This window comes from Phragmites australis, chromosome 24, assembly GCF_958298935.1.
Source record: "Phragmites australis chromosome 24, lpPhrAust1.1, whole genome shotgun sequence".
Taxonomy (NCBI): Eukaryota; Viridiplantae; Streptophyta; class Magnoliopsida; order Poales; family Poaceae; genus Phragmites; species Phragmites australis.
Genome location: NC_084944.1, coordinates 8269673 through 8339937, shown reverse-complemented (window position 1 = coordinate 8339937; position 70265 = coordinate 8269673). Strand labels below are relative to the sequence as shown.

At 43.2% G+C, this 70265-nt stretch overlaps 6 protein-coding genes across 8 annotated transcripts; 2 read left to right on the top strand and 4 right to left on the bottom strand.

The window, feature by feature from the left end:
• The first annotated feature begins 14219 nt into the window (after positions 1-14219).
• On the top strand, positions 14220-17818 carry LOC133907026 (FCS-Like Zinc finger 8-like). Its single transcript, XM_062349003.1, has 3 exons — positions 14220-14393; positions 14484-15269; positions 15455-17818. Exons 2-3 carry the CDS (start codon positions 14530-14532, stop codon positions 15519-15521), a joined length of 807 nt encoding a protein of 268 aa, XP_062204987.1. The 5' UTR covers positions 14220-14393; positions 14484-14529; the 3' UTR covers positions 15522-17818.
• A 10414-nt stretch (positions 17819-28232) lies between these two features.
• LOC133907582 (type I inositol polyphosphate 5-phosphatase 4-like) lies at positions 28233-32058 on the bottom strand. 2 transcript variants are annotated; one of them, XM_062349652.1, is made up of 11 exons: positions 31647-32058; positions 31461-31557; positions 31065-31142; positions 30856-30943; positions 30645-30749; positions 30018-30536; positions 29721-29856; positions 29407-29597; positions 29201-29309; positions 28804-28952; positions 28233-28729 (listed from the first exon to the last, which is right to left on the bottom strand). In XM_062349652.1, exons 1-11 carry the CDS (start codon positions 31680-31682, stop codon positions 28483-28485), a joined length of 1755 nt encoding a protein of 584 aa, XP_062205636.1. In that variant the 5' UTR covers positions 31683-32058; the 3' UTR covers positions 28233-28482. The 2 variants fall into 2 exon arrangements, with proteins under 2 accessions (XP_062205636.1, XP_062205637.1); XM_062349653.1 differs by having other exon boundaries at positions 31065-31136.
• An 8852-nt stretch (positions 32059-40910) lies between these two features.
• On the bottom strand, positions 40911-45252 carry LOC133907591 (uncharacterized). 2 transcript variants are annotated; one of them, XM_062349662.1, is made up of 8 exons: positions 45066-45252; positions 43434-43677; positions 43036-43126; positions 42844-42957; positions 42262-42540; positions 41815-41928; positions 41226-41298; positions 40911-41124 (listed from the first exon to the last, which is right to left on the bottom strand). In XM_062349662.1, the coding sequence occupies exons 3-8, from the start codon at positions 43096-43098 to the stop codon at positions 41087-41089; spliced, it is 681 nt and encodes a 226-aa protein (XP_062205646.1). In that variant the 5' UTR covers positions 43099-43126; positions 43434-43677; positions 45066-45252; the 3' UTR covers positions 40911-41086. The 2 variants fall into 2 exon arrangements, with proteins under 2 accessions (XP_062205646.1, XP_062205645.1); XM_062349661.1 differs by lacking the exon at positions 43434-43677.
• Positions 43443-44930, bottom strand: LOC133907161 (pentatricopeptide repeat-containing protein At5g61370, mitochondrial-like). The gene has a single exon (XM_062349198.1). It carries the CDS (start codon positions 44928-44930, stop codon positions 43443-43445), a length of 1488 nt encoding a protein of 495 aa, XP_062205182.1.
• Positions 45253-51399: 6147 nt separating the features above from the next.
• On the top strand, positions 51400-60763 carry LOC133907553 (protein NETWORKED 1D-like). Its single transcript, XM_062349615.1, has 5 exons — positions 51400-51697; positions 52589-52889; positions 53916-56986; positions 57144-59039; positions 59369-60763. The coding sequence occupies exons 2-5, from the start codon at positions 52790-52792 to the stop codon at positions 60506-60508; spliced, it is 6207 nt and encodes a 2068-aa protein (XP_062205599.1). The 5' UTR covers positions 51400-51697; positions 52589-52789; the 3' UTR covers positions 60509-60763.
• Positions 60764-66515: 5752 nt separating this feature from the next.
• LOC133907630 (protein IQ-DOMAIN 19-like) lies at positions 66516-69011 on the bottom strand. The gene is made up of 4 exons (XM_062349700.1): positions 68282-69011; positions 67837-68043; positions 67125-67760; positions 66516-66989 (listed from the first exon to the last, which is right to left on the bottom strand). Exons 1-4 carry the CDS (start codon positions 68699-68701, stop codon positions 66969-66971), a joined length of 1284 nt encoding a protein of 427 aa, XP_062205684.1. The 5' UTR covers positions 68702-69011; the 3' UTR covers positions 66516-66968.
• Positions 69012-70265: the final 1254 nt, after the last annotated feature.

Here is a 70265-nt window from a genome sequence, read left to right as displayed (position 1 = left end):
GGGCGTAGGGCTATTAATTGCACGGGTCCCGTCCCGTATCTCCCGTTGTGTCTTGAGATAGCATTGTCAGGATCAAGGCGTTCCGCCTACCGCCCTACCGTGGCAGAGGAACAAGACAGGACGGGCACGCCGGGTGCCTCTGTGGCTGCCCAGTGGGCCCTCTCAACGGCGCCCGTTGACAGGGCGTCCACAGTGACGAGTGACCAGACGCGCGCCGCTCTTTTTTCCACCGCCCCAGTCATTTCGCCCAGAAAAAATGATGACGCCTTTTTCGGTCATGGCGTCTTGGAACTTGTACCCCTTCCTTCCCGTTCGGGGCATGTCGTGGCCGGTGAAGGCATAAAAGAGTCGACACACCGGAGAAGAGAAACAGAGAGGGCGGAGAAGAAGAGAAACAGAGAGGGCGAACCCCACAACGAACCAAGCCAACAGACGAAGACATTGTGAGCTAGCCTGAGCAGAGCTTCTGCCGAGTGTTTGATGATATTTTGTTCATAACCTTGGGATATATTCTATCATCAATATATGTGTTAAAAGATGATATGCATACTCACATGTGTGCTATCCAAGAAGCAAGGAAAAAGAAAGAAAGAAAGCAAGCACTTGCATGGTCATTCGTCATGCATTCACGTACATGCATAATAAAGAGTGCATGCATTCACAAACCACATTCTTTTTTTCTCTCTCTCTCTCCAAAATACGTACATGAATACCAAATACGTACAGCACGGCCGGAGTCATGGGACAGCACCTGTTCTTAACCCGCGAGTTAGCCTGCGCACGATTGCACGAAGCAAGGAGAAGGAAAAAAAGCAAAGCAACTTCATGCATGGGACATGCATTACGTGTGGCAGTTTGAACTAGCTAGAGTGTACATGCATGCGTACATCCAATACGAGATGAGCAGAGAGGAAAAAAAAGCAAAGCAACTTCATGCATGGGACATGCATTACGTGTGGCAGTTTGAGCTAGCTAGAGTGTACATGCATGCGTACGTCCAATATGAGATGAGCACCGAGAAGCTACCAGCTTTTCGACTCGACGGGTTGTTCGTATCTCTCGACGCATGATCTGATTGGCTCGTTCGCACACCGTCCAGCGGATTAGCTCAACTACCTTCGAGAATCGCGCGCCTGCTAAACAGAATGGCGGCGGCGCTCCGTCGCGAGGCCCTCTCCACACGGGCTGCCCCAGCTGCTGCTTATAAAAGAACATCTTCTCTCCACGCCAGGGGGAGGAAGATCGGAAGACATCCATTTTCATCCACGCCCATCGCATTGACATCTACGCGCACGCAGTCATCCTGCCACCACCACGGCGCACGCCGCCGGGAGCCTGCTGATCTCCGACTAGCCGACATCCTCGACGGACGACTACACAGGCGCGGACTATCAGCCGGAGCTTGGAGATCGATTTGCCAAGGATCGAAAGGCAGAAAAGCCATCTGCTAGAAGCACACGTGAAGTCAAGGAGGAAGATGATGTTCACGTCAGCTATGGGTGAGCACAACCCATGATCTGTTCTTCCTTTCTCTCTCTCTCGCATATCGCATCCATGCATGGGAGCGCATGTAGCCTGCCCGTATGGTGCCGTGGATGCTGCAGCCGAGGACACTAAGCCTGTAGCGAAGGACGCCGCCGAGACTCCGAGCCGCAGGCCACCCTCCTAGGGAAGGACGTCGTCATGCTCGCAACCTCCACGGACGCTCATGGAGTTCGCCCTCGCGCCGCCCGGAGAGAAGCGCTCCGTCACGATGACCCGTCCACGATCCGCCGAGACTCGCCGTTCAAGTTGTCAAGCTTAAGACGGCGCCATCTGGCGAAGCAGCTTCCGAGGTGAAGTTGAAGATCCCGCTAAGACTATACAGGTCATGGAGCCGCCGGTGCTACCAAGGTTGACAGTGCACCGTCAGGGACGATGCCGAGGCTACCAAGATGTCGCACCGTTCGGCGAGACCTCAACATCACCATGCTGGCCGCCGGAGGCATCGCGCACGACCTGAAGGCCGGCCCAATATTTAGATACACTAGTGCATGTGTATATACAAATACGCATGTATTAGTGCATGCATGCATGCACGTATTGCTACTAGATCACACAGTCAAGCAGTGGAGTCCGCAGGCTTTCCCGGATGGTGTTCCCCGGATGTTCATCTTTACTAATTGCTTCTCTTATCTTCTCATCCCGATGACACTACCAAGTCATCGAACCGGACAAGCCGAGCATCACCATGCATGTTCTCCCATCTACTACAATGACTACGCGTCGTTCGCGACCGACAAGTCCAGATGACCAGGGCGGGTGCAGCTAACGCATTAGCTGCGCTACCATCAGCTCATGGACATACAAAGCCATGGATGATGCTAACACCCTCATCTACACCAACCACATCATCACATGCATGGAGAACGCAAAGCGAAGACTGAAGAAGACGACCATGTACACAGCTTAATCAGAGGTGTTCTGTGAGCTCGACTCGCGGATGTAATTAACTAGGAGTCTTTCGAGGCCCTGGGAACTAGAGGACAACGTCGCCCAAGTCAGATTGCCGTCAGCAGGTTATGGAGCACGCGCACATATATGGGAACCTATATTTGTATTATCTAATATGAATAAAATGTGTTCCCTACCTTTTGTCTTTTGTCTATTCATTTTGTGTACTTAGGTACACTGGCACGCCCGCACCCTTACACCCAGGGCCGAGAAATTCTAGATGGATTTCTTGCATCCAAACACCGAGAAACAAAGAGCCTCAAGCTTTTAGTTAGACACAATATTCTTGTAACCAGATACATCCTCGGGGGACCTCCCTCAGGACAGTTAATTCATCCATACAGGAGTAGGGTATTACGCCCCCGTGCGGCCCGAACCTGTCTAAATTCCGGTGCATTTATTCCTCTTTGCACTAGGTCAATCATCCCCCACCACCGGCCGTCGCCTCTACATCCACTTCCATTTATTTCTCCGACGAACTTATTCAGGATCATCCCCCCGGCCGAATCTCTAAAAAGGGGTCTCTCGGGATCCCTGCGATAGGAGTTAATCCTCTGACAGTTGGTTTCACCATCAATTATTTCTCCCAACCATGTATGCAACCACTTTATCATTATTCTTTCTCTTAAATTTGTAGTGGTTGCTCTTAATCTTGATCTTATAGTTGGGCTTGGTGTAAAAGTTTGGGGTCTTGTCTGAGAGGTTCATTGCCTTTTTCTTCTCCTTTGTCTTCTTCTTGACTTACTTGCATTAGAAAGACTTGTGGCCTTCTTGATGACACTTGAAGCATGTCACGATGGACCCCTCCGCCAGCTTCTTCACCATGTTATCACGGTTATCTTGAAGAGGTTGAACATGATTCTTGCCCTTCAATCTTGCTAAGTCCTTCTTGAGCTTCTCAATTTATTGATTGATCTCATCATTCTCTTGTGCAATTAGATCATTACATAATTCTATAACATTCTCAACATATGTCTCATTGCAAAGGGATGAGCTAGATAGATCAACCAAATCATCACAAGAAGTAGAAGCATTTACCTTAGAATCAAAATCAAAGGGAGAGGTAGATTGCTCCAAATGGACCTTAGGTTGAGATTCAATACCTTAAAGTTTTGCCTTAAGCTTTTCATGCTCTTTGCTTAGCAATTCGAATTTACTCAACAATTGTTTACAATTGGAAACAAAATAAGCATAAATATCATTAAGCGCATTGAATTTCATAAGTTATTTAGCTTGTTTCTTTAAGGCTCTTTGTTGCTCATTAATCAATTCAATAATCTCTTCTTGAGAGAGTGAATCCTCATTGGATTCATCATCACTTACATCATTTTTCATACATTTGGCCAAAAGGCACTTGTGTGATGACGACTTGCGTGATGACGACCTTGAGGAAGAGCTTGTGTTGGAGGAATGGATAGTAAAGCTCTCATCATTTGAGCTTGAATCTTCATCTTCATTCACTCATCTCCCTATACTTGCAAATTCTTTACCTCTTTCACTTGTCTCCATCTTGTTCTTGGTCTTCTTCTTCTTCTTGATATGATCAATTATGTTGATCAAGTTTTTTATGGAGATTGGATAATCAATCTTAACGCTGATCCTCTTGAGGTCCTTCTCCAATCTTGAGATGAGCTTAGTGATCTTTGGATCCATTTCTTCATCACTTGAGGTGCTTTGCTTATCTTCTTCATCGCTCTCTTCATCTTCATCACTATCATCTTCGCTTGAGCATGACTCTTACCCTTGCCTTCTCATCTTCATGTGTGGGGATGAAGCTTTCTTGCTTGTGAGGGCAAGATTCTTAGCACCGGATGAGTAGGAGGCTTCAACCTCTATGTTCATGGTCATCTCATGGGCGGTGATCTTGCTGAGAACTTGGCTTAGAGTCATCTTGCTAATATTGTTATTATCGTAGATGATGGATACTATCAACTTGTAGTTTGAAAGAAGAGCTTGAAGTATTCTTCCCAGCACTTGATCATCTTCAATTGGCGTAAAACCTAGCTCATTGATCTCATTGACAAGAATATTCAAACGTGAGTACATGTCATTAGCACTTTTATGGGCAAGTTGTTTAATACTATTAAGTTGAGAGACTAGCACATGCTATTTCTCATTGCGTACATCCTTTGTGACTTTATGTATTTCAATTAGGCTAGTCCAAATATCATGAGTATTGTGAGAAAATAAACTCGATTAAATGCATCAATGCTTAGAGATGATATAAGGATACTCTTCGCTAAAGCATCGAATTGTTTCTCCTTATTTGTGACACGTTGCTTCATCCCGTCTTCGGTGACTCTCCAAGCATCTAAACATTTGGCTTGTAAATAACAAGTTATTAGAATTTTTCAACGGGGAAGTAAGTGCCTATCAAGAGCATGAGGCTCTAATACTAATTGAAAGGACCAGTGATATTCTAAAAGGGGGTGAATTAGGACAACTAAAACTAATCGGCTCCAAAAACTTCATAAGATAAATATATATCAATTTCTATCTAAATGTGGTCTAGGTTCATCTAATGTGTCTACTCTACCATTCAAAAGGTTTGAAACCTATAGCCAATCCTAACAAACTCTCTATGAAGGTAAATGCAAAAACGTAAATAAGGTAGAGAGAGCAAATTCGGTATAAGGGATTTTTATCCTATGGTATCGATGATATAAACGCCACTCCAAGTCTACGTTGGAGCAGCCACCTAGCCATAGCTCCCGGACGGCACCCAATCACGGCCCTTGAGCTACCTAGACCTCAAGTAGGTTGAGCCGCTAAGCCACTTAGGCAAGGACTTACCACAAGCCTCTCTTCTGATCACTTGCCGCCGCCTTCACTTTGGAGCTTGAGCCACCAAGGTAAGGGTCTCCATGTCCCCGTACAAGAGTCTTACCAGCGCTCCACACTAAGTCGGAGGGTCAACAAGTATAAGCCACCAAGGCTTACGATGCCGACAAGTCACCAAGACTCGAAGGTGCCGGTGTACCACTTGGTACAAGATAGGATCACTTCTTGATCCTCTCTCTAGGTAGCACCACCTAGCAACAACTCTCTCTAGGCCTATTAGTACTAATCACTTTCTAATTATATGCTTAATTACCTTGGATGATCACTTTAAGAACTTTAGTGACTTCGATATCTACTCAAGTGTCTATGAGCTTCCTAGACTCCATCACCCTCAAATAGCCAAGTGGGGGTATTTATAGCCTCAAACCTGCGCACTAGTTGTTGCTCCAACGGTCACAAAAGACAGTGAACACCAAATGATTAAGTGTTAACACCAGTACAAATATCGGACCATCCGGTGTGTATAGCAGTAGAAAACTAGCAGTTGGAACCCCACTCAAAACCATTGTGAACACCGAATATTCCAGTGTGACCTTGAACTCCATCACCGGACTATCCGGTGTGTGTGTATTTGAACCGACTGAGCCACATCTTCTTCACTATTCATTGTTTGGTGTGTATACTTCTGATCATTGGACCATTCGATGTGTATACCCACACCAGACTAGAATTTGCAACATCTCATGGAAAATACTTCGGTGAAGCCTCCGGTGTTTACTTCTCTTCATCACCAGACCATCTGGTGTTCAAACTTTTTCTGACATCGAAAACACCTCCTTAAAAATGTTCTAGTGTATACTCCTTCTAATTACCGAACCATCCGGTGAGTTGAAATCCATTCTTCTGCAAATTGCACTTCTCCTATAAAACACTCTAGTGTGCACATCACCTTAACACCGGACCATCCAGTGTGTTCTGCTGAAAAACATCTTCTGAGTAAGAACACTCCGGTGTGTTCAAATGCCTGAACACTGAACCATCCGGTGAGTGCAATCTTTTCTGAACTCGTCTAATTTAAACTTTCTTGAGTTTGACTTCGGTGGCTTCTTCATGTATAGCATCAATAAGAGCTACTAAAGCATATACTTGACAAACATGTTAGTCACATTGACTATGTTATCATTAATTATCAAAATCACATACATGTACTAAGAAAGCTATGTTCGCTACACGAGTCATCTGGTTTTCCTTCAACTTGTGAAAGAGGTTTTAGACCCATATATTTGTTTCGATGAAGTTCTTGCCACGTCCCATCCTCAGTAAGTAGCTTGTACAACCACTTACATAAGAGAGAGGTATCTTAGATGTTAAGGTCATTGATCCCTAATCCACCCAGATCTTTGCGTTTACATAGGACTTTCCATTTCGTCAGGCGGTATTTCTTTTTTTACCATCGCTTTGCCAATAGAATCTTGATCGAAAATAATCGATCTTTTTTAGAACCCCACGTAGGATTTGGAAGAAAAATATCATATATGTGGGAAGGCTACTAAGAACTGAGTTTAGAAGTACCAATCTACCCCCCGTAGATAGGTACTTGGCCTTCCAACCGCTCAGTCTTTTTCAATTCGTTCCTCTATTCCTTTCCAGTCTGAGTTTCTTAGTTTTCAGTATTGAATCGGGATTCCTAGGTACCTCATGTGTAACTCGCCCATTGCACATCTGAATATGTCAGCATATTGGTCGGCCTTGTCTTGACTCGCCTCAAAACAAAATAATTCATTTTTATGAAAGTTTATTTTTAACCCTGAAAGCTGTTTGAAAGCACAAAACAAAAGTTTCATGTTCTTCGCCTTCTCCAGGTTATCCTCAATGAATAAGATCGTGTCGTTGGCATACTGAAGGATTGATAGCCTACTGTCCATCAAATGGGGTACAACTCCTTCAACTTGGCCTGCTTTTTTGGCTCTCTCAATAATTACTGCTAACTTATCAGCGACAATGTTAAACAAAATAGGAGAAAGCGGGTCGCCTTGACATAGACCTTTCTTCCTTTGGAAGTAATGACCAATTTTATTATTGACTTTTACTGCTATGCTACCCCTAGAAATGAGGTGTTCTACCTATATACACCATTTAGGTGAGAAGCCTTTCATCCGAAGGGATTATAGCAGGAATAGCCATTTAATTTTGTCATATGACTTCTCAAAGTCAATTTTGATGATCACACCGCTTATCTTTTTTCAATGGAGTTCGTGTAATATCTCGCGTAAAATGACTACTCCTTCGAGAATATTTCTTCCACTTATGAAAGCCATTTGTGTCAGGCGGATTATATGGCCCGCAATACTATTTAAATGGTTGATGAGCACCTTAGTAAAAACTTTGAAGCTTACATTTAGACAAATAGGTCTGTACTGCTGAATATGACAAGCTTTAGTTTTTAGTAAGAGCGTAATTACTTCAAAATTCAGGCAATCCAAGGATATATAGCCTGGAACCAAGAAACTGCAAAAACCTGTCTGTAAGTTGTGTCAGATTGCTAGCTATCCTTGCACATCTTTGCTTTGAAGAAGAATGACAATTAATATAGCTTCAAATCTACAACTTAACCACCATAACCAATGGTGCCATGGTGGAGTTGTTAAATATATGCATGGCCCCAAAGGCCCAAATATACAACTTTTGAGGCAGCAATTTTTGTTTTTTCTTTTCACATGATTTACCTGTTGCAACCACTTTGTGCCAGCAGGAATCAGATACTATAGTAAAGATTTCAGCCTCTTTGAGATCAATGATAAAGTTTTCGCCAACTTATGGATTAGATGTTTGTCAAATTGCCTCCAAAGGTTCATTAGTGTGGGCTCAAAACCTGGCTCCTTTTCTTGGGTTGTGCCTTCCAATCCACGGCTTCTCCAAGGTTCATACTGATCCAGAGGCACTGCATGCATCTTGATCCACACACACTTTCCATTCCCAGGCACCAATTATCAGCGCAACTTTGATCATTGCGCAGTCTTTCACAAGCTGCCTTTTGAGATCATAACAAAAGCCAAACATGACCTCGCTACGCGACACCTGACCCGCCGATAACTTTGTTTAGCAGGTTGTGTCCATGCATCAAGGTGATAGGTTTGCATCCAGGCATTGAAAGAGAGGGAGAGGACATGATTACCCCCATCCTATTCTAGTTAATTTCATCGTCTCAAAGATGCTCCATTCTATTCCAGGCATTAAGGTGTGATTACTGGAGAGACAAAAGAAATAGGGGCATATGGTCGCTCCATCTATCTGTACTGAACTGTAGTACTGCCCATCATCAAGTAGACAAGCACACCAAGATGCAGACCACAGGATGGTGACCTCCAATGAGAGTTCGAAATCGACACCAAAAGATGGAAGCCTTCAGAGGCATGCATGGACCGATCCCTCTAGGCATCATTGCTCGTGAGATGAAAGGGGAATCGAAGACCTATTGCAGGTCGTCTATTGACTGTTTGGGCATGTGATTGGGGACCAAATGCTAGCAAGAACAGGCCAAAGTTTGATGCCAGCAGCAGTTCATGCTGATCCTTTGCTTCTCTTCTCTTTAGCTTAATTTTCTACGCTTTGGTTCGGCTACCATATTAATGGAAGATGATCGAAGGGAGGAATTGAAATGCCGTTTGTGCGTACATACCCTTGTCTGATGAACCAGTTGCATGCAAACATAGGCACATTGATTGCAATTTGCAAAAATCCTAGTAGGCGTACTACATTTTTACCCACTGTTAGTCACTGCATATCACCAACTGAAAATTCATTCACCGCAAGAAAGTAGGCCAAAAAATACTTGAGCTGAAAAATAATAACCAGAAAAAGCCAAAGTTTTAGCCTAGGGCACACCCCACTGATGTAGCATGGCAGTTAATAAGGCCATGGTGCCATGGTAGCGACTAGAATGAGGGACCCCTGATAGCATCACTTTGATCTCTAGCTAGGTCATGGTCAAAGTTGCCATCCCAATTTTTCAGAGAATGCCCACACGAGCAGAAGGACCCATGCATTGGGCTAGCTGTTCATCCATCAACTGCTACACTGTTTGGACGTGCAGTGCAGTGGCCTTGGTCCAGCATTGCATTCACTCATTTCTGATCTGGACCATCTTTAGTTCTTTTCACAGTTCTGTTAATTCTCACTGCAGCTGCCTGACTAGCTAGACCCATGCATGCACACACTGGAGATCAAGAACAGAAGAATTCTACCAGTAGTTTTACACAAGACTGTAGTACCCTGAAGAATATTTTTTACACTTGACCAGAAGAAAAATTCATGTATGATCGATAGACCATGAGCATTATTTGTTCATGTTTGTAGCAATTTAAGCTGATGGCTGGCCCATCCCGTCAGCAATCGCACTGCAGAAGCAGAACTGACGACAATAATTGATTTGAGTCCTAATCGAATGGGGACTGTCATTTACTCGTCCAATCAGACAAATTGAGTACAAACAAATCCAGTTTTAAATTAGGGACTGAATTTTCTATAAAGAACCACAAGGATACGACGACGCAGGATGCAGTTTGAATAGCTGCGACTTTGATTTGTAGGATCTATAACGGTGACTAGAGGAGTGAATAAACGTCTTAATAAAAAAATTTATAATCTTCTTTTATATTCACCCAACGCCAACGTACCAAAAACATATCTCAACAAAACTCAATAAAGAACACAGTGGAAACCCAATGTTGAAAACATTATTCATCTGGAAGTTCTAGGTATCCGGAAGCTCCAGATGAACTATAGCTTGAGGTTCTCTGTCACGATTTATAACTTCAATCCGGAAGTTACGAATCAGATCGGAAGTTCCGATCAGAACAGAATAGTGATTCAGAAATTCAAAATCCAAACTTAAAAATTCAATCAATGATAAGTCTAATGATTGGAATCGAACACTATGTTCCATAGCATACTAATCCATAACTCATCCCCGTACAAGACTTGGATCTTGAGAAGAAACACCCAAATATCTAAAAGATGAATATTGAGTTAAAAAATTCTGCAAGTTGATAGATAAGTGTCAAGGGAATTCAATACCCAATTAACTACGTTTGTACGTGAATTTTATGTCTCTAGCAGTGAGAAAAACCACTCCAATAAGGTAGGAATTTTCAGCTTATGCATGAAAACAAAAACGCAACCGAAGGACAAAAAAACTTGTAAACTCGCAAAGAAACCAATAGAGAGAAGGTAGAAGGAGATTAATTCAAGCACAAGAGTAAACATAAATTTCATTGCTTACAGAGATCAGTCCTATTTTAAACGGATTACAAAAAAATTTCCTTATAAAACTCTAACCTAATACGTAGGCTAAGCACTCTTATTCCTCTCTTCTAAAATCCTAGCACAAAGCACTCATATGAGTGGCTCAAGAGGCTCAAGTGGTTGTTTCACCCTCTCACATAGTCCTACCTCTCTATTTATAGGCATTGGAAGCTTTCTTGGATGCCAAGTTTACTTGTTTCTAAAATATCTCTATCTTGTAGTACACTCCTACTTACCACCGATGTTATGTTAATCTATTTTCTCCTCTATTCATCGGACGACCGTGAAACCTTCATGACTTAGCTTCATCTTAACGCAAACTTTCTGATGATGCCACGTGCATTTCCACCATTCCCACGATTTTGAGGTCAAACTGTGAAACCCATTGTACGTTTCTCAAAACGTGACTCACTGCCATTTGCTTTACCTCAAGTAAGCCTCCCAATGTCGACACGTGTACTCCGTCTTGTGATCTTGACCGTCGGCAAGTCTCTTCCACTCCCAATCCCTCGAGCAGCCTTATCACTTGCACCGATATCCATTTCGCTTGACTTTATCAACACGACGTCTCTATCCATCTTTCATGCTTTGCTTGACTTAACGTGTACAACTAGGATCACCCTTGACTCTGTTCGCCCTCCTTGATCATCCGGCATCAACCACCCCACTTGACCTCGATCATACCGTTATCGGCCGTCAAATTGCATCCATTACCTACACATTATGAGACAAGCAAACACATTTTTTCAACTTCAACTCCAGTTAGTCCAAAATCAAAATTCTCAGTTGAAATCACATTCCAAGAAGAATCGTGAACATGGGAAAAATGGACTTCATCCAGGGTACTCAAAAGTCCCGGTTCAAACCCAGAAGTTTTGGTACTCGAAAGTTCCGGGTTCAATCCGGACATGGGCTCTCGGTTTCAGTTTTCCCATAAAACCAGAAGTTTGGGGTCTAGACTGAAAGTTTCGGATTCATGCAACCAAAATTAAACATCGGAAGCTCCAACGATACAAAAACTTTGGACGCCGGATAATCGCTGAAAGTTTCAGGTTCAAACCGGAAGTTCCGAGTTCACCAGAATCAGCACATTAAGGCTTAAGCAAAATTGAAGATCTTCAAACCAAATTAATACTAATATCAATCACTCATCACAAGCAAATCAAACAGATTGGATGCCCTACCAATGTCCTTTTCTTTTTTATGGTCATGCTCCTTACGTGTCAATTGTCCATTGGGAAGACAAGCGCATAGTGTCGTATGTACGTCTTTGCACAAGCAGAGCATGAGCGATGCTATTATTAGTTTTTCAGTAGATGAGCGATGCTAATTCCTTTTTGCAGAAGAGAACTTTGAAATTAACTGCTTTCTTCTTAGGAAATCCAAATGGACGTAGCGAGTAAATATACGGTGGCAGTATTATTGCTTTTGAAAATATTTAGTAAGAATCTGTTAATATATGTAGCTAGAGTCGTAGATCCCAAATATTTGTCTGATCTAAAAATTGCTTTTGAAAATATTTGTTGAGAATCTTTTAACATGTAAGTAGATTCGTAGATCCCAAATATTTGTCTGATCTAAGAATCCAAGTATTGTACATCCTGTTTCTTGATATTATTGTCAAACGTTCGGTCACATCAAAAGAAAATAGCACAGTGAATAAATAATTGATATATCATACTAGGATCATCAGTATGAGTTTCATGCATTCAACAGAGAAAAATCAATTAAAGTGATGATGCAATAAACTCTAATTTCTCAAAAAAGTTTTTTTTTTTTGGGGCAATTTCATCCTGAATCATCCGACTAGCTTGGAGAATTCATACACTGTAGACTGCACATTTCAATGCTCTGGTCAAATTCTCCAGTGTACCAGCACAGAAAAAAAGGCCCTAGCCAGAACTAATGCCTGCTACTACAACCATATGCTGTGTCTCCATTTTATGCAGCATCTGTCCCATTTGCACGCAGATATGATGCAGGATTGCAGCCTAGCCTACAAGAGTAGTGAACAGAGAGAGATTGAACCCATGGATGCATGGCATGCACAGCACAGGTAGCTTTAGCATCATTTCTCGAGTCTCTCTCACAAGGTCGCATGCATGCATGCATGCATGGCCCTGGCCAATCAGAAATGCAGAATCAGACTGCATGTCATGAGATTAACATATGACTTGTATTAGACTCTAGCTGCTCACGAGTAGCACATGACTTGTATTGTATTAATTAGAAGAAGAAAGCCCGATATCAAATGACAAATATAGACAATTATCTCAAGAACTATAAACTTGTATACCTGGTTTTATTTTCTTATGATGGGATGCACAATATAGATAAATTTATACACGCATAAATGGAAATGATGTACATATTATCTTATCCTGAGCTGAAAGTACGACTTGTGCTCGGTCGACTGAAATCTAAAGAAATTTCAGTAGGCACACAGGCACCCCCTCAAGTTCTATCTCTCTTCTGAGCAATGTCGACAGCTGACGAGCCTCCCACACACCCCCTCTTCTCCGTCTCCGCCGCTGGATCCACTGTCACTACACTAACCCGACTTTGCTGGGATGCCGTCAATTTCACACCCCCGCCACCTTCATCTTCCCACCAGCCTTCCTCCACCACCCCAGTCTCATCGCCCCACCAAGCGCTTGTTGCCTCCATCGGTCTGGCCACCATCCCCGCCCATCCCTAAGTATGTCCCTCGTCCAAATCCTAGAGCCTTAACCCCAAAATCCAAGAGCCCTGACAAAATGAGAGGCGACGATGGATATGGAGAAGGAGAGCTTGAGCGGAGGAGCCATGTGACGGTGCAGACATGCAACGGAGCAAGAAGGGCTATGCAGGGAGAAGGAAGAAGAACACGAGGCATCTGATGCATATCCGACAGTGGTCAACAACAACTGATTTTTTTTTATTCTCAGACGCCTCGCAACAAGACATTCCGTTAATCGTAGAAGTGGGGGGAATCATTTTTCTTCCTAGGTGGACACCCTTCCTCACTATCTATCAAGAACTTGCATCAAGATTCGTGCACAAACGACGAGGAAGGGGCATATTTATGTATGCATATATCTCAAAGCAAAAAATCAACGGTGCTCAACGGGACAGCATGTGCCGTAAAAGTATTTACTACTCCTTGTAATCATAAATAATTATCGTTTTAGATATCAATATGATCATCAAAACACATCTTTGACTACTACTTTTTGATGTAATTTGTTTATAAAATATAATAAAGTTATACTATTATAAAACTATTTTTTTAGACAAATATATCTGTATCATTTTGAAGTATCTAAACTTTATATATATAAAAATAATTTATAACTAAAGTTTTAAAATATTGATTACACATAATTAAAATAATACTTATTTGTGATGGATAGAAGTACTTTGGTTGCATGAGGGCAGTTGCAGGCTTGCAGCTGATGATTATCCTTTGGCGCCAGCATGCTGCAACTTGCGAGTTAACAGCGTCGCTCTTGCGCTGCACCCATCGCCATCGCCATCGCCATCGCCATCGCCATTCGCCATTCGCCCACTGCACACGTGGCACGTCTCACATCCCAATACGATGCACTGCCGGGTGGACCACACCTGGCACGTACGTGTAAGGGCCCGCATGTCAACGCCCTCTGCCTCCCAAAAGGTGAAGCTGCATGCATGTATTTAACAGGCATCACTCGATCTTCCTTTGCTTCCTTGCCGGGAGAATGCTATCTGTTGAGCCTTTGCTCATTCCATGCATTCGTCCATGGCTGCGCACTCTGCTCTGTGACTTGCAAGCTCGCTTATATATCCATCAGCTGGTAGTATTAGATTAAACTGATGCTCTGAAACTTATCTCCTTTTAATTTTACAGTGCGTTCTGATGCTTCTCCATGGAAATTTTGCTGCAGAGATCAAGCTAAGTAGAGCTGCTGCGGTTACTAGTTGGTCGCTGAGATGTCGGGGAGGAGGACTAAGCCAGGCGGTGGAGCCACCAAGCAGAGCGAGATTGCATTTGATCACGGTCGTCACGCGGGCACCGCAGTTTCAGCGCCTCCCAAGCTGTTCTTGGCTGAGAGCAGCGCCTCCGGCGAGGCATCGGAGGCCGTCGTGAGCCCCACCTCTACCCTGCAAGCGGCCGCTAGCCCCACGTCTCCGGCGACCACGTGCCACAGAACCACGGCCGTTCCGTTCTCCCGTGGCGGGAGGTCGTCAGGCGGCGACCGCTGGGGCAAGAGCAAGAGCCAGAGCCACCGCCCCTGGGAGGCGAGGCCCGTCAGGCTGGGCCTCGCCGGCGCGTTGAACGGAGAGGCCACCGAAGCCGCCTCGACTGTCCTGACAGGGCAGAGGCTCCGGCCGCCGGTCCACACAACCAACGCGCCGTGCTCGTCCTCGCCCTCGCCGGCGGAGTCCAAGGAGTTCGGCGTCAAGAACTGCCGGATCCCCACGGTCGCTGACCGCCCGGCGCGGTCCTCCCCACGCCGGCGCCTGTCGCCGAGGGAGATGGAGGCGTCGGAGGACTACACCCGCGTCATCGCGCGCGGACCGAACCCGAGGACGACGCACATCTTCGACGACCGCGTCGTCGTCGACAGCTGCTGCGAGTTCTCGGCGGGTGGCGACGAGGACGAGTTCCTCAGGTGGTGCCATGGCTGCAGCAAGGACCTCGGCCACGGCAAGGACATCTTCATGTACAGGTCAGTGCTTCAAGCTCTCTACCCTCCATTTCTTTTCCTCTGCTCGGTCGAAGTTTCAGAACTGGCTGTTCAGGATCAGTTTCAAACAAAGAAAACCTGAATGTTTGTTTCGTCATCTCGTTTCTCTGATTCCATTTGATGGAGTGACCAACTCTGCCGTTGTGGTGGCGTGATCTTGCATGCAGGGGGGAGATGGCCTTCTGCAGCCACGAGTGCCGCTACCGCGCGATGCTGTTCCATGAAAAATCCTGACGCAGATGGACCTTCCGGCTCCAGGAAAAAAGATCCTTTTGCTTTTCTTTTCTTTTCTTTTCTGCAAGCTGTAGTGTGGCCAAGACCAGGCTGGTTTTCGAATCAGGTGTTGGAGAAGATCGAAGATCTCGTGATCCTGCGCCAATGGCGCATCCCTGCTTCCCTGCTTGCTTCTTCTTCCACTGTGAAGTGCGTGAGACACTGGTGTGGCTCATGCAGCTGCTCTGCTACCATCGCTTCCATGCCAGTGATGTCAGTCACGTCACTAGGAGTGATGAGCAGCACCAATGGCAACGGGAAGCGGTTCTACTTAACGGTGACTTCGTCGTTAACACGTAGGGCTCGTTAAAAGTTGAATCACGTCTTAGCTGTCATATCGGTGTAGTTACGTCAAGAAAGATCTCGGCACAAGACAACGAGCATGTGGGTAACAAACTTTCTACATTTGGATTATGCGAATGCTCGTTGTTCAATCGATCTGTTGGTCTGTAGAGCTCATAATAGAGAGAAAATCAGAGCTGAAACCACCTTCAAGTGGCAACTGGTATCGGTTGAGAGTAGCAACTCTACCTCAGATAATTGAACCACTAATGCCAGATTTAATCAAGTAGTGGGGCACAAGTTTCATAAGAAATTCTGGGCCATGGCATATAAGATTGAAGCCAGCATGCACCAAACAATGTGCATAACGAGGGGCCATCCCGATCTCAAGAAAAGAATTGCTAGTATGTTATAATTTAGGGGTATTAGATAAAATATAGCTATATCTATAGCCAGAGAGAACCAAATGATAGCTCAGTTACAACTGAGAGGACATCTATTAATTTTGAATCTAGGTGTTCATAAAAAATAGTACTTCTAAGAACTGCTTTTAACGAGTTTTCTGACTAGACATGTTCAACACTCTACTCCTTTAAGACAAAGTCAAGAGATGTTTTCTTCCTGTGGTTGTGTTTTATTATATCTATAAAAATAAAATAATCTCTAATATATAAAATACGAGTTGGTTTCTACGTCATATCTTTCTCTACCCTCCTCTTATCTAATAAAACCCTTAAAATTTGAATAATTTACTCACTTCTGTTATCCATCCTCGTCCTCTAGACTCTTCGTCTCATTACCGGCTACGGATATATGACTCATTTTACTAATAGAAATAAATGAACTCATTTTTTTGGATTCTATATGAAATCAAACTACGGTATCACTTCCAACGTATTCGTTCTGTGGTGCTCTTATGGTGTATGTACATTTTCATACTTTAAGTTTGTATTTGATATTATTATATCCAATATTTATATTTTCGTTGTAACGCACGGGTACATAGAGCTGAAATCCGAAGCATTTGCCGGCCTTGGTTGGGTCGAGCCCAGTTTCGACCGGGAGAAATTGTATTGGTTTTGGCTTTGGTTGGAGCTATGAGTCGGAGGTCCATTCCAACATCTGTTTCGGCATTTGTCTCACGAGCCGGCAATGACAAACCACCTTTGTCTCCCCTTCGCCTCCGGTGGTACTAGACTCTGCCCTTTCACGGCGGCTCCAGGTGCCACACCAGCCTCTCACCCATCTCCCTCGCGGGTTGCCGCACCGCTTCGCCCCTCGTTGCGCAGGCCCTGTCTGCCGCCATCTGCAGCAGCACCCGCCACGTGCCTTCGAGGAGGAGGAGGTGGCACTCGTGTACAAGAGGGAGGAGGAGGCTGTACGGCGCAGGGAGAGCTCCGAGTTCCAACAGCCCAAGGCGCCGACTTCGATATGAGCTAATTCCTGCTCTACTAATACTCCTCTACAAACTTGAAATGTGATGTTCATTCTCTAGGATCATATAGTCCTGAATTACTGAATTAGGGATAGAATTTGTAGAAATAGAAATAGAGCATGAAAAGCGTGTGGCAATGATTTGATAAAGCAGTACCTTCTCAAAAGTCGTTGTGGTAGCAGTGTTATTCTACAAAACTGAATATAGGATTACCCTTTGCTCTGCGACCCCTTTGGCTAAATAGGCTGACCTCATGTTTGCATGCTTGCAATTTCAATTGACATGTAAAGGTGCAACATTTGGCCAGTCATCAGTTGTTTGTTGTTGCACTTGCTCATGTTTTACTTTTATGTTGCGATAGCCTTGTTATAATTTGGCAAGAGAAGTAAGGATGGTTTACAGACCAGGTGGATGGTGTGATCTTATTTAGATTTATTGTACTTATTGATTGGGATATCTATTGTTGAAGTCCAGCGGTTCCAATGGTGTAGGCTGACAAATTATGACATTTGCTGCATCAGTTGAGCTCTTTTTGTGTGTCTTTCTTTATCCATGGCAGGCAAATGCTTCGTGTTGGAAGAATTTGTACAAGATCTTGCTCAAGCCTTGCTGTATCTTCCTTACTTGTGGGTCCGCGGCGTTTGTTTGGTCTCCATCTTTTTAAAGAGTTAAAGAACTCGAATGTTTCGAAATCTGATCATAAGGAATTTCAGATGCTATTGCAAGACTGTGATAACAATGAAGCTGCTTTGACGACCAGGCTAGTGGAGGAAGTCAGAAGAGGTCATATGGTTGATCATGACTGGAATAATGTTATCCATTTCTTCTGCAAGAAGAGATTGATGCATGATGCTCTCAGAGCACTGAACAAGATTGGAGCCATGTGCCAAATGCACAAACTTTTCATTCTTTAATAACTGCTTATGCTGCCATTGGTGGTAAATATGTGGAGGTGACAGATTTGTGGGGTGAAATGAAACTTCTGGCCAACTCAAGCTCTATGAAATTTGATCAGGAGCTCTTGGACTCTCTGTTATATTGCTTTGTCAGAGGTGGTTTCTTCCTTCGGGCCATGGAAGTTATAGAAATGATGGAGAAAGGCGACATGTTTATAGACAAATACAAGTACAAGTCCCTGTGGCTTAAATACCATAGTACATTGTACAAAGGTAAGGCTCCCAAGGTGCAAACAGAAGCACAACTAAAACGGAGAGAAGCGGCAGTACATTTCAAGAAATGGGTTGGGCTGACATGAGAGCATGAGATTCAACTCAAGCTCTATGAAATTTGATCAGGAACTCTTCGATGCTCTGCTGTATGGATGGAGCTTTACAAATTCCTGAAAACCATAATCGTGGAGTTCTCAATAAGGTAATATCATTTGCATTTTGCAATTTTTCATAGTTCCTGCTAGAAAGCTCATCATCAGAAACCAACCTAGATTCTGTATAGAAACTAGGCTGTTCTGTTTGCTACAACAAAGTGCTGCAGCTAATACATTCCATATAGTTGTGTACCATGGCATCAAGAAAAGGGGGATGGTAATTTTCGAGGCATAATTGTGGAGAGATCTTTGTAGTTCTTCAGATAATATATTTTTAAGAACTGAATTTAGCATATTCGAATTTTTGAATTAGTATATTTGGGTTACCGCTTAAGAAAATGTGGAATTCAACTGCAATTTAGTTGGTGAGATTAAAGATGTAACTCCGACCCGGTCTACGAAGGATCTTGTTCAGAAGGGTAACAGCTATGAATCACTGATACTTCAGCAAGGTCGCCATACCCGTATCCGATACGGAGGGATACGGCGATACGTCTCGATGTGGCTCGATACAGGTACCGGGAAGTATCGGAAAATTACGATGTTTTTAAAATTAGACAATTTAATTAGCGATACGCCCTCCGATACTCGTCGATACCTCCCTCGGATACATTTCTTCCTGTCCATGAGCTGGTGTGTCCGGAGCATAAATATGAGCATAAGGTCTATAGGTGGGCTGAGTCGGCTAGCAGCCCAGCACATGGAAGCCCATCTCATCTTTTCTCTGTGTTCTTTTCTTTTCTTTTTCTTTTTCCCCTTCAGCGTGATGGATCTGTATCAGTGTGAGTATTTCAATATTTTAGATGTTATGGCTCACTACCTTCTTGCTTAGTAGCTACAAAATTGAATTTTGTATTTGTATATTCTCTAGCTCATTTGCTTTTTAGTGATATTTAAATATATATTAATATATACTCGCCTTCTACCCGTATGGCGAATCGGTGAAACATAGGGTAACAGTGCCTCCACAGACCTTCTAAAAAGGTTTTAAAAAAGAGACTATTAGTTTCAAGCTCTCAACAAGCCATATTTCTTTGATTTAATTTTACCATACTTTTGATTTATTTGAAACTGGCTTTCTTGTAATACTGATCGAGAAGGTTGGAGTCCCTTAACTGTGTCTACTTTAAATTTTTTATTTGCATTATGAGATTATTGAGATTCTATATCTTTGGAATGACAACTTGTTTTGTGGCTATCCTGGTTAATGAGATGTGTTATTTCAAAGGTTGCTTAGACTCTGTTTGTTTGGGCTTTAAAAACTTGTGGCTTCTCCAGAAGCTTGAGAAGCATGCTTCTAGAGAAAACACATCCAGATTTACTTTTAGTTTCTTAGGCTTTTGTAATAGTAAAGACTAATTTTGCTTCTTAGAAATCACAACCAGAAGCCAGTAAAAGTTGATTGATTGTTTGGGTTTCTATTGGCTTCTACGAAACAGGGCCTTAGAGCTTGTTTGTTTGAGTTTCTGCTTTTGTCTTTTCTGAAAAGTTGTGCTTTTGACTTTGCTGAAAAGCTACTTTTGGATTTTAGTTATCTTTTATAATATTTTTTAGCTTCTCAACACACTATTTCTCAAAAAGCTACTCTTAGCTAGCCTCTTAGCTTCTAATTCATTTCTTTAGAAGCAGGCTTCTGGAGAACGAGTTTGCTAAAAAGTGGCAGCTATAAACAGGCTGTTTGTTTGAGCTTCTACTTTTGGCTTGTCTAAAAAGCTGATTTTGAAAATAGGTTGTTAGCTTCTACAATAAATTTTTGACTTCTCAGCACATAGCTTTTCAGAAAAACATCTCTCGACGAGCTTCTCAGCTTTAGTTCATTTTTCTCAGAAGCGGGCTTCTAGCTTCTCCAGAAATCACTTCTCCATAACTCCATTTGTTCTGACATCTAGCTACAGCAGAAGCAGAACTAGAAGCAAAAAACAAACATGGACTTATACTTTGCATTCTTCCTGTATGTACACTTCAATTTTGCATCGAGTAGTGCAGTATACTGTTTAGCAACACTACTATGTTATCCACTAAATTGTCATACACAAATAGAGTGCATTAACCATTGGAGCTTAGGTCCACACTGTTAAATTACTTATTTCTGGCATTTGTTGAGCAACTCCACCACCTCAGTGACATATGTTACATTATTGTTGTGCAAAATTGATTCATTGTTCAATTCTCAGTATCACTAGCCCTTGCAAATGCCCAGTTTGAAATTATTTCATACAGTAACAATACTAGTAGAATCTACTAAACTTGTATCCTTTTTGCCAGGCATATAGATCAAGGCTGCTTTCGTTCGACCAGAAGTAGCAAAGCGGTAATCGCTGAGGGAAGAGCTTTCCTTCCCTATGTGGTGCAAGGGCAATTTGTTGATACAAGTGGTGTAAGCGGTAGTTTGATGACTAAGGTTTTTGTATGACTTACTCCTATTAGGTACCATCCTATTAGGTATTTTCCCCTTTATGATTGATTGTAAACACAGTATTTTCGTGTTATGTACCACACTGAATTAGTTTTATCATCTTATGCTGATTTATTGTCTTGTTAATGTTCACTAGAAAGACTCTCCAGTGTGATAGCCTGATAGTTCGAAGAGTTGACATTGCTGCAGATTCAGGAACCAAGGCAGGCGTGCACGTCATAAATGGCATGGCCGTGATGCTGTCTGTCCCAGACAGACCAAAATGCACGCTTCCAGAGTCCCATTGCCTACTTCGATGAGTTGCTGTGCGTTATTCTCTGGTTTATTAGAATTGATGGTGTTCGGTTTGAGACTTTGAGCTGGTTGGTGAATGGACTATTGGATTTTAACTCGGATTCTAACACATTTGTTTGGCTTTGATGATGGCTAATAACTCTTTCCCATATATGGTTCAACTGATTATATTGTTTGGTACTGCGGAATTAGTTGACGAATGCACTATCCGATTCTAACCTCGAACCCATCCCTCTTATTTGCCTACTTGGCATGAAAGATTGAGAGAAACTTGTCTCACCTCGTTGCTTCTGTCCTAAGCAAAACTTTCATCTCCAAAGACAAACAAAAAAGAAGCAAATTCAGTTCTCAACGCCACCTTCAATTCTGATTCTGAAGTCATTTCAGTCCAAAAGATTGATGTGCCTGTTGCCTCTCCTGGGGTGGCGAGAATGTTCTCCGGTTACACGTGACCAACTGAAACCATGGTTCCATAGTTTCTCATGATAGAAGTTGTACAGCTAAAATTGATCTCTTATTTTCCAGACCCGGAGATGATGTTGCATGCATGTCAACTGTGGCGATGGAGTACAAGTAGGACTCCTGGCGACAGTGCCTGCCTGTGGGCTAGCTTAGCTATAACATGAGCTGCCTCATTACACCATCTGCTGACATGAGTAAAAGAGACGAAAGGACATCCACTAATTATGTTTTTTGCATCCTGGACAATGACTCCAACATGGGATCTATCCATCACGTGGGAGTTAATCTTCTTGACAACGCTTTGACAATCAGATGATACAATAACTTGCTGCAAGTTGTGCTCCAAAGGGAAGGAGGCATCATTCCTGACGGGGATTGCTTCAGCTAGCTTTGGATCATCAATTCTCTGCACTAACTGACAGCATGCAGCTCTGAATTCCCCCCTCTGCTCACGGACCACAGCTCCGACACCCATGCGAGGCGGATTTTTGAAGGTTGCTGCATCTACATTGAGCATCAACCACACATCCGGCGGTGGAATCCACTTTGGAACAGAGCAATTAGATTCACACATATGCGATGTTAGCGGTTTGAATAAGTGCAGCAAGGTCGTCTCCACATAAGCTTTTGCCCGTTCTGCAATTGAGTGGGGATGAACTGAATTTTCACCATTACAGACTGCATTTCTCGCCTCCCAAATATGCTAAACAGTGAGAGTAAAAACCATCGCTTCCTCATCAGATGCAACTGCTAGGAAATTTATAAAAAAAAACACTGTTTGATTGAGATAAAAGTGCTGAAACTTACATTTGAGGCCGAAACGCCTTACCCGCCCGAGAAAGGAGGCGATCACTCCATCCTCTTATCCGCTTCCACATTCGATCTGGTAGGAAGTTAAAGGTGTTTGATGGGGATTTTTCTACCCAAGATGGCATTCCAAGATAGTTTGCTTGCAATACTTCACTTTGTACATTAAGATATGTCCTCACTCTTTGTTTGACTCCCTCCGTGCAATTATCTCCAAGGAAAACCGAGGATTTCTGAACATTGATCCGCTGGCTAGAACCTTCCCTATAAACCTGAAGCGCATCATTTAGAGCTTGGAGATTCTTTACATATCACCCCTTGTGAAGAACGTGCTATCATCTGCAAAGAGAAGATGTGAGATCGCCGGACCATTAATTTCATTCCTGACCCCTTTTAGAGAGCCCTCATTTTCTTTGTTTTCTTTAACAGACATAACAACCCTTCAACGCAAAGGAGAAACAAATACGGACTAATTGGATCACCTTGCCTTAGACCCCTTTTTGGTGTAAAGGCCTCCGAGAGTTCTCCATTAATTCGGATAGCATATCTGAGCTTTGTCACATACCTCATAACAGCGTTGATCCAGCCGCTAGAGAAGCCCAATTTCCTCATGACCCTTCAGGTATCTCCATTCAACTCTGTCATAAGCTTTTATTATATCTATTTTCAGGGCAAAGAAAGGAAAGTTATATTTCTATTTCTTTTGGTAGTAAGGTGTTGATATCACTACTTTGCGTGCCTCGATATTCGGGATAAATCAGATGATAACGACCGTGCTCAGTTTGCCACTCCTCATGCCTGCTTGCTCGTGAGGCGACTGATTGTGTCTTTCCTCACTCCATTAAAAAGATCTTTTCCTCGATTTTACCACTGATTTCTCCATAAAAGAAGGTAGAAAATAATTGCATGATATACACTGGGGAATAATCAAGTGAATAATCTGCTTAATTACCTAAGAGAGATGTGATCTGAGTCTGAGAGTCTGAGATCACAGGGCTAGCTGCATGCACAGGCATGATTCTGAGCTAGCACCCTGCAGATCATGACCCTAGCCATGCACGAGCATGACAATCCGAGGCACTCCCCAATCATCAGCTGGAAGACACAATCAACCCAGAAGTGCATGCAAGATCTGAGCGCCTGTACCATCATTCGCCATGCATGCAACTGCCATGAGGCCATGACTGAGATTGCATTGCTTGGCCGGCCTTGAACTGACCCCATGCAAGATGCATGCAGTACTACCTTCTGCTTTCGGCTGGTTGCTGTTGCCATGGATGCATGGCTTTAGGGCTCTAGGAGACTAGAACCATGAGTGTCTAGCTAGGGCTTTACAAGTTTACATTACATGGATCGATCCATCTCTCCTCCTCTATCATATCAACGGTCATGTTCTCCCTTTGCTTTTCTCCGGTCACTTCCATAACCAAAGGATGCACTGTCATGGATCGACCATTTTATCATCGATAGGCACGCCGCCGACGTCAGGCTTTTGTGAATACTCTCGGTGGACACTGGAGTGTTCTGCTTGAATCGGAGCAAATTTCGTTATTACTGCCTGCCATACAAGTATACAACGATAGATATCGTTCTAAAATACGTGCAATTAGACTTTCTTTTACCAATTATGTGCGAAAGAAGTATTTGAGTTTTGTGACATGAAAGCAGCACTAATAGATCCATCATCAAAAGTAACCTGACGCCGTTATAAACTTTACTATCTCTCGATAACATATCCAATTCAGTTGCTGTTTAGGACATGGATACTATACATAAACCTCTCCTCTTTTCCACTTCAATTTTCAAGTACACAAGGCGGGTCAGTGAGAGAGAATCGAAGCGGCTGGGATCGGAGGAGGTGAGAGACCGGCCGGTAACCAGCAAGGGCGGAGCTCCAGCACCATACGCTCATCTCCAACGCGAGTACACTTCTTTTCAGGCAGCTTTAGTTTGTAAGGCTACGTACCAAACACTACTGTATTCGTGAAAAGAAGTTCAGTTTGTAAGGCTGACAGTGGTGTGTGCATGGTTAAAGTGGTTTAGCCAGACTCGTTCTGAACAATTCTGCTTGAGCGTCTCAGATGTGATGGTTTTTGCCATCCACAAACTGCGAACCCTGTTGCCTTTCTTTGATTTCTCTTCCTTTGATGAAATGGTTAAGCATCTATCTGCGAAACAAAGATTCCAAAGTGTGCATGAAATTAAAGAGAGAAATATGCAGCTACAGAATTGCATTGCTCGGCTTCTAAGGTGTGCATGGTTTTTTCTTGTTTGCTATAAAATTAGACCGAGGGCCGGTTTGTAACACGGGTATTGCACAACAATTTTGCAAGAGTTTCACAGGAATCAGCTCGATTTCTGCAGAGCTAAGGCTGAAATGTGACCAGTAGCCCTTTTGCCAACTCGCTTGTGACGGCTGTTTTCCCGCCTCTCTCTGTCGCATGGAGCTCGCTCTTCATCCCTAACCCTCTGCTCCCGCTCCACCGAAACTACCACTCCCACCCCTCACATCTTGGCAACCACCACCCACGACTATATAATCTAAATCAAACCCCTGGTCGGGCCTCCTCTCACCATACTGCGCCTAAAGCCCCAAATCTCATTGAGTTTCCTCCCCCAGAGCGCCTTCATGCTGCCGCCGAACCATCTCCGATGGTCGCCGTCGTCGCCGAGCCGTTGGAGACCGCCCCGACACAAACTTGCCCCTCAAACGGGTTCACCATCGTCTCCTTTATGCGTTCCACCACTCGCCATCGAAAGGCGGCCATCGGAGCTCAACTTCGGCGACTCTCCGGCTGAGCGCCGCCGCACTGAGCCCCACGCCGCCAGTCGCATCGACCAGAGGAGGAAGACTCAAGGTGAGTCGTCCGATCTTGCAACAACGGCCACGATTAGATTGCAAAATACCCCTTCATTAGCCAATTAGATCGCGCTATGTGTCCTTTTTTATGACTGGGTTTATGTGAGCCATGTCAACCGCCAAGTCAGCTCGCCACGTGGGCAATTTTGTCCAACGTGGCAGTCCAATCAGCTGATCAGAGCCGAGTCAGCAACCCGGTCAGCAGTGATGTCAGCGCTTACGCAGTAACTCGGAATTTCCTTTAAAAAAATAATTCACAAAATAGATTTAATCCGAAAATAGGTTTCCTTTTAATAGAAAATTCTAGAAAATAGTTTATGTTTTAAATAAACGTTTTTAATAGGTTTTTAATTCTGTTTTAATTCTGAAAATAGTTTTAATGATTCAAATAAATGTTTTCAATTTTGGAAAATAGTTTAGAAAATCTAGAATAATTCTAATAATGTTTTAAATAAGTTTTCTTTAGTAAAATAAATACTTTTAATATGTTTTGTTGTAAATAAAATTAGTTTTGATTCTAGAAAAATTTAAATAAATGTTTTAAGCCTTTTAAAAATTAGGTTTAATTCTAGAAAAATAGTTTTCATCGTTTTCAGCTCTTTAAAAATTCTTTTAGCCGTAGCTTTTGCGTCATAACTCCGATTTGGGCGATTCTTGTGCTCAGATCATTTAAAAATCGTAATAAAGCCCGCATTCGCGTTTGTTTGTTGTGTTAGCTTTATTTTGCGCTTGCTTTTAGTGTGTTATTCTCTCCGCGCATAGACGATCCTGTCCTAGAACCGTTCGAGAATATTCAAGATCAAGATTTCGACAACACTGAGCAACACTTTAGAGAAGGCAAGTATCCTTGAACATCTTGCACCTATTTTTTTAAGAAATTTATATTAGTTGTTTATCCTACATTGCATGCTTGTTTAAATTGGAAACCTATGAATAGGGTTTACTAGCTTTTGTCTGAATATCCTTGTCACCATTGATAAGTCATGGGAAGAAAATGGTAGACATGCTAGTCACTGTCCTGGTTGGATTAGAAGGTAAACTTAACTAACGATTATGCAACATGAATTGAGTATGATAATCTTTCGTAGCAACATGGAATAGAGATCCTAACAGGATGGTTATTATGTGGATGGTGCATGAAGGCGCATGTGTTGTGCCACACGATGGGAATGTGTCTGTTCCTGTGTGAGATCCTAAGGACCGGTTCTTGAAGCCTGTAACCCGGCTGAACAGCGCAACTATGAGGCTTATATGGGTACGGCATGGCCAATTAATTAGATGTCATCCATATTCTGTACGCACCAGTGGGAAGTTAAGTGGCACAAGTGGGGGCCTCTGCAGTAGATGAAATCCCTGTTAGCGGTGAAACCTTAGTGGGTGCATATAGATTTGAAGGCGCTTTGTAACGACCTTGTAGTGAGACCTCGGCTCTACACCCCGGAAGTGTAAAGAAAAATGGGAATCACGACTCGTGGGTAAAGTGTGCAAACTCTGCAGAGTAATAAAACTAATCGATCAGTCGTGCTTACGATCAAGAGCGGCTTGGACTTCTTCTTGATTAGTTGGGCTCAGGGTTCTGGTATGAATGGTCGGGTAGCCAGGTAATGGGATTATCTGGTGAGTTATGGTAGCCGGATATGGAATATCTGGTGAGTTTGGTAGTTGGAAGAAATCCGATGAGCTGTTCTTCTTGTTTAAGTTGTGTCTTCACACTTAGTAAATATGATGCTTGATTCTGGAAGTTATAGGTTAAGGTTGTTTAGTGCAGTAAACCGGTGTCTAACTATTTCTTGACTTAAGCACTCATGTCAGTTTTTTCACATTTGCGGAGTACGATATATACTCACACTTGCTATTTTCAAAAATAAATGCTACTCAGTTAGAAAAGACTACACGAAGATCCAGGAAGCTGAAGACTACAATGAAGACGGAGCGTCCTAGGTCGCGTTGCCCCAGTCGATTGCCTGTGGTGTGGCCTGAAGCTTTCGTTGGAGTTTCCTCTTGTTCTTACGCTGTGGTTTTAAAAACTCTGGTATTTATTTTAATAAAGTTGTTTTTATTTGATATAGAACTGTATATCACTGATATGTCACCGCATGTATGATAAAACTGATTCTGGTATACATGTGGAATACGCCTGGTTATTCTTTTGAAAAACCGGGCGTGACATCGCTGATCAGGCACTGCTCCTGCAACAACAGCACATGATGATCATGGCTTACACTTCCTTTTCCTCCGTCCAGGGAAAATGAGTGAGGATATTGCAGAAGCATTCATGCATGACCCTTTTTACAGCTTTAAAAACACAAGCAAAACTAGTATTGTACCACAACAAACCAAGGCTTGCTATTTTCTCTTACTATCCCAAAGCAGTCAAAGAAAGAAATTATCCTACAGTGTACAGATTTACAGAGAGACAAAAAATGACCAAAGTCACCTGGTCTTCAGATTGAACGGTCAGGTAATATCTGCTCATCATCATACGAGCAATTCCCTTGAAGTTAGTCATTTAACTTTTTGTTTTTGTTTTTCCTTCAGGAGCCAGTGAAGCATCCATCTTCCAACTACTTGCAATCTCTAAATTGGTTAATACTAGGTGAAGACCTGCAAAAGAGAGCATCCATTGGCTCATCAGATTTCTCGTTTCAGCACAAATGCACTTTTTTTTTGCATGAACTAGTTGTGTAGTATACCTTCTTTTGATTAGTAAAATCTTGAAAGTTATCTGAACATTCAGAAAACTTTTGAAGATGGCAAACTGTAGAAGTCTGAGATCCCCCCCCCCCCCCCCCTTTACTCAGGTTAAGTGCCCACATACTATGCTCTTATAAACATGAGAAGCGAATGCAGCTCACCAATTAATTGAGAGCGAAACTTAGTTCAGATTAGTCCTTCATGCCTATTAGCACTGTCCTCTGTTGTTGGCGAAGATTTGTCCTCCCAACAACTAGAGGCATTTCAGTTCAGGATTGGAGCAACATCCTCCCATGAATTGTTTATAGACTGAAGACTCATTCTCAAGTTGTAGTTTCTTTATCCATTTCAATAGAAATTGAGGTCAGTATATCCATAAGGATTGATGTCAGTATACCCATATGAATAGGGTAGTAACTCTTCTATGTCCAATTGCGAGCTCCAAGAATTCATCTTCTGAATTCTGCTGTGATTGATTGATTCTACTTCTGCACTGAACATGCTGTAGACAGGTCTGTGGTCTGAGAAGCGAGACTCTCCTCGAACATACGATAGTTGGCTAAGGCCCCTCCCGTACCATAAAATGCGGTCACACCTGTATAGCAGGATTACTGAATTTTCTGAACCATATAAAGTATTACAAAATTCCGGCAATGTTACTGTAATTACCATGCTGGAGTTCTCTTCTTCTCCTTCTGGTTCATGCCATCTCCTGCGTATTTGTCGGAATTGTTCGAGTATTTGTAGGTTGGTGGGAAGTATATCCTACCCTCATTCCATCCAGGAAATACACGGCCGCCTCTTTGCTCGTGCCTCAGCTGAAAGCATCGAAGTTTCACACCATATCATCAGATTTGCAGTTTGGACTTTTTGTTTTGACAAAGCCATACTATTGAAGTCTTGTAACATCACCGGAACAAAAGAATGACAAGATATAAAGCTTTGGTTGCCTATGTCACAAGAAATCTAATATTGGAAAGTTTTTTTCCTACTTTTCTGCTCCACAGAATCAGAAACTATACGTGCATACACATTGTGTGTTCAAAAGTTTTTGCTAAGTTCTTACCTGATCTTTCTCCAGCAATGCTTTCCAGTTACGCATCTCCACAAGCGCCTTCACTGATCGATATGAAAGTGCGATCCGATAATTGAGATCCCCAAGCCAGATTATTCGACTGTGAGAAAAATGCACAGACAAGGGATGACATTACACAAGGTATGAGATTGCAAGTTGCTGAAGACTTGTAGACTCATTACAAGGTGCCTGCTTACTCATGCTCCAAGATAGTTTCTGGTGTTCTCTCGCACTGTCCATAAACCCTTGGGAACCTGGTCTTCCTCAGGATTTCCATTACATCGGAGTTCCTACGGTGCTCGTCGCCGTCCTTCTGCCCTGATGTCAGATGACTGCAAACGAAGCAAAAGCTTGTTTGGTGCAATAACATGCTGACTGAAATTGAACCCTGAAAACAGACCAAAACCTTCTCAACGGATTTGAAACATATCGAAACAACGTCAATTCTTTCTACCGATTCAATCATGTAATTAAGCTGCAGCATTGCAAATCACGACGAAGTATGACCCACCTTATTTCCAAGATAGCCCATCAATCCCCTCCCGACACAGGACACCTTCAGATTTCTTATGTCACTCTTCATCTCTCTCCGAGCCCAAATCATCAGGAACAATCCAACCATCTGCTTGCTTGCGACCAGGCAGTACCTAATCACCCAAATTTAACAAACAAACTAAATCACATGAAAACAACATATAGACCGTTGTTTCATGATTAAAGAAGAGATTTTTTTTTAGAATACGAAGGAGTGAACTGCGTGTCTTTGTATCAAGAATATGACTGATGGAAAGACTGAAATGGCAGGTACCTAGCCTGACCACGAGCTGATCCATTGCATTCTTCCATGGATGGCGCGTTGCCGTACACGTACGACATCGGCGAAAACACCGTGCTCGGCGACCCGCCGGCGTCGTCGCATTCGTCGTCCGACGGGCCGCCGCCCCACTGGCAGTTGGCCTCGTAGTCGCTGGGCCTGCTGCCGTACATGACGCGGTCGTTGACGCTGTACCGGCGCTCCAGCCTCGGCTGGCCGGCGCCCGCGAGGATGTCGCCGTCCGCCCGCAGGCTCCGGCTGAGCCCGGCCTGGAACGACCGCCGGTGGAAGAAGGAGGGGTTGTTCTGCCTCGACCGCTCAAAGTCGGCGTCCATCTCTGCAACCGGGAACGGCGCCGGTGACGGCGTCCGCAGGCTCCCGCTGCCGCCGCCGCCGCCGCTACCAGGCAGGCTGTTCAGTGTCCGCCTAACCAGCGACACCCACTTCCTCGCCGGGCCGTTATCCTCGGCGCCGAGGACGTTGCCGGCGTTCAACGGGACGATTTCTTGGAACCTGCACGCCGCAACCGCAATGGCAATCAACGCTGATCAAGAAAGCTAAACAACAGCGTCCGGCGGATGGCACAACGAAAGAAGAAGAAGGTGAATGAATCCGGCGTACCCGAGGATGTAGATATCGGCTGGCGGCGAGGTGCGGAGCCAGTCGTCGAGGCTGAGGGAGCCCGGCGGCGCGCGGCCACCTACATTCCACGTAGCAGCAAAGACCCTGCCCTCAAGACACAAGAGGAGGAGACATTCGCATCACGGGTGGGGTCGATCGATCAAGTTCTTCGATGGACTCCCCGACATCCCAACGCAGCGCACGAGCTCACCTGTAGTCCAGCGTGACGGTGGCCTCGGCGGCGTCGAGGTCGATCTTGCTGCGCCGCGACCGCTCGTGGCTCCTCCTCGGCGCCCTCTCTGGATCGAGAATTCCATAACGTTGGGCAATGCGAGTCAGGACTCAGATATCAATCGGCTCTGCACAATTCAATCAGAAGCAGAAATGTAGCAACTTCTTTTGCCGGAATTGATTCCTCACCTGTCTTGCTCTTCTTGGACGTACAGGACTCCCTCCTGGTGAAGCTGCCGTCCATCCACTCATCATCCCCTCCTCCTCCTGCAGCAAGAAAAAATGTTGAAGACAACAATGCCACAACCATTTGGATCATCGAAACACTAAGAAAAGAAAATGAAAAAGAGAGAGAGAGAGAAAAGAACAGGAACTGAAAAGTTGAGGGCTTTGACTAGTAAGTAGCAGCAGAAGAACAGGACAAGGGGAAGGAGAACAGTGGATGGAAGGGAACAAAAGAGTGATCTCCAGGAGGTAGACGGTAGGAGAGATGGAAGCAATGGGAGGGCCCCACGAGAAAATCCACAGAGAGAAAACAGAGTCAGAGAGGCAGAGGAAGCCTAGCAGTAGCAGCTGCTCGCTCACCTGACCTCCCAGTTCCAGCTGCACCATCGGCATGGAAGTCGTGGGACTTGCCCCTGATGTTGAACCACTTCCTCACCAGGCTCTTGGACCACGACAGCTGCGAAAACCACAGCAAGAAAAAGAGAAGGTCAGGTCAGTCGGAACCAAATGTTTTTGGCATCGGTAAAGGTTCAGAGAAAGTTTTACCTTGCTCTTCTTGCTGCTGCTGCCGCCATCTTTCATTGTTCCTCAGGGAGGAGCAGAGCACTCATGCAGCCAGGCCAAGCAATGGCTCTTCAGTACTCTGCTCCTGAACTCTATCTTCCCAGGGCAAGAGACGGCCAGGTGAGGCTAAGGTAGGCTGCTGGAGGCAGGAGAGGTAGAGACAAGCAGGGCACTGTTTGTCTTTCTGTGCGCAAGGATTGCGATTTGATGGAAAGGTAAGGGGAGAGGAGAGGAGGAAGAAGGCTGCAAGAGTTGTTTGGGCAGGCAAGGACTTTGTTATTGGGAGGACGAAGGAAGAGAAGGCAGGGTCCTCAGGCCGGCCGGCTGCTCGGCTGGACTGGAATGGCTGGCCTCTGAAGCAAAGGGAGAAAGGAGGAGCCGAGCCAAATGGCAGTAGTGATGCCACTCCTAGTGTCTCCTACTTCTAGGAGGTAAAGGCCTACTAGCATTTGCAGAGAGAGGGAGTAAAGTTAGAGAGACACAGAGAGAGAAAGAGATGAAAAATCTCTCTCCTTCCTCTCCCATTCGAAACTTTCAACCGTTTAAACACCTGAAATTAGCAGAGAAAACACTAACACAAACCCTTCAAATCTCTCAGGAACAGTGTCTGATTCAGATTAACTGCGCAGGTAGCGATGGATGCACACGGCGGCCGGGCCACGGTCAATGCCGGCGCAGTCAAGACCTGAAACGGCCGTGCTGTAAATTTTGCTTGGCCGGATATGCAACGCCGGGAGACCTGCTGCTGCTGCTGCTCTTGGCTGATTGACTGCAGGAGGAGGTGAGGTCAAGCTGTTGGATTGCCGGCATTAACTGGTGGGCGGAATTGGTGGGTTAATAAGAACAGTGGCCGCCTTCATTGGCTTCTTGGAGTTTGGATGGAAGGAGCGACGAATACATGTTGTAGTAATTGGCGCAAACTTTCCTCTAGGAATTGCGGTCTCAATTGGAATAGATAAATTTTCTTGGAATAGAACTGATTTACGTAAAGTTGTTGTGAATTTTCTTGGAATCGCGTTTCGAGCAGAACCTAGACTATTCATATGAAACCCGTGTCATTGCCCACGTGTTAAGTTTTTCAAATAGACCGTGTTTGTGCACGAAGGGTGTGTTTGAAATTTCTCGTGTTATCATTGTCCATGTGTTTTTTAAATAGGCCGCGTTTGTTTGAATGTGTGAATATTCCTAGCCTCTCCAGCCCTCTCAGATTATAGATGGAGTTATTTTCCTCCCTACTTTTTACATCTTATGGATAGAAAATGGAGCCTTATGCTCATTTCTCCTTCTGTACTCATGCTTGCCCTAATGTGTCAATACTTCACGCTACCAAGAGCCTAGTAGAGAAGAAGCATGTGTAAGATTCATATCACAAGTATGTTTTTGTAAGAAGATGATGTTTTGTTTTTAAATGTAATATTCTCACTATTGAAAACTATTTGTTGTGGCGATATGATAATGTAAACACAAGGAGCAAACTACATACAAGTGAGGACATTAATCACTTCATCATCCTATGTGTATGGATCTAAACCTCAAGCAAATTAGACCGGAGTGGGAATATTACTATCCAAGCTGGCTGCATCTGATTCAGTTGCTCCAAAGAACATGGGCGAATTACTGAACAACCAAATAGTGCAACCATCAATAAACTTTTTCTCTAGGAACTGAGGCCTCATTTGGAATACAGTACTTTCCTCGGAATTGAACTGATTTTATGTAAATTTTTGTTAATTTCTCGCATTCCATGTAGACCTTGAACTATTTTATATGCGATTTTTTTTAAGCTTCATGTGTTTTCCGAATATCCGTGTTTGTGCACGATGGATGACCTCTCCCCAACCAGCAATAAAGGTAACTCAGCCCTTAGATGGACTCATGCTCATTTTGAAAAGGAAAAAAAACTCCTTACATCTTGCTGCATAGAAAATGGATCCTCATGCTCATTTCTTCCTAGGTAAGTCACCAGTTTTTCAATCCGGAGGAGAATTATTAAGAATGGGACAGGGTCTATGGCGTTCCCAAGTGGATATTCCGAATCTCAAGTTGTATTATGAGGTATATGTAATTTTGGACAAGTAGATCTTCTCCGGACATGCTTGCTCTAATACTCCCTCCAATTAAAAATACTTGATGTTATGAATAAGATACGGTCTTCAATATGTACATTTAAGCATTATTTCCTACTAGAATATATTTATAGAATCCAATGAGCTTATAAGATTATGAAAGTATTTTTCAAGACATATTTGTACATATGATTTTTATATTTTTCAAACTAAATATTTTAAATATTATCTATAGTCAAAATGTTAAAAATTTGATCAGATTTTATCTAAAATGTTAAGTATTTATGATTGAAAGAAGTATGCTGATACGTTTGTTAATGAGAACCCCACAGAGAAGAATCAAGTGTACTGGCAGAAGAAGGGTTGCGTAGCTATTAGCTACGTACTTAATATGCCTATACGTCATGTTAACTACCCGTAGTCCAAAATACATGTCATTGACTGGTTAGTTCTCCTTTTGTTTTTTTTAAAAAAAAATAGGTGCGCTCCTATGTTCATTTAAGTATCCTATCTTATATTTACTAATTAGAGACTCTTTTTATACTCCACTTAATTTTAAAAATTCCTAAAAATTCTCATAAAAAAGTAAAACATCTAACCGTCGAATTAATTAATTAATTAACTATAACTATAGATCAACAATTAGACAAAACAACGTAGAAGATTAAGAAACAAATCATAGAGTCTAGCCCCAAAACTACTTCTTGTCTTGTCTTTCCTTTCTTTTTTGTTGTAGATATCATTTGTCCAATAAGGTTACGTTAGCAAACTCCAACTTAGTTACGTTAGCAATCAACAAACTTTTCCAAATCAATTATAATCAAACATTACAAAATTAAAACAACAGAACGCAAACATATTACGGATTATCACACAAAAATAATATCAAAGAATTTATAATGTATTTAAAAATAATAATATGAGATACGGTGACGACATTAAAAATAATAATAATTTCAAAAAAAATCAAGAAACAAATAAAAATCAATTTGCATAACACATAAAATAAAAATTATAAATTAGATCTATTCACAAATAATAAACATGATTCCAATATTATGAACAAAAATTATATTTATATTTTATATTCTAATATTTAAATATAAATAGTTGATGTATCTTAGCATACAGCCATTATTAACACAAATATCTACAATTCAGTCGTAAGCTAAATTTCTAGCTTATGCAATCACACGGGTTGATGCACTAGTATAGAACAAAAACATTACGCAAAAGCGTTGCTAAAAAAACAAGAGAAGAAAAGAGGCAGACAAACAACACTATTATAAAAGCCATTTTTCGAGACATCTAGGTTTATTTCTACAGGTGGTTCATAGGACAAATCGTCTGACTAAGTGACTTGGTCCTGTGCAGTTGTGGACTGCATGTGAATACTAATTTTCACATGCGATTCACATAAGGAACCGCCTGTGAAAATAGACTCCATTATCACAGGCAGTTCACATAAGGAATCGTTTGCGAAAATAACTCCATAAATAGTGCATCCAATCGGATTACTCCATTCAGACAGAGAGCTCTATTGTTCGAATAGTAGAGCTCAAGATGGCGGCAGATTTGGAAAATAAGCGGGGAAGGTTTTGTTTTTGAATTCCTTGAAGAAGACATCTAAGGTAAGGGTATCTCATCCCTAGCCAGTATTTTTTTAAGTTTAGATTTAGATTTAAGGCTTAATTAGGGTTTAGATATGATCTAGAGATGCTCATAATTCTTGCCATTTGGATCATCCAATTAGCTAAAATTTATTGTCAATATTGATTCAATTGTATAGATTCACATGATTATAGCATTATATTTCAAAAATGTAGCTAGAATTTGAAATTTTTTAGCCTCAGGAGGTTTCATTATGAATAGGGATTTTTTCTCTGTAGATCTAGATCTATAGGGAGAGGGAGAGAGAGAATAATGAATTCTTATTATTTTTAGCCATAAATTTACGCCATTGTAGATTCAATTACGTAAACATATTATAATCATAACAAGCTCATTTTTTCTTTTTTTAAAAAAAATCTTTTTTATTCTGATTTTTAAATTAATTAATTAATGTATCTAATTTTGTGGTTGAAGTTAAAGATGGACAGAGCATGGATGTACGATGCACCAAGATATGAAGAAATATACATCAAAGGACTCTCTGTTTTTATTGAAGTCGTCGAGAATGACGCTTTGACTAAGAAGACAAAGAAAATATATTGTCCATATTCTGACTGCAAGAATCAGAAATTGCGAGACAAATCAAACATAATCAAATCATACTTGAGAGGTTTTGTTGAGGATTACACATGTTGGTCCAATCACAGCGAACAACGTACAAGCGAACCAAACGAGGACATGGCTGCTGATCAAGTGGATGGTGATGATGAGAGATTAGTTGAAGGCGACACTGATGTTATGATGGATTATGATACTGATTTTGATCTGGAGGAAATGTTGCGCCACGTAGAACCGCATGTTTTAAGGGATACGAGATGTTTAGATAATTTCAAGCGTTACAGAAGGCATCAAAGGAACTTTTGTATGAGGAATCGAAGGGTTGTGATAAGGAGTTTATGGTGTTATATTCGGTGCTTGAACTTCTAAGGTTGAAGATCAGCAATGGATGGTCCGACAAGAGTTTCTCGGGTCTGTTGAGTCTCTTGGCAAATATGCTTCTGAAGCCTAACTACTTGCTCACCACCACTTATCAGGCGAAAAAACTTATCTGCCCGTTGTCATTGGATGTGCAAAAAATACACACGTGTCTCAACCACTGTATCCTCTACCGTAAATAGTACGAAGCCTTGATAGATGTCCAGTGTGCAATACGAGTCGGTACAAGAGGAATGATGATTGTGAGGACGAAGATACTTTCGCCAACGCGAAGAAGAAGAAAAGTAATGATGGTCGTGACGAAGAAGACACTTATTCCAACGTGGAGAAGAAGAGAAGAAGTCTTGCGATGGTGATGTGGTACCTATCAGTGATCTCCCGCTTGTAATGTTTGTACTCGAACCTTATGGACTCTAAACTGATGCGTTGGTATTTCGATAAGCGCAAGAAGGATGGAACGAGCTTCGACACCCTACTGATATTAGCCAATAGAGAAAGTTCGATGTCATGTATCCAAAATTCACTGAAGAACTAAGTCAGCAAGTCAGCAATAAGATGTCTCAACCAAAAACTCCGCAAGTCAGCAAAATTTCTTAATGTAATAAAGTCTATGGGCATATTTAATAGAGCTCCAACTCTAAAAAAATTTAGAGCAAATCATCCCTAGCTCCATAAATTTTTGGAGTTAAAGCTGTAAATAGATTGAGGGATTTTGGTTGAGACATCTTATTCTTATTTTAGACTGAAAATATATGTTTAAACAACTTTATTTATCCTACAAATTTCAAATCATGTATGGATCTTGGAGCTAGAGCTCTGTCAAACAAGGTCTATATACTCATGCATTCTATCACTATTACAGAATATTTTATCATTGACGGTCCAAAACTAGCATCACTACCGGTTTTGGAACCAGCAGTGAATTTGCAACATTGATAATCAGGGATTATCACTGTAGCTTCTGACAGTGATAGTAAGTACCACTGTCGATTCAAGTCGAGAACCGATAGTGATAATCCAACTATCACTGTCGGTTCTAGCTTTAAACTGACAGTGATAATTCATCTATATGTACAAATATGCTCTACCAGGAACACTTTAGCATAGGAATCTACCTCAAGTTTGATCTCAAACTTAAGACAAAGACCCCATGCCAAAGTATTCCTGGTAGGGTATTTTATATTTATATGAATGACAAAATGTTCCCGCAAGGCACACCTCATGCTCGAGTTTGATCTTAATTTGAAACTACAATCTTATTGAAACCGCAATGATAAATAGAAACGGATGTTGCAAAGCTGTTGTAACAGGAACTCTTCGGCTTGGGATATAGGCTTGTAGTATTGCACCATGCGTCGAAGAGCTCTTGATACAACTATGTTGCACCATCCATTTTATATATTGCAATATCCGAGTGATAATAGTACATCTAAATAAATTATGAAAATGCAATCATCTCAAACACTTAACTTACCACTCGTTTAGTAGGGGGGTGGGAATACATGCTCGAGAGATGGGGAGACTGGCTCGAGAGATAGGGGATGGGGCTACGGCTCGGGAGACGGGACGACGGGCTCAGGAGATGGTGAGGTCAACAACAGGCTCGGTTGATGGTGAGGTCGACAACAGACTCGATAGATGGTAAGGTCTCGGGGAAACTAGGATGGCCGTGATGTGGCTCGAGCTCAGTAGACGACGAGGTTGATGACGGGCTCGATAGACAACAAGGGCTCGAGGAAACGAGGGCGGCCATGAGGTGGCTCGGACTCGCGAGACGGCAACAAGCTCAAAGGATGCGAAAGACAGGCCCAATGGGTAGAGGTAGCCTTAGTATGACGGTGACCATCACACCACTTAGACCATCACTATTTCGGGAGCGGCTTCTAGAGATTAGAAGCGAAGTGGGATGGGGAGTGGACTGAGGGAGACGGGCTTGAGATTTATAAAAGCATTATCACTACCGGTTTGAAATATGAATCGATAGAGATAATAATTAGGACTGCTGGTTCATATTCGCTCAATTATTGCACTTTCGTTTAGCTTTTGAACCGACTGTGATAGTTGATATTATTGCTGGTTCTAGTTACGAATATGAACCAGTAGTTTACGAACCGTCAGTTTTTAAGGGCTCATGGTTAGATCTGCCGATTCAGCTTATGATCCATCAGTGATATATTATCGCTCGGTTATTTTTAAACCATATTGAAAGAGAGACAGTGATGACTTTTTTTTTTAAGTAATGAATGCATGCATCAAAGCTCGAGATAAAGAGTTATCTGCCGAATATCTCGCGGGTCCTACCCTGGTGCGACCATGCATATAACTAGGAGACTCCACGGGTGAGCAGCAGAGATGATTAACCTATCTAAAGGTCCAAATCTAGTATTAGACCACCAAAGTACCTACTACCCAAGTTTGTTAGCATCTCAGTAATCAAATCGCAAAGGACATCCTTGGCCAGTAGCGTTGCTCCCTTGTTCTGGACAAACCCAGCAAAGAGTTTCCTGTCTTGAGGGCAAGACTTTGACCATGGTCAAATTAAGCCATATAGAATAAAAAAAATGCTCTTCTTTTTTCCTCGGTCTAGTGCCGTACAGCTCTGTTTTAGGGATCAGGTAGGGCATGAGAGACTAGTTAAGAATGGCTCAGCGCGTAAAATGTGTCAGGCTAATGGCAGGCCAGAGCTGGTCTCTCTGCAGGGCCTGACTAGATTAACATGCTCAAAAGAGTGCATGCAGTGAAAACGTTTAAACTTTGACTGTCGTCAATATCTTTCTGAGCGTGTCGTTTTCGGTTGCATGCAATGAAAACGTTTAAACTTTGACCAATGTCAATATCTTTCTGAGCGATTCGAGTGAACTCTTAAAATGGTATGTCTAATTTCACCTTTGAAAAGTAGTTTCATAATACTACAACTTTACTAAATTTTCATATATAAATACTAGTAATTAGATGATCAAATTAGTGTGATAGTTACCATGTCGATATCCAAAACGACACTCGTTTGTTACTAGGTTGACGCGATGGCAATCCTCCGGAGAGTAGCTAGGGCCTGGTGGGTATGCTTAATTAGGGCGTCCAGCGTGCAGCGTCATGCCTAATCAGTGAGCCTAATCGAGGTTAAGATTAGGATTACTCCGATACGATGATGGCATTTTTCCTTTTCTTGTTCGTGTTGCAGTGGGGGCGGTCAAAACAGGATCCGGGCTTGCATGCACCGAATGCTTTTGGCAGAAGGGCCCGGCCCCTCCGTTCGTGTCTTTTTGAGCTTTTCTTCTGCTCGACTGGGATAGATCGGCATGCACTCGACTGCTTCGGCCCCAAAAAAGCCTGAGATAGAGATGTGAGACATACTAGTATCCATAATCCGTTCAAAGTTTGTCGCGAGAATTTTTGTCCATGTTCATCAACCTATCGTTCTTCGTATCCAGTGATCCCCTTCTCGAAGGAGAGCGCATTTGTTTATAAAAAAATGGGCTTTAATTTTTACCGCTGTCTCAATCTTTATTGAAAACCATATAAAAACTAGTTTCACCTAAAACAAGGTTGATAAAGATACGATAGCTAAAAATCAAACCCTCAGACTCGTTAGTTCGTTCCTCTTAAACTTACCAATATATAATAGAATAAAATTATCACAGACGCTGCATACACGGATGTAGTACAAAGTCGATACTTGTTACAGAAGTTCTGGCTGTGTTACTGGTAACGCGTTTCCGGGCACACGTCCGTTTGGCAAGTTTCCCAAACATGCATGCACATTCCCTAGCAATCTAGCATGTTTATGTAAGAAGGAGGAGGAGGAGGTCGATGTGCTTTTGCAGCGTGTCGTTGTCTGCAAGCCTCTAGGTGACTGAAAGGGACGTGAGAAACATAGTACGAGTAGTTGCTAGATGGACAGCGGAAGGAAGCTGTGGACGGAGCCTCTCTCGATCACTGCATGATGAGGAGGAGGCTAGCTGGGCCCCGTTACGTTCCTTTGCCCTTGTGATCGTCTCAGCCTTCTTCTTCCTCGGTCCCTTCGACTTTTGTCCTGCAGTGCTGCTCTGCTCCCTGCTGTCATTCCCTCCCTTTTGTCCCACATGCATGAATGCATGCGTGCCGTATGCAGGAACACCGGCCATCTGTGGACCAACCATTCCTTCCTTGCTTGCACTTGCAGCTCTCTCTCTCTCTCTCTCTCTCTCTCTCTCTCTCTCTCTCTGCATCCGCATCAGGTCCCCATCATTGACCAACGTTTGAGCGTGGCCCCGCAGGCCGTGGAGACATTGAGCATGTCGTCTCTCTCACACACACTGTAGGTGTAGGACGCTATCATCACGTCATGCTTGCCAGTAATGGAAAGCCTAAGCGCTGGGCACACACACGCTAGCCATGCTTGGAGAAGCTCCAACATTTGGCCCACAATATACATAATTCTGGCCCAGCTGGCCCGTCAGCCATGTAATGGGCTGTGCGGGCCTGCCAATGCAGAACCCAGGAACAAGTAAACCAACTACTCAAAGCGGGAAAAAAGTAAACCAACTAATCTCTCAAGAATACCCAACACGAGGCAACGCTGGTGAATGTCCAGTTCAGATGAACGCTGCTGACATATTTTCAGCAATATTTGATTCAAGGTTGAAGAATAAAACTATTACAACAGACATAGCCACTCGACCGCTACCAACCAAGGCGAGGAAATGGTGGTGATGGGGTCCAATGATCCTGGATGGCCTTTTGTAGCATCCATCGACTCCAGGTCGAGTTTTATCCGACCATTGTGCGCTTTCTGCCCCGTTGCCTGACTGTAAAAATTGATAAGAGATAATAGGAACAGGTCATGGGGATGACACAAGGCCGCAAAATGGACTGCATACATTTCAGACGGGCCAGGATCACACCATACCTTGCGCTAGCTTGTTCGTGGTGGAGCACCACTGCTTCGAAGCTTTTCTGTATGCTGCGAGGATCTTCTCCATCTGGTTCACCACATGACCAAAAAGATAAAGAGTGGTTTGTTATCCACATCAAAGAACAATAGTAAAGGCAGTCAATACTACCCTCTCATACATATCAAATCACAAAGCCCATTTACCAGGCAGATGGAGTATATACATGTAGACCAACTGCTTATATAAGTTGACTTGTAAAAACAGATGATCTAATGAATAAGAAAATATGTCTGCTAAGGCATGATCAAGTGAACAAACCAGCAGAAAATCATAGGACACAACAGGCAATGAACAAAAGAAAATCTTTAACTTCCACATCATCAATGGACCAGTTGTTTTTGGGGGAAAGTAACTTGTTTTGCTGTAGCATCGTATATATTCATGAGAACAGTCTCACCCAAGTTCAGAATAACAGTCAAGCAAAGCTAAACGTTGACTTAACATTTCAACGAAAGATGGCCACACAAACGAGTAAAAATCATGAAGCAAAGTACACATGACCACAAAAAAATATCTTGAATATCATTTATGCAGTTTCCTTACCACATCCCCACAGGATGAATGCATGGAAATCAGAGCTCTCTCCAGCACATATAGGTCCACCGCTTTGTCCTCAGGAATTGTTGATGTGAAGCTCAGACCAAAATCAATAAGAATCTGCCAAAGTCAAGATACAAAAGTAACAAATTCATAGTCCAGTTGCAACTCCTGAGTTCAACCTTGATTTGATAGCTCAGTAAAGAAAATACATGAACAGGATAGAATGACAAGAACAGCTCTACACCCAATTGATTGCTGCTGCTCTTGATTATCACAGACTTGATTCAACAGCTCAATAAAGAAAATACATGAACTAAAACAGGATGGCACAAAGGATATTCTACACCAGTTGATTACTGCTGTTGTTGATTACCATAATCTTGATTTCATATCTCAATAACGAAAAATAAATGAATTACAACAGGATGATACAAAGAATATTCTACACACCAATTGATTGTTGCTTCTCTTGATTATCATGTTTGACGTGGTCAAATCACCATGAACCAGACCTCCATCATGTAGTTTGCCAACAGCATTCCCTATCTGTGTGGCAATATCATTTAGGCGTTCCTCATTAACCCCATTTGACCCAAACCCAAGAAGTATATCCTTGATAGACAAGCCATCCACATACTCAAAGGTCAATGTATGTAGAAGTGGATCCACAGCATAAAGAACCGGGGTAGGCACACCAAGCCGTCGTGCTTTTGTCATGCACCGAGCTTCCTGCACACGGCAAAGAAACCATGCTAAGCTGAATTTCAGTAAAATCAACTGTCATGTGCAACTGTTCTGGCTACATGTTTACAGCTCGACATAACTACAGTTTAATCAATAATTTATATTCTTGAGACATATGGAACTCTTTATTTCTACATAATCAAAAGAAGGGGGTAGGTACTAATCCTACCCAAGATTGACACTTTTTTGCTGAATTTATCAAACACAAAGGAAAATAGAATTTTTCTCTCTACAGAGACACACAAAACTAATCTAGAAAAGAAAGGTGTATTGTTTCAGAAGACTAACAGCATTTAAGCGCTTTAGAGTCAACTTTGAGTCCAGCAATGGGTGCCGGTACTTCTTTGAAAAGCGCTCTTTGATTACGCATTTTCGCCCCACGAATGTCGAAACAAATACCCTCTGCAGAGAAGCAAACAAACTATTGAGAAAGCAAGTAAAGACAAATTGTAACTATATAACTCCAGAGTCTTGACTCACTCCTTCTGCCCCCTGCTTAAGCAGTACACCAAAATCCTGTTCTTGCTGCTGAGACGTGTCCATAAAGTCCAATGTGCACTTGGAACAAAAACTGAAATGGAGAAAGCAAAGAGAAAAATAAAAAGATGTGAGCCCAACATTATAAAAAATGAAATCAATCACACTTTTAAATAGACCATATCAACATTACGAGAACAGCAGCTACGACAAATTACCAATCATTTCAAAACTAATAAAATTGCCAGACTAGCTTTCAGTTTTCACGTCTTTTACCATAGTGGCTAGTCATGGGATGGTTTTGATATTTGAATGCCAAGTAACTAACAAAGGTCATCATCACAAAAGTCCAAATCAAAGAGTTTCACGAAAATTTACTCAAGTAACTAATCAAATAGTACCTAGACTCCCTACTTCTTCCTTGAGGCTGCAATAGCAGTTTCCTTTTTTTTTGCTCCAGCAGCAATAATCTTGTTTTTTTGGACCAAGCGTTTATAGCTCTGAGGACTCAGTCTTTGTGCTGGACAAGCTGGTCTGAATACCTCTGTCTTCAAGGGATCCAACAGATCCTCTGAGCACCGTAACAAAAGACCAGACTTTGTAGCATCATCCCACAGCTCCCTTCCAACCTCAAATCTACCATTCCTACAAAGCTTTTCAATTAGCAGATCATAGGTTTGACCATCCACTAACTGACACCTCTTCATAAGTTTGAACAGGTCAAGAGCATGGTCAACTTGCTCAATTCCACAGAGGACGCCTATGAGACCATGGAAAAACTTAGCAGTGGGAAGCACCCTGCTTTCAAGCATAGCATCTACAAGCCTTTTCCCTCTAATGATTCTCCCTGTTAAATAGAGGACCCTAATCACAAGATAGTAACTAACCCAGTCAGGGGAGCACCCTGCCTTTCCTTCTCTAATCAAGTACAAGATTCTATAAGCTTCTTTCACTCTTCTTGCTCGGCCTAAACAAGAAAGTAATATGTTGAAGCTAGAGGCAGCTGGGGTAACACTATAGGACCTCATCTCTGCTAAGACATCCATGGCCTCCGGAACAAGGGCAGAAGGATTGAACCTGAGGTTCCTATGGCACAGACAATGAAGAAAATCATTGAACGATGGCAAGCCCAATGGAACACCTGAAGACTTCATATCATCAAGGACTCTCCGAGCTTCCTTAGCGTTCCCTTGAATGCACCACCCATGGAGGAGGCTACGTTGAATGATGCTAACCATGGGCTCTGCCGATAGCTCACTTTTATGATGCCACACAACACCCTGCGCCTCACGAGCATGGCCCCTCATGCACAACGCTTGAACCATGGTAAGGCTGCTCGACCACACGCCATCCCCTCCGACACCGATACCACGCTCAGGCAGCAATCTCTGCCTCTCCAGGCCTCTGAACAGCCGGACCGCCTCATCCTCCTTCCCCGCCTTGACGAGAGCCTCGACCACAGCGGTGAACGTCTCCGGTTCCATCCTCCTTTTATCCTTCTCTGCTTCATCGATGGCGATCTTCATGGCAGTGAGGTCCCCGGCCCGAGCCAATGCCCTAACCGCCCGATCAAGGGCATCGTCAGTCACAGCCTCGGGGTTCTTGGACCGGCACCAGGCCAAGAAACGCAGCAGCCTCCTGCCGGAATCGCCGCTCTCGCGGCACGAGTCGATCACGCGCCCGACCAGGGCCGGCGAGACGGCGGTGGCCAGGACGCCCAGCCGGTCCAGCCTGCACCCCACCTCGTCGAGGCTCCCGGCCCCAAAGCACACCACATCTCGCGCCGCAGCCGCCGCCGCCTCCAGGTCGCCGTCCTCCGGCGGCGCAACGGAGCAGTACACAGCGCGGCCGGAGGACGGGCTCGGGATTTGAGGAAGGGAGCTTCCAGCCAGGGCCATCGTCAATCTCCTCATCGCCGTTGTGTTCATGGGTTCTACACCGCCGGCCAAGAAACTAGTGGCCGGCCGCGGCTAGGGTCTGGAGCAATGAAGAGGAGAAATGGTCGTGGGCCAGGGAGGTAAATTGGAACTGACCTTTAGGTAGCTGGTGCGGGTGTTGGTGGTGTTCGGTTGCCGCCGGCAGCTCGCGACTCCGGCGCTTCTCTGGTAGGGTAGGAAGACGGCGGCGGTGGAGGCGGCGCGGCGGGAGCGTCCAGCGTAGGGTTTAGGCGCTGCCACGCTGCGGATTGGGCCGAAGACGGGCTGAAAAGAATGCGGTTTCGGGGAACCTCGGTTTTGGAGTTTTTTTATTTTTATATTTTTCGATTAAAAATTTAAATGAATAGATTCCTCGTCGCAAGAATTACAAAAGTAGGTCTTCCGCCCCCTGAGAGGGGGGTAATGATTCCTTACCACCCCTGAGAGGGCGGGTGGCCTAAGGCGACAAGGGAGCTAACCGCCCTCTCAGGGGGCGGGTAGCGGCAAGCCTCGTGCTGCCATCGTGCCTCCAGCTAAGGTGGATGGCATGGCGTCCATGAAGACGGAGGTTGAAGACTCATCAGAGAGATCCTCCTCGACCTCAAATCTAGAGTCGATGAAGGTCGGCGCGATGGAGGAAGACCCGACCGGTATGTTGAGGTTGATGCAACGGGAAGAAGAGGCGGGACCATAGTCCACCATTGCTCCAGGAAGGCTCCTGCCGTGGTGGACCCTGAAGATCCAGTTGCGACGAGCGATCATCGCATTGGAAGATTTCGAAGCCGGTTTGGCCATGTCAGAGGAGGCTCCAATGGCTTGCACTAGGATGGAGCGAACAGCCTCAGCCCTCGGAGGAGACAACGTGATGTACTCAGGAGGGTGCAACCAAATGCGCTCCTCTAGATCCTCCTCCTCTGAGGAAGACACCACCACCGCTGGAGCGTTGAAGAGAGAAGTAGCACCACGACGTGCTGCCATCGTTGGTGGTGGTCCGGAGTCAACCATTGTTGTGTTGGGAGCCGCTGCCATGAAGGATCTCAAGCCGTTGGTCGATGCTGCAAACTCCTAAACTCCAAAAGAGTAGGGCGGCATGGGCAGCGAGGCTGGTGGCGGTGAGAGCGGTGGCCAGATGACAGGCGAGCTGCCGCATGAGTTGTGGCTCGTGGAGGACTGATGTGGCGACCAGAACCACGACGAGCAGCACCGCAACGCAGATAACGATGTGGTCGACGACGGCGAGGACGCTGCAGCAGGACAACAACGACGATGTATGGAGATACAAGTATGCCATGGATTGGGAACAGGTTCGCCATGGAGTGCTCACCGTCTAGGAGAGGCCTTCGTGCATCTCTGTTCGTGTTTGTTGTCTGGCCGGATGGCCTCTTTCTTCTTGTGAATACTCAGTGGTGAACTACATGCTGATAACGTATTTTAAGTGAAGAGTAGTCGAGAGACAGAGATTAGAGAGAATGAAAAACCAGCCTCTATTGATTGATGAGTTTACACATATATACTTGTTCAAGGGACATGAACATCTCCGTTCGGATGGTAGTTTCACCCGAACAGACATGTTCATGTCCATTTGTTGTAACTACTTATGACAGATATTAAGCTAATTGATCACATGTTAATCTTAAAAGTTGTCTGTTCGTAACAGTGCCAAAAGAGAAACCCAGCACGCGGATCCTCGAGATCCCAGTGGCATCGGCTCACCTTCGTGTTTGCGCTTAGCAGTGACCGAGCCGAGCGGCGGTGACCAGGTGGGGATTGCAAACAGTGCAGCGTTAGATCCCGGTGGAGGTGAGGGCGATGCCGCTGAGCAGGGTGAGGATGACAGTGCCAGAGCGGGGCGAGGACAGACTATTAGAGCTCATTGCCTACGTGGATTTCAACTTCTCAGGTGAGACCACAGTTAGTAGTGGCTTGCGTTGATGCTGCCGTTATGAGCCACAATATTACAAGAGTGTTTCATCACTTCAAGTGTTTTGTTGTTAATCGGTTATGTGTAAAAGCAATTTTGGGTCGGTGCATTTCATGTCGTTATTCAGTTGGGCCAGAATTACACAAAAGCTTTGTTTGATCTATTTTCTGCTTGTACAAATATTATATTTTCAGTGTCGTGAGGAAAGGAAGAAAAAAAATGGTAAAGAAGTGGTTTTCTTTTCCTTTTATTGTCTAAAGGGCAAGAATTGGTTTTGCATAAAACTCAAAAATACAAATTTCTCCTACAATTTCTTCTTCTTCTTCTCTGAGTTCTATCCAATCACTCCAGCGCGCGCAATTATTCCGCGGCAAATTCTTTTATGCCCATGAGCGCATCTACATGCGCACACACATGGCAGCACTTGACACTCCATGTGAGCAAGGCGTGAGGCACGCACGCGAGTCCAAGTAAAAGCTGTCTGTCTCATGTGCCGAAAGGCGTCCCTGATGCCTACCCGGCTGTACACTTGCAAGCCGTATATGCGTCTTCTTTGCAAGTTTTTCGGTGTCTCCATCGAGATCCCGGGGCCCAACCAGATGCAGGTTTTTGTTTGGGTGTGATCGGACGGAGTTCATGGAGGTGATGGCACTTGCAACGGCGTGGAGATTGGACTATTGGAGGAGGCTGTCACTGATGGATGCTGCCCCCGTGGCCAGCTGTTGCTGTTCTTCAGTTCCTGGATGGATTGGATATTGTGCTAAACAAGATGGCTTTTTACAGCCTAATGATTGTGTTTAGTGACTGAACAGTTTCTTTGCAGTGCAGTAAGACTGTAGCTGAGGTGCTTGTCAGTGCCTTCTTTACCTGTGGAGGCTGACGGGGGGTAACGATGTTTTCTGATCCTGAAGGCTTCCTGTCAAAGCAACTGGAAGTTACTGATGACGTTCTCTGACCGGCAAATGAGCGACCTGCAGGCCTGCCAAAAGTGGCAATCTTCACCGGGTCATCAGGCCATGTGAATTGTGATGAACAACCACCATCCACCACCACTGAATTGAATCTGGCATCATTCCATGGTGCTATGGTGCTGGTGCTGCTGCTGGTCCACAGGGAACTGATAGACCTTGTGCAGTTTAAGGGGTGACAGACAGGTGTAAGAGCTGCACGAATTCTTGTCTGCTGAAACTCACCTCACCAATGCATCATTGATTCTTTCTTGCATCTAATGACTATTGTTCTTGCTTGATATCTTGATGGTAGGCCGTATGTGAGATGACTTCTTGGAAACCTCACAATTTCTGTTCTGGTTTCAGAAGTTACAATGCTCTGTCAGTCATTGGATGCGTATGGTTCTTCAACATATCAACTGCTGTCAAGTTAACAGCTGTTGATATTTCAGCCACCTCTTGCTTTTCCCCTTCGTCTTCCATGGTAATTCAGATTGGATAATCAGTATTCTGAAGAAAGCAATGCTAGGAATAACTGAATAAAGAACTAGACCTCACAATTTCAACACATTCAGATTTCTGAACAGAAGAACACACTGTTTTCACAGAACCAAACCTCTCAGGCAATCCTTGTCTTGCTATAATTATTCATAAGTAACAGTGCAGTTCTAAAACTCGACAACGGGGAAAAGACGTCCCCTGGCTTTGTATTAAGAGAAGGGAGTATCGAATCTTTTAGGGAGTTATTCACACGTCCTACGAGCACTCGGGTGGGTGGCCTCTCAACCGGAGGCTCTACCAACTGATCTATTGCTCGGTTCTCGTAACAGCACAATTCTTGCACAAATACTTTCAGATGCTGAAACTGGACCTTCGCAATTGGAGAGTCCTAGTTGCATTTGTTGTCTGAAAGTCCAATCACTTTTTGTTCTTGAGAGCTGAATCAGCAGAGACAAAGACATACTTACATACATCTAGCCAGTAGCCTGGTGCTTGCGGCCAAATTGGAGCCATCAGTTTTTTATGCCCGTTCCATCCGCGCTATCAGATTGGCGAGACCGGCGACCACTCAGCTTTATTGTTAAGAAATTCCAGCCACTTGCCGAGACTCAATGACAAGAACAAAATGCCAGAATCCTTTCCAATTGCTGATGGTTGCCAACAACTGACAGTAGCTCGTCATTTGACCAACTACCTACCCGTCATCTGTTGATGAGTTGCTTCACTCAGCCCTCCCTAAAGGAAGGCAAAAAGGAGAAGGTTAACAGAACCAGTTGGTAGAAATTAAAAGCTTGATGGACATTGATAAATATTGACAAATATATGACCCCAAAAAGATCTCATGTCATCAGGAAATTTTTTCTACTGCAGTCATCATGAGACAAAATGCTACTTACTAGTAACACAGCTCAATTGGAAGCCGGAGAGGCTCTTTCGTAGGTCCACCTTGATTGGTTCCTCCCAGATGACTCTTTTCAAGATTGGTGGGCTCACATCACCTCCTTGCAGCCGGTGGCGATGCGAAAAGGCACCAACATATTTTTCATACTTGTCGCTTGGCATCTTTAAAAGGAATACAATGCCAGTTTATTCGAACATCGCTCCTCTTTAGTGTCGTTGCTTCTTAAACGGATCAAGACGGATGCGGAATTATGGATAGCGGCGGGAGCACAACACCTAGGTCGCTTATTCTGTGAGTAGTCAGTTAGGCCTCGCGGCACTTTGTTGCCGCCTTGCGTGAGTCTACTTGTGTCGCGTTTGTAACCAATTTTTTGGTATTGTCATCTTCTTAATAAAATAATGTATATTTTTTCTGCATATTTGAGGGAAAAAAAATTAGAAGCTGGAGAAATGAAGCCATGCTGCTGGCGTCAGTCACAGGAAGGCTGTGGTGGCGTGTGGGTAAGTTCACTGAGGAGTGGGGCCCACATGACAGCAGCGGTTGCCGACCGGCGGCCGCCGCCGGCCAGTCTTTAAGATTCCACCGCGGACAAATGATAACATTGTTTATTTGTGTGAATAATAAAGCCGTCGTTCTCCACGGGCTCAAATCGAGTTTGGTCTCTGGTTGTAAATTGGAGCCAGAACCACAGCATTTTTTTTTGTCAATTCGATATAGAAAAAGGCAAACAATAAGGGTGTGCGTATGATTAGCGATGATAACATTCTAAAATGTTGGGAGCGACATGGTCTGGAGATTTGAGGAATTGTTTTCGCCGACTCGATCGATCCTGGCTCAATGCGTCGTGAGAAAATCATCCACAGGACGCCATGACTCAACGAGAGAGTGATTCACATTTGTGAACTATGCCAGCATCACGATTTGTGTTGATTTTTAGATGCATCAAAGCGTTAAGGTGCATTGCACATTTATTTTGTATAAATCCAAATGTTGGCGAGATCGCAGATATAATATGAAAACACATGAGTTCGAATCTCACGCGTTCACGCTTTTGCGCGTGACAGAACGCATTCCAATTTTTAATCTACTACATGTCTACAAACTAATAAAATTGTACTGTTTGAACGTTTTTTCCCCCTTGTCTTTATACATATTCTTTTTTGCGAATTGGATCTTTAATTACACATCTATTGCATGCAAGGACCGAAGCGAAAAAGAGGGAAAGCATCTCACGATCAGGGGTACAATTCTCAGACGAATTTCAGCGAATTTTGTGCGTTGCGTTTCAAACGTACGACCAAAAAAGGAGGAGCTAGACAGGAGTTAGTGAGAAATTAAATACTCCATGGAAAGAAAGTCTCAGCGTGTACATGACACACGGCAGCAACAGTTGAACGCAACGTGACATTTGTGCATCGACACCGCTGCAGCTGCAAGTAGCTCACATGGGGATCATGATTCTGTTCGCTCTCGATCCCCGGAGCAACCAATCACACGAACAAATCAGCGCACCCCAATGATCCGATCAGAGCAAATCCATTGATAATCGGTACCGAACAACCGATTAACAATTCCACAACGACATGGACAGGACAAAAATGTACAACTTGCTTCGTTGGAGCTGGAGAACCCAAGAAATGGCATTTACCTGCTTGATGATCCTCAACGACTAGAGGCAATGTAATTTCTTTTTCGCTTTTACGATATTCGTAATACCATCGCAAAGATCACTTAAAGTAGTTTTAGACGTACACGCGAGCAATGTATTATTGACATTGTTGTGACGCTAGATGATGACCTATTTCCCCCTTTTTCTAACGAAGGATAGGGAGATCTGATGAAGAACGGGCATGGATGATGCAGACTAACCAGGGGAAATGCTTAGTGTACGAGCAAAGTCACGGTGCACTTTGGAGTACCCAATCATTTTCATATTAGTTTGCACTTTCACCTGTTGATGAATCAAGAAAATTTGACTTATGTCCATCACACAGGGGAAATGTCATCAACGTCTTTCTCTTCCTGTAATCAAGCATGAAAGTATAAAATTCATAGCAGCATAAAATTCATGCGAAATTCAGAATACCATAAGGGGCGTTCTTCCTTTGGGTCAACAGGAAAATTTATAACTGTTGCATGAGATAAATATTCAGAATTCCCTCCCAAATTGACGCCACCCCATTTATGACGCCCAAATCACCAGTACCGTCATCACATCACTGCTCCAAGTCTATTCTTCTTGTATCGTCTGCTTGGTCCCAGTACTGAGAAGCAGCCTCTTCTTCTTGGCACCTACGCACGCCGCAGCAGTGCAGAGTCCAGAGAGAGAGAGAGAGAGAGAGAGAGAGAGAGAAGGATAGAGGGATAGAGCTTCAAGGGGATGGGGTGAGAAAGACGGAGGGAGAAAGTGGGCAGCCTGGTGCATCTTGGCATCTCGCCGCCGCCGCTCACTGCCGCTCCTGACAGTGTCCACCTGGTACGCTTGCTTCGCCTCTCTAGCCTCTGCTCCAAGATTGGATCTTTGATTCGCTTTTCTCATGCTGCGATTATAACCGAGTTCTGTTGCTTCCTTGATCTGTGTTTTGCGCTTGGATGCTTCAGAGATCCATCTTTGTCTCCGTGATTTGTCTTTGCTGGGAATGAGATTGGCGGGATGGTTTGGTGTTGACGGGTGGTTGGTGGGGTAAAGAACAGCCGGTGCGGATCATGTGATTTTAATCCCGTCTGTTTTTTGTTTGTTAGAATCAAGAATGCCTGGGTCGTGAGATTTGCTTGCAAAAGTGTCTCCTTTCTTGTGTTCAGCTGCATCGCGGCGGCTCGAGGTTCGTGTTTTCTGCGGAAATTTCGGTTTTGGGAATTTGCGTTTTGAGTTCTGTCGCTTTCCTGTTTGGAATCTTGTTGGGATTGCTTCCAGGTTCTATTGGTTATCGTTCAGATTGACGAAATTTTGATTGTTTTCTACATCAGACGAAGGAAGCTTTTCGCTCTGGTAGTGCTTACTGTGCATGCACAATTCTTTCTCATCATCCAATTACTGAATACATTGTTTAGTGCTGCGAGAGCTATCCATATTCTTTCTCATTATCCCTGCTGGGTTAGTTTTGTATTTGATCTTTTCTTCTTTTTAATATAATGACGGTAGCTAGTTCGAGAAAAAAAAATACTGAATACATTGTTTTTTCCTTGATTTCAGGTTAGTGCAGCGAGAGCTATCCATATATATCTTCGTGCCATTTCAACTAATCGAAGACTTGTCACTGGGGTGTACTAACTCATAGGCATGGAGTCGTAGAGCTCTGTCGGTCATTGTTTCAGATAACTTGTTTAGTTGATCTTATTCACGCCATTTGTGTTCGTAATTGCACAGGTAAAAACAATGACGAATTGGACGGAGCTTGCTGCAGTATGACTGTATGAGCTAATTTCATTGATCCCACATTCTGAAAAGTGGGGAAGTTGAGAACTTTCACGATGTTGAGGACAAGATCTTGCATTTTCGCACAGTTCTAAGTGTTGAAGAGCAGAGGTATTTACCGGTTGGAGTGGTCTGTGTTCCTGTTCGGCACCAATGGCGGCTTTGGTTCGTCAAGACTCAAGGCAGTACTCATGGTTGTGGGTTAGCCATATCAGTCCCAAGAACTCCAAATGGCTCCAGGAAAATCTCAGCGGTGAGCTGTTCACCATCTTTTGGTCATGTTCACCAAAGAAAGTTTTTCTTGCTTTACTTCAAAGCCAAGCTTACAGCCTGCTGAACTCATGTTTATGTATGCCTGTGCCCTATCCATCATGTTATTCTTATCATCGTTCTATTGAATGTATACCGGTCAAATTAGCAATTCAATGCTATACACTTATTATTCAGTCTAGAATCACATTTTTTAATCTCATTGCTCAAGCTGTGCATGCTGTTCAAATGTGCATCTATACACTTATATTGTTCACATATGTAGTTTTCCATCCTCTTTGTTCTGTTCAAATGTGCATCTTTGCTGAAAATTCACATAGCTGATATTGGAATTTGGAAAGCATAAAAATATACAATATTTTTCATAATCTGATTTGATTATGTACAAGCGTATAATATTTTCAGGCAACTGAAAATAGTTCCTTTGAAGTTAAGTTTTGGTAATTTTTGTAAAATATAAGCTATACTGTAGCATATTTAGTTATATGAAGTGCTGTTTGCATAGCTCTGTTTTGTGTCCTATGATTCTATGACTTGTGTCATCTTCCTTTGTACATCGATCAGTTGGAATTATGTTAAGGCTAGGTCTTGAACTATTGTTCATATACGTGCGCATGAGTTTTCCTTTGATGTGAAAGCTAAATGAATCTTGAATATGTTAAGAGCCTCTGGAGGGATTCAATGCCCTTTTCTTTTTGACCAACTGAACTGAAGCACATCTTTTTTTATGGAAAGAAGAGAGTATATCAAACTAATCTAGGATGATAAAATAATCATTTGCCATGTATACTCCTTAGGGGATCCTGATTCCTGTATTACTGTTTTTCGATGGGTTCAAATGCTTTGACGGCTCATGGTTAAATTATTGTTTGATGCCAGTGTTTACATTGGTCTGTATATACCTTTCCATAACTATCATAATCAGTCTGAAAATATGGCTCGCAATAAAAGGACTGCATCTCTGATTAGTGTGGTTCATGAACTAATTGGGTCTTGTTTTGTGCAACAGACATGGACATGAATGTTAAAGCAATGATCAAACTTATCAATGAAGATGCCGATTCTTTTGCACGGAGAGCAGAGATGTACTACAAGAAACGCCCAGAGCTTATGAAATTTGTGGAGGAGTTCTATCGAGCATACCGTGCGCTGGCAGAAAGGTATGATCAGGCCACTGGGGCACTTCGTCAGGCGCACAGAACAATTTCTGAAGCATTTCCAAATCAGATGCCGTCAATGTCTGACGAGTCACCCCCTGCTTCAGGGCAAGAAATGGAGCCACATACTCCGGATATGCCTATTTTCACCCGTCCACCATTTGATTCCGATGATCTGCAGAAGGATGGAGTTGGTGTGTCACCACAACATCTCACCTCCAAGAGGAATGGTACACACCCTGAGGAAACCAGTGCATTATCAAGTCGAAAAGGTCTGAAGCTGTTCAATGATTCGTCATCGAGCGGTGAAAATGCTCCTCGTGCTGGTTTTGATGGAAAGGTATGGAAAGGCCTAAATTTTGAAAGCCCAGATGTTAAGGGGAAAGAGGATATCAGCAACGAGATGGTAAATTTGCAACAAGAGGTTTCAAGACTAATAGCCGAGAGCCAGAATCTGAAACAACAGATATTGTCAGAATCTGAGCGGGCTAACAAAGCTGAAAATGAGATCCAAAACCTTAAGGAGACAGTATTACAATTGAATTCTGATAAAGACACGTCTCTTCTGCAATATAATCAGTCCACTAAGCAAATATCTACTTTGGAGTATGAGCTCGCGAGGGCACAGGCTGACCTAAAAGAGTTAACCGATGAAATGGCTACTGATGTCCAAAAGCTAATTAATGCTGAAACATTCAGTATTGCTATGCAGTCTGAGGTTGAGGGTTTGGATCAAAAGATGAAGATGCAACAACAAGAACTGCAACAAAAGCTTAAGGAATTGGAAAGTTTCCACTTAAACTTCCAGGAGGAGCATGACAAGCGGGTGCTGGCTGACAGTGCTCTACTTTCCCAGGGGAAGGAGCTTGCTCAATCTCATGAAGAAGTTCAGAGGTTGACTATGGAGATAAAGATGGCAAATGAAAAGTTGAATGAGCTCAAGCAGACCAAGGAGGACCTTGAGAACACTGTTTGTGAGCTGAAGAAGGATGTTGAGAGCCTTACCGAACAAAACCACACCTCTGAGCTGCTTATACAAGAACTTCGTGATGAGATAAATACGCTGAAGGATTCAAAGAATGAACTTCAAAGTGAAATCCAAAGCCTTAAGGAAATCATTTCACATCTAAACACTGAGAAGAATGCAGCTCTAGTCCAACAACAGCAATCTGTTGAGCAGATTTCAGTTCTTGAATATCAATTCTTGAAGCTACAGTCAGAGCTAAAGGAGCTTGAACAGAAAATGCAGATGCTGATGCAAGATCTTGAACAAAAGAGAGAAGAAGCAAACAATATCCATGCCCAGCTTCAAGATGAATGCCATAGGCGCACACAAACTGAAGCAGCTCTTCTCACGACAGAGAGTCTGCATTCCCAGTTGCAGGAAGAAGTGAAAACGCTGACACAAGATCTTGACAAATCAACAAAGAAGCTGAATGAGTTGGATAATTACAAGTTAAATCTGGAGAACACAATGAATGAACTGAAGAACACCATTTCAGATTTGAACTCCGAGAAGGATGCAGCACTTCTTCAACAACAGCGGTCTTTAGAGAAAGTATCTGATTTGGAGTTAGAACTCTCAAAGACGCAGATGGAACTGGAGAAGTCTGAGCAGAAAATGCAGTTACTGGTGCTAGAAATTGCACAGAAGAATGAAAATATCGACAGCCTAGAATTGAGTTTGAAAGATGAAGGTGAGAAGACGATGCAAGCTCAAACATCACTTGTATCAATTGAGAAAATGTATTCTCAGTCTCAGGAAGATGTTAGTAGGTTGCATCTACAGATTGAGACGCTGAATGGCAAGATGAATGAGTTGGAGAACTTGTCATCTGAACTTAAGAGCACCATCTTACTTCTAAACACTGAGAAAGATGCTACCCTTCTTGAGAATCAGCAGTCCTCAGCGAGACTATCTGGTATGGAATCTGAACTCGCGGCATCACAGGCTGAATTGGAGAATGTTGAAGAGAAGGTACAAATGCTGGAGCAAGAACTCGAACATAAGAAAGAAGAAGTGGGTAACCTCCAAATTAGCCTACAAGATGAAGCTCAGAAACGGGTTGAGGGTGAAGCATCTCTTATCTTGATGAAAAATCTTCACTCTAAGTCTCAGGAAGAATTAAACAGGTTGGCGCTGGAAATTGAGAAGCTTACTAGTAATTTAAGTGAGGTAGAGAACAATAAGAAGGATCTTGAGAACATCATAACCAAGCATACAGAGGAAATCCATGCCCTTCGTGAACAGAATATGTCGACTGAGCTTATGATAAAGGACCTTCATCGTGAATTGGATGCATTCAAGGAATTGAATGTGAAACTTGAGACCGAAATGGGATTACACATAGGTGAAAAAGAGGCACTTCAGAGAGAATTTACTTGTCAAAGGGAAGAGAAAGAAAATCTAGAGGGGATACACCATGCTCTGGTTGATGACATGGATGCCCTAAAAACCAGTGAAGCAACACGCCGGAAGTTAATTGAAGAATTGCAAATTACTAACTCAAAACTGAAGGAGGTGTGTGCAAAGAATGAGATCGAAAAGGCACTTCTCTCAGAAGAGGTGGAGAAACTATCTGAAGAATATTTACTCTTGGAGAACTCACTTTCAGATGCGAATGCCGAAATGGATGCATTGAGGGAGAAGATAAAAGCATTAGAGGCTTCTGAAAGCTCTCTGAAGGATGCAATTTTTTCTTGTGTTTCTGAAAAGTCTGTTCTTGCATCAGAGCTAGAGATCCTTGGTAAAAGTTTATCTGATGTTTCAGAGAAGAATTCCATCTTGGATATCACATTATCCGATATGAAAACTGAACTTCAAGAAATGAGAACAAAGCTGAAAGATTCTGAAGAATCCTGCCAGGCTCACCTCTCAAATAACTTAGCTCTTTCTGCTGAGAAAAACAATCTGTTCTCTCAGGTAATTACTGCTGTAAACCTACAGACTCGAGTTCCTATTGAAGTAGATATTAATATGGTTGTATCATGAAATTTTTTATTAGTTGTTCACATCTAATGTCCTTTCTGTACTTAAATCCTTGTTCTCATCTAATATATTGAGTAACTTTGTCTTTCAGCTGGAGAGCATTACAGTGGTTATGAAAGCCCTGGAAGGTAAGCATGCTGATCTGGAAGACAAGCACTCTTCTATATCACGAGAGAAGGATTTTGCCTACGATCAAGTGAGGGAACTGCAGTGTGAGTTGAGAATTAAAAATGAGGAGTACGAAGTTGCTGTAAAGTCGCATCAACTGCAAGTAGGCAGCTATGAGGAGCATATTTCTTCTCTAGAAGAGAAAAACCATTATATGGAAGAGATGCTTCAACAGGAACAGCAAAAAAACATTAGTGCCTCTATTAGTACAGTTGTCTTGGAGAACAGTTTGGCTGATGAGAAAGACAAGAACATTTCTCTTTTCAGTGAATGCCAGAAGTATGCTGAGGCAAGTCATTCTGCAAAGATGTTGATCTCAGAGCTGATGGAGGAAGCCAGATATCATGAAGAGGAGAGAAAAACATTAATTATGCATAATGAAAAACTGAGGGAAGGGATTTCACAGCAAATGAAGGCTCTGAATATCTGCAAAGATTTAGGACCTTCTGATTTATCTCTAGACGAAGTTCTTTTGCAGACTGTTTCAGATGAAACCTTCAACATTCTGAAACTTAAGGAGGAAAGCGAATATGTTAATATGCTCATATATACTGAGTTCTCAGTTCTTTCAACAATTTTGTCTCAAGTAGGGATGGAGCTCAGAGATCTGCACTTACAGAAGTTTGCCCTTGAGAAAGAAGTGGAAAATGGAGCAGCAGAATTGCTTTCTTTGCAAAATAAAAATCACCAGATTTTGGAACAGAATGAGCAGCTTAGGCAAGGATTACAGAAAAGTAGTGAAAGGGAAGAGGTGCTTAAAACTGAAGTAATGGTCATACAAGAGAAGCTATCTTGCTTGAGAGAGTCCTACAAGATTTCGCAAGATGAAATTTCCGACCTGGCCAAGAAAAATGAGTCTGTGTCCAAGGAATACCAGTCCTTGAGCGAGAAGTACAATTCCTTGGAGGATGAGAATTGTACTATTCTTGCAGAATGTATAATGCTTGAGCACTTGTCTTTGTTCTTTAGGGGACATAATAACGAGATAGCATCTGCTTTGGTTTCTCTTACCGATGAAATGGCTTTGCTGAGTTTGGTTAAAGGCGATCTCGATCTCAAAGTTAGTGAGCTGAGCAGAAGATCAATTGTGCTTGAATCGGAAAATAATCACCTAAAGGAGTATTTCGTCTACTTGCTAGAGATTCTCAGGACTCGATTAGTCCTTTCAGAGTTTGATTTGAACACTAATAGAAGTGTCTGCCAGGAGTTGGCCATTGAACTTGAGAGTTGCATGTCACAGTTGATGCAGAAGGATGATGAGCTACTGGAAGCAGAAGAGAAGGTTCAATTCTTGCAAGAAAAGAACATGGAATTATGTGGAGTTGTTGGGTCTCTTCAGGTTGCGATTGAAGGTGCTAAAGTGGTGAAAGGAGAACTGGAGAAGAAAATCACAACACTGACTGAGCAGTGTACTACCAAGGATGATGAAATTTTGCGTCTTCGCCAAGCCTATGAGACACTGCAATTAGAGGTTGACCAATATGAAAGGGAATTTGTTGTTCTGATGGGTGATGCAGTTACCTCTTTGGTGAATTCTGCAGTCTATGAAGAAAAAGCACTCAATCTTATGATGGAAGGTAAAGCTACAGAGATTAGTGCAATAACGCTAAAGGAGTTGCTAATGAAGGTGATCTATTCACGAGATGCTCGAATTGAGGAGCTGCAGAAAAAGTTGACTGGCATACAGGAAGAACATGCAGAACTGAAGGCCGAGTTGGGCACACATCTAGCACTCATAGCATCGTTGTCGGATCATGTCAGTGTGCTAGAAGATGACACTCTTTCGCTGTCAGAACCATTTAGTACAGAAGGCAAAGAGGTAAGCTTCTTCATTCGTCCTTGATAATTAGGCACCTTTTTCAAAAACAAAATCATGTAGTTAAAACAATACTATTCTTTCATTGAAGCAAAATTTAACAATAACTTATCCTATTACTATTGTAAATTTTTAATACGATGGTGATGTTAAGTTTTTACTACTGCTCTTCCTTCTAGCATCTCCTTTTATTAGCTGGATATTTCTACTATGGTTCATGCACAACATGGATATGACACTTTATCATGCACCTCCATTCGTAATACATACAAGGAACTTACTGGTCCTTTTCCCTTTTCGACAAGTCGACAACTGATCTTCTATTGTTACAGGAAACTGCACGGGTACCTCTTTTGCAAGAGGACAACAATGGGCCAGAATCTCACTGCTTCCCAGAAGGAACTCCAGAGTTGCAAGGGTTAATTTCAAGAATAGAAGCACTTCAAGTGGTTGTAAGAAATGTCAAAGATTGTCAAGATCAGGAGTTGACCGAGTCTGCAGCTAAGCTGGCGGCAGCAAATGCAGAAATTCAAAACCTTAAAGCTAGAGGTGGTTCACGCATGGAGGCAAAGGAAATATACTCTGACAATGAGAAACAGAAAGATGTCGAGCGCACCAAAGGGAAGCACATCCAGATGGTGAAGGATATTGAACTTGATCAAATATCTACTTGTCCACCGTACGGCACTGGAGCTGCCCTCTATCCCCTTGGCAGTGGTGCAACTGCTGAATTGGATGATGACATGCTTCAGCTGTGGGAGGCTGCGGAGAGGAATTGCAAGATTCAAACAGCCAAGTCCTCGTCATCTGAGCTCGACATACAAGCGGTTGAGGAGGTGAAGAGTGAGTACCCTTCCTCTGAGCTAGTAAGGGGAAGAGACCTCGGAATCAATAAGCTTGAGATGTCAAAGGGACCTGTAGAACCTCACGAAGAGTGGAGCAAGAATGTACTTGAGAGGCTCACTTCTGATGCTCAGATATTGTTGAGCGTCCAAGCGAGCATTGAGGAGTTAAAGCGGAAAATGGAGGGACCGTCAAAGGGCAAATCCCCTATAAATTCTGAGTACAGCAGTGTAAGCGCTCAGCTGCATGAGACCGAGGGATATGTCTTGGAACAGATAAATTTCAACAACAAATTGATCAAGAAGGCTGATAATTATCCCGCATTGTCAGATAGTATGAATGCTGAGCGAGAAGGGTATTCCAGCAGGAGGAGAATCGCCGAGCAGGTGCAGAAAGGGTCAGAAAATGTGGCAAGATTGGAGCTGGAACTTCAGAAGATACAGTACGTCTTGCTAAAGCTTGAAGAAGAGCACGAGTACAGAAAGCTCAAAGTCTCCGATAAGCGTACTCGTGTGCTCTTGAGGGATTATTTGTATGGAAGGAAGGACCGCGGTGGCGGGCAGAAGAAGAAAAAGAAGCGGGTACCCTTCTGTGGTTGTGTGCGTCCTAAATCAAGAACTGAGCCCTAACCGTTTTGTTCTTGCAGCAGAAGAAATAAAAAGGAAATGAGATGCCAGCTCCAAGAGGCTGGCAAAGTATCACTGCTTTGAAAGAGCTAGTGATATCATTAGGGTCCAATTTGTAATTGAGTTAGCGCTTTAGTATTCGGAGCAAGGTTATGTATTAAATTTTTTCGGTTTCCTGTCTAAATGAGGCCATATCTTAGCTAGTTCATTTTGTTAAATCTTAGGTATCAATGTGATATATCAAGCCATTTTATTTTATTTCCACCTATATTATGCTTCATTTGGATGGCCTATGTGATGCATTTTGACTCTACGCTGAACTGCGAAGTTAGTGCGTTTGATAAACGAAGCACTATTCTAATGCCATTTTGATTCTTCAAACATAGAGTTTCATGTGATGTAGCTGTCATGCAGTTGTCCTACTGGCAATGCCAGCACTGGCCCTGCTGCATCTTATCTGTTCCTAAGAAACGAAATAAAATGGTGTATTTCTTTTAATCTCCCGGAGTTCTGGGAAATGAAAATACATCGGATTATGATTTAAAGAAGTTTTGAGGGTAGTTCTTCCTATCCATCAAGCAGTGTATGTTTAATTGTTCATGAATCACATTTTAGGTATTGATATATTTGTGTCTAGCAATTGGTGTTCTAGCTTTTGCAGCAATTTGATGTCTGATACCTGAAGTTCTGGAGAAGGATGCTCTTTGCAAATGAACATTGCAAATCTGAAAAATTCATGCATCTTTCATACGTGCAATCATACTCGTGCTTTCAGTACAACTTCGTAACTTCATATTAACAGCTAAAACTTCAGGTAGTACAGTCAGCGATCCGCATGTCAATCTTGGGGTTTTTCACATGAAACAACTACGCTGGCAAAACTTCTGTTCAGAGCTTCAGACCATTTTGTCAGAAGATGCAGCACTGGGCAAACAAATTCCAATCTTGCATTTGCTCTGTGCATAGTCACATGCCTCGCACACCCTCAGGAAGATCCACTCGTCGCTCAGCTGGAGGACCTTCGATTTTTCCAGCTTCCTCATGATCTCGCTCCCCGGGTTCGCCAATGCAATCTGCAGACGTCACAAGCAAAAGGCTGTCAGATGAGCAAGCCCTCAAACAGGAAATCTTCAGCAAAAGATGCTGCTGACACATTGCTTCTCCTTACCTGGATGCTCTTGTCGAGGTACCTCTTGAGATCCTCCACCATCTTTGTCCCGCTAGAGTCGATGCTCGCAACGGCTGCAGAGAAGGCATTGGTAGATCAATCTTCATGTTTGAAGACAGATTCCTTCCGGTTCAGTGTTTCAGGCATTTGTGCAGTAAGATTACATAAAGATTCAGTTTACAACAACTTACCACCCATGTCCAGGGCTGCACACTGCAAGCTCTCCTCGCCATTCTCCTTGATTTGGTCCTCGTCGTCGATCCACCGTGAGATCCTGAACACTAGCAAAAGTTGCAACCACACATGAGCATCTTCAGAGTTCAGACCAACATGTTGTTGGATATTGTACAGTACACTGCTGACTGCACTGTTATGCTACTGCTGCCACTCACCTCTCTCACAGATAACTCGCATTGGCAAAGTAGATGGGCGAGTCAATGCGCAGCACGAGCACTCGAGCCACGCCCTTGGTTATTATTAGAGTATATCCGACTGTTATGATAAGATATGATTAATTGTAATCTCTCTGATTTGATTCGACTCTATCTCTAGGATTGTCTCGCAATCCCAGCCATATATCTATATAAATATACTCACGAGACTCAATACAAATAATCCATTATAATATATTAATTTATTTACACGGTATCAAGCCGACACCGTTCCTGAGCCCCTACCTCCACAACTTTTGTCACCCTGTCCCTGGGAGATGATCTAATCTCCATCATCTCTCTCAAGGGCAGCAAAACCCATAGTTTTGTCATGTCACCGAGCATCCTATCAGCTACTATTAGAGTTTTTCCGGGTCTTCTTTAGATCGGGTTTTTTCTTGATTGCAAGATTAACTTTTTCGATCATAGATTGGTTCGTGTCGCCTTGCCGATCTATTGACGTTCCTCCGCTATGGATTTCTCTGCCTTGGTTTCAACCTCTCCAACACCTTCTATCCTCTGATGGTGCGATGATGCTCTCCTTGCAAGGTGCCCTCATTTCGCGGCTCCTCACCTATAGAATTATTCTCATGACAAGGAGTTGTCAACCCACCTGTCACCCCCTCCATTCCTGGTTGAGGAGTTGAGCACTAATCATTGCTTCTATTCTCCTTGGTCGTTGCTCAATTGAACAGTTTATCACATTATTATTCTCCCCCTCTCGACTAACTTTGTCTGGGATAGTAGAATTTGATTCAAATAGAAACTTATAGCAATGTTATCTCCACATAAGGGCACCAATTCTCTAAAAGTCACATCCATGCTTATGAAGAGACGTCATTCACTAGGACTCCAGCATTAGTAGCCATTATGTCTCGAAAAATACCTCACAAAGATACACTTTACCGCACGTGGATTCAACTTTCTCACATAGGGTCTATGATCTCTAACAAAGCATGTACATCCAAAAAATTTAGATGGAACAACAAACTTATTCTCACCTAGCAACATTTGACATGAATTCTTCATCCCAAGTAATCTCGATGGAGTACGATTAATGAGATATATAGCTGTCAAAATAACTTCACTCCATAAGAACTTGGGCATAATCATGGTAAACATTAGTGAATGTGCGACCTCCAAAATATGATGATTTTTCCTTTTAGCCACGTCATTCTATGGAGGTGTAACTGGACATGAAGTCTGATGCAATATACCATTTGCCAATAGAAACACACCAAATTCCTTGTTCGCATACTCAATCTCATTATCTATTCTTATCATTTGGACTTGAGTATTGAATTGATTCTTAAAAATCTTGGAAGCATAAAGATATGCTTCGTAAGATATACCATGTCATCTAGGAAAAACAATCAATAAAAGCAATAAAGTACTTCATCCCACTAATAGAAACCAAATGACATGTTCAAATATCTGAATGAACTAGCACAAAAGGGGGCACACTCCTAATGCCCCTGTTCACATAAGATGTCCTTGTGTGTTTTGCAAATTCACAGACATCACAAAATAGTTTATTTTTATCCACCCCACATATTACATCAAGGAATATTTTACATATTTTATCAAAAAAAAAGATGTACCAATCTACAATGCAAGAGCATCACTGTAGCTTTCTTCTCTCATATGGTTGTTGCTAGTATAGTACACAATGCATTATTTGTTTCTTCATGGTCCATGCACCACAATCCACTACGGCTGGTTGCACTCCCAAGGCTTCTCCCTATTCGTCTCTTCTGGATTAAACAATTTTTTCCGATTAAGTATAACCCGGCAATTTAATTGATCAAGTAGAGCATTAATGAAACAAGATTGACTGAGAAGGCTGACACATGCACGACTGATGCCAACTTAATAGACGGAGTGCATTGTATTGTGCCGACACCTCTAATAGGTTGTGATGTACCATCAACACTTTGAATTATTATTTTTTTACGTGTGGGGATATTATGTATATGACACAAACTCACTTGATGTGCCTAAGACATGCTTCAATGCCCCTAAATCTAAAATCCAATTTAACTGTGATATTCGTTTGGGTATGGATGCAAGCGCATAGTTACCTTCATTTGTATAGGTGAAGTTGACAAAGTCACTATTGTGAGACTCTTGATCTTTATCTCCAAAGTTTTTAATTTTTTTGCTTTCAGTTGTCTTCATTCTTCAAGTTCCATTGATGAAGCCTCAAGCTCTTTTCTATGGCTATTATATTGGCTCTGTAGCCACTTCTACCTCTATGGCCTCTACCACCTCTTAGAGCACTTTTGCCACTGCCTCTCCCTTTTCATGGTTAGACTTGAGTGGTTTAGGATAATCACGAATCAAGTGCCCTTTATCACCATAATTGAAACACTCTTTAGCCTCGCTAATTCTTATTGCTCCAGAAAATAGTTTATATTTTAAATAAATGTATTCCACTTGTTACGTCTGTTTTTTCAAAAGAACAACCAGGTGTATTCCACATGTATACCAAGATCTGTTTTTATCATACATGCGGTGACATCATCAGTGATAAATAGTTCTATATCGAACAAAACAACTTTATTAAAATGAATACCAGAGTTTTTAAATCGTAGCGGAAGAATAAAAGGAAACTCCAACGAATGCTTCAGGGCATACCACAGGCAATCGACTGGGGGCAATGTGACCTACGACGTTCCGTCTTCATTACTATCTTCAGCTTTCTTATCTTTGTGTAGCCTTCTCTAACTGAGTAGCATTTATTATTAGAAATAGCAAGTGTAAGCACATATCATACTCCGCAAGTGTAGAAAAATATGACATAAGGGCTTAAGTAAAGAAAATATTAGACACTGGTTTACTGCACTAAACAACCTTAACCTATAACTCCCTGAATCAGGCATCATATTTACTAAGTGTGAAGACACAACTTAAACAAGATAGAAGTGAAGCAATTTTCCTCGTCACTTTTAGTCTCGATTCCTTCTGGGTCATAGCAGCTATGGTCTCCTCTAGGTTCAGAAGAGTGGGCTGATGAAACATAGCGGCACACCTCATAGACCGAAGCACTTCTCTTTTTTCTGTCCAGTTCTTCACCTAAGCCACACAGTAGAAACCAGGAGCATAGACTCGTATTAGTCTCTCTCTCTTATATATATATATATATATATATATATATATATATATATATATATATATATATAATGACTAGCAATATTTATCATTAGCGTGTGACGATGTAAGGATATAATATTATAATATACTTTAATAACTCGTCCACTTCCTGCGTACAATTTTATATTTGAGAATTACTATTTAGATACTATTTGATATTATTCAGATACTATTTAATACTCTTTGCACACTATATGAACAATAAAAGCTTAATTTAATATTATTAAAATATTATTTTAAACAGTAACAATAATACTAAAATATTCAATATTGAAAGTGACCTTTCTTGATTCAGTAGTATTTAGTGATGCTATTCAGTATCTTTTTAAGTTGGTGAAACCAATAATTCAGTCGGTTGTACAATAATCATAAAAGTCCTACTCTATACTCATCATTCTTATCGCTAGTTTATTTTAGAGTAGCAAAACTTTCTCTGAATATCCCTAGTCATGAACATATATGATAAGTTTTTATCAACATCATAGCCAGTTTCACCCAAAGACCAAAGAGAACACTTCTCTACGAATACAGAGTTCTCCATACCCTATTATGATTATGCCATATGCAGAGATTACCTGAGAACTATTGAAGAGGTTTCTACTATAGGGTACATAGTATAAAAACTTGTCTCATATAGACAAACTAGAATACCAAGAGATTTTCAAAGATAACACTACTTTATTTCTACAAGCATAACTTACGAATGTTTTTTCCTTTTGAGAACCTCAAATACTTACACACACGAAGAATTACCTTATAGCGGTAGTGGCACAAATCATTTCTTTAATATACCTATTTTACAAGGTGGACTTAATACTAGGAGTGAGAGAGGGAGTGTTAAAGACGCTCTCGCTCTTCTCTATATACTGCTCGATGGCTGGTGGTTGGTGTCTGGTGTTGTTCTCTCTTTTGTTACCTGAAGCCTCCTTTTATAGCTGCGAGAGAGTTTAGGTACTTATATATATACGGATCAAAAAGTCTCATATGGCTCTGAATCATCGGTCCATTTGATTCAGGTAGGCTGTTTACATTTACAAACGCATCGCTTGCCTAGATAACAAGCAGCTAAGAATTTCATAAAACCATCATCAGCATGGTTGTTAAAATCACGATTTAGTCGTAGAATCGTGTGACTTTACGAACCTATATTGTCCAAAACGATTCAAATCATGCAGGAATCATATTTGGATAGAATCTAGTAGAATCATGATTTTGGTCGTAGAATCGGTCGTAGAATTGGTGTTCAAGTAGATGCAACGGGAGCTGTGCAAAGGCAAAGAAGAGGAAGTTGAGCTCCCAAACAGAGTCAACATAGTCATCTTCTATTGGCTTTTTACACTTATGGTTGTTTACGTTATTGGCTTTTTACTATTTGACTATTTTCTATTTAATATGTGTATTTGAGTGTATCATATAGTTATTTTGTATAAAGTTATGTACTAAATCACTCTAGGAATATCATAATAAATTAAATATATATTTTTTGATAGAATCAGATAAAGTCTTAGATTCTACATAGACTCAGTGATTTCTATCCTACCATCAAGTCTCCAATCCAATTTAGAATCTACGATTTTGACAGTCTGATCATCAGACGCTAATGAATTTCTACAACATTATATTGCAAGGAAAGGTGCACAGACCACCAGTCGACTATTGCTTGATAGTACCTGGCAGCACTGCTGAGCTGCCTGCCAATTCTTGAAGCTGTTCAGTAGTGGGCCCTGTGCACCTGCAGCAGCTCAAACAAGAAGAGGGACTCGTCAGTCCACGACCACATGCACAAACCAAGCGATGGAAAAAAAACTTGTTTTTTGGGGTTCCAGTATCAATTTCGGTATCTTGTAACTAATTCATCGTCGCGCACCTCGAATCCGACGAGCGAGCGGCAGTAGCCCACGGTGGCGGCGGTGAGCACGGACCTCGTGGACCCACACTCGCTGCCCACGAGCGACGCGCTGGACCGGTCCAACCTCACGCCCGCCCACGGGTACCCGTACCCGCACGCGGCGGCCGCCGGCACGCCGATGTGCGACGACGACCGCTGCATCATCTTCCTGGGCGCGCCCGGGACGCCGCCGCCGCGGCGGCGGCTGGGCTGCCGCTCCATCGCGTCGGTCCGCTGCCTCGGCGCGCTCTGGGACCGCGCCTTGGCGCGGGACGACTCCGTGTTCGCCATGTAGCTCGGGACGAATCCGGCCCCCGGGAGCTCAGCTTCGGCGTAGCCGTCGGCGGCGTACGGCGGCACGTATGGGCTGCTCCGCGCCGTCGCCGCGGGGTCGAACGGGAACTGATCCTCGAAGTGGCCGCTGTACGCGAGAGGGCTGAGCTCGGCGCCCAACGCCGACGGCGCGGGCGAGCACTGGCCGTAGTAGTACTCGGCGAGGCGCCGCTCCCTGGACTCGCTCGCCGCCGCCGAGCAGCTGCTCCGCCCCCGCCGCGCCGGCTCGCCGATGTCCATCTCCACGATCTTGACGTGCTCCTCGCCGGACCGGTCCATCTCCTGCACCCATACATAGTAACCGTTGTCACTAGGCATCTCCTGCGCGACGGAACGGGAACGCGCGGGATTTGCGTACGTATGAGCTGCGGCGCCTGGGGTGCTGCGGCGACCGGCGTTGGGCGGCGTGGTCTGCGTCCAGCATGCGTGCGCGCAGGCGTGACTGCGCCGAGACGAGCGCCAGCATGCGGCGGAGCGTGGCGTTGGCCTGCCTCCTCACCAGCTGGCCCCTGATCAGCGCCTGCAGCTTCACCAGCCCGCGCAGCGCGCACAGCGCCTTCCTCGCCTGCAACCGCGGTTCGTCATCACATCACAAGGCCAGGATGATCGTGACAGAATTTTCTAATTACTTCTGCGTTTGATCAGGTTGATCAGGATACTACTCTTGCACACTACTAGCCATAGTTGCAAATTGATCAAAGCTACTTGCAAAATAGAAGCTTGATTGAATCAATTAACATGGTGTCAGTATGAATGAACTGTCATTACGGCATAAACTGCAGCCGCATCGTTTTCAGACTCACCAGATAGCCTCTGAAGGTGGCCTGGATCCTGGCGGCGGCCGCCTCCTCGACGAGGTAGCTCGCCAACACGTCCCTCTCCTCCGCCGCCGTCAAGCGCGTCACGGCGGCCGCGGCTGCAGCCACGACCACCGGCACCGCGTGCTCGCTCTGCTCGAGCTCAAGATCGCGGCCCGACACCGACAGGCCGGCGAGCCCCGAGCCCGGAGTCTCCAGGGACAGCGGGGACGGCGCCGTGGCCTTCCCCTGCTGCGCCGGCGCTGGCCGCCGGAAGCTCCACCGTTTCTTCTCCCTGGGGCTCGCCGCCGGCAGTGGCGTCGCGTCGCCTTGCTGCTGCTGCTGCAACAGCACCTTCTCCCTCCCCCTGCCGCCGTCCTTCTTCCCCGCCAAGATGCTCTTCAGCCACCTCCCGGCCTTCCCCATCGCCAACCCTGGCGACCTCAGAAACAGACACGATCTACCTAGGATCGCGCATCCACCTCACACGACAACGGAAGAGAATTATATAACGCCTCAGAGATCAGCGACGAAGCTCGCGCATTGCAATCACCAGCCAACCAACCACGAACCATCAACCATCCACCCCAACACCCGGCCGGTGTAGCTGCTCGAGGCGGTACAGCACAGAGGCTCAGCCAACCGAACCGAGGGAAGGCGAGCTTATCAATGGCGCGCCATGTGATCGAGCCGCGCGGCGGGAACGTGGAGTGGATCCCAACAAGGCTGGCTGGCTGTCAGGGGAGACGATTGATTATGGCAAGTGCACTGTACTGGCCGAGCAGCTGGGTCCATGTTAGTCACGGCTCATGTTGCGTTACGGCTCATATTTATGTAAGCAAGGGTAAGATGGACAAGGTGCACGTATACACCGCAGTCGTTTTTTTTTTCTTCATTTGCGATTTTTCTCGCTAGGTAAGGATGAGCGTGGAGCGATTCGTTCCATCCCTATCCCAGGGTTCACTCCAATTGCCAGGATTCATGAATTTATATGTGGGGAAAAATACAAAACCTCCCTAAAAGTTACTTAGATTTTGACTTTTCCTCTTTAAAAATTATTTTGTTAAAAAAACCTCTAAAGTTTTAGTTCTGTTGCAAAACACCTTAAAAAATTCATTTTTAAAAAAAAAAATCACAAAAATTCTAAAAAAACTAGAGACAATTCTAAGACCTTTTGTGAAATTTATTTTCAAAAATAATATCTTTTGCATCATATTTCATGGAGAGTAAGTTTGAAAAAAAAAGAAAAACGTGCAACTCATTTATTAATTTGAGTTAAATACATAGTTAATTATTTACTAATCCAAAAATCATGAAACAATTGTTTTTAGTCTTCTTACATGATACTCTATCTTTAAAAATACATGAAATCTTGAAATAGTTATTGTAACGTGTATGATTGTGTAAATGTGTTGCAGATAGATTAATTCATAACTAATCTATAACACCCCAAAATTAGTGAAACCACTTTTATTAGTTTACTTAAATAATTATTTGTGTAGGAAAAATAATGGTAGACATGACAAAGTTAAAATAACATGAGTTAATAAATGAGCTGCACATTTTTTTCCCCTAAACTTCCTTTCCATGAAATATGATGCAAAAGATATTATTTTTAAAAACAAATTTTACAGAAGGTCTTATAATTGTCTCTAGTTTTTTTTAGAATTTTTTGTGCCTTTTTAATTTTTTTAAATTTTTGGGGTTTTTTCAACAAAATCAAACTTTTGGGGGTTTTTTTGCAACAAAACAATTTTTGAGGGGGAAAGTCAAAATCTAAGTGACTTTTGAGGGGTTTTACATTTTTTCCTTACAGGTGTGATTAAGGTGGTGACCAGCACACGATTTTTGTGTACTTGCATAGAGCAGCCTCATCACATGAAGGGCATGCATATGTAAGTATATATACATTTATTCTTATTCCTTACAACCATGGGCGGACCCAACATGATGCATGGGTATTCAATTGAATACCTAACTTTTTTAAAAA

What these genes read in the sequence shown, in the direction of transcription:
- LOC133907026 (XM_062349003.1), top strand. Translation starts at nt 14,530, where the DNA reads ATGTCGGGGAGGAGGACTAAGCCAGGCGGTGGAGCCACCAAGCAGAGC. An exon ending in AAGGACATCTTCATGTACAG is followed by an intron (nt 15,270 to 15,454) that starts GTCAGTGCTTCA and finishes TCTTGCATGCAG; the next exon opens with GGGGGAGATGGCCTTCTGCA.
- LOC133907582 (XM_062349652.1), bottom strand. Translation starts at nt 31,682, where the DNA reads ATGAAAGATGGCGGCAGCAGCAGCAAGAAGAGCAAG. An exon ending in GTCCAAGAAGAGCAAGACAG is followed by an intron (nt 30,944 to 31,064) that starts GTGAGGAATCAA and finishes TTCTCGATCCAG; the next exon opens with AGAGGGCGCCGAGGAGGAGC. An exon ending in GCCGATATCTACATCCTCGG is followed by an intron (nt 30,537 to 30,644) that starts GTACGCCGGATT and finishes TGCGGCGTGCAG; the next exon opens with GTTCCAAGAAATCGTCCCGT.
- LOC133907591 (XM_062349662.1), bottom strand. Translation starts at nt 43,098, where the DNA reads ATGGACACGTCTCAGCAGCAAGAACAGGATTTTGGTGTACTGCTTAAG. An exon ending in TTAAGCAGGGGGCAGAAGGA is followed by an intron (nt 42,958 to 43,035) that starts GTGAGTCAAGAC and finishes GCTTCTCTGCAG; the next exon opens with AGGGTATTTGTTTCGACATT. An exon ending in ATTCATCCTGTGGGGATGTG is followed by an intron (nt 41,299 to 41,814) that starts GTAAGGAAACTG and finishes GTGGTGAACCAG; the next exon opens with ATGGAGAAGATCCTCGCAGC.
- LOC133907161 (XM_062349198.1), bottom strand. Translation starts at nt 44,930, where the DNA reads ATGGCCCTGGCTGGAAGCTCCCTTCCTCAAATCCCGAGCCCGTCCTCC.
- LOC133907553 (XM_062349615.1), top strand. Translation starts at nt 52,790, where the DNA reads ATGGCGGCTTTGGTTCGTCAAGACTCAAGGCAGTACTCATGGTTGTGG. An exon ending in AAAACAATCTGTTCTCTCAG is followed by an intron (nt 56,987 to 57,143) that starts GTAATTACTGCT and finishes TTTGTCTTTCAG; the next exon opens with CTGGAGAGCATTACAGTGGT. An exon ending in TTAGTACAGAAGGCAAAGAG is followed by an intron (nt 59,040 to 59,368) that starts GTAAGCTTCTTC and finishes CTATTGTTACAG; the next exon opens with GAAACTGCACGGGTACCTCT.
- LOC133907630 (XM_062349700.1), bottom strand. Translation starts at nt 68,701, where the DNA reads ATGGGGAAGGCCGGGAGGTGGCTGAAGAGCATCTTGGCGGGGAAGAAG. An exon ending in CCACCTTCAGAGGCTATCTG is followed by an intron (nt 68,044 to 68,281) that starts GTGAGTCTGAAA and finishes CCGCGGTTGCAG; the next exon opens with GCGAGGAAGGCGCTGTGCGC. An exon ending in CCAGGCGCCGCAGCTCATAC is followed by an intron (nt 67,761 to 67,836) that starts GTACGCAAATCC and finishes GTATGGGTGCAG; the next exon opens with GAGATGGACCGGTCCGGCGA.